Source organism: Hoplias malabaricus, chromosome 6 (genome assembly GCF_029633855.1).
Source record: "Hoplias malabaricus isolate fHopMal1 chromosome 6, fHopMal1.hap1, whole genome shotgun sequence".
Taxonomy (NCBI): domain Eukaryota; kingdom Metazoa; phylum Chordata; class Actinopteri; order Characiformes; family Erythrinidae; genus Hoplias; species Hoplias malabaricus.
Genome location: NC_089805.1, coordinates 39,009,936 through 39,080,065, shown reverse-complemented (window position 1 = coordinate 39,080,065; position 70,130 = coordinate 39,009,936). Strand labels below are relative to the sequence as shown.

General features: G+C 39.5%; 5 protein-coding genes across 7 annotated transcripts; 2 read left to right on the top strand and 3 right to left on the bottom strand.

Moving 5' to 3' along the window:
- The first annotated feature begins 20,038 nt into the window (after positions 1-20,038).
- tspan13b (tetraspanin 13b) lies at positions 20,039-29,482 on the top strand. Its single transcript, XM_066674578.1, has 6 exons — positions 20,039-20,273; positions 23,974-24,141; positions 24,389-24,469; positions 25,167-25,280; positions 26,600-26,710; positions 27,964-29,482. The coding sequence occupies exons 1-6, from the start codon at positions 20,211-20,213 to the stop codon at positions 28,036-28,038; spliced, it is 612 nt and encodes a 203-aa protein (XP_066530675.1). The 5' UTR covers positions 20,039-20,210; the 3' UTR covers positions 28,039-29,482.
- Positions 29,483-30,551: 1,069 nt separating this feature from the next.
- On the bottom strand, positions 30,552-33,445 carry agr2 (anterior gradient 2). Its single transcript, XM_066675076.1, has 8 exons — positions 33,320-33,445; positions 32,530-32,671; positions 32,304-32,367; positions 32,142-32,194; positions 31,686-31,762; positions 31,512-31,575; positions 31,000-31,083; positions 30,552-30,821 (listed from the first exon to the last, which is right to left on the bottom strand). Exons 2-8 carry the CDS (start codon positions 32,660-32,662, stop codon positions 30,772-30,774), a joined length of 525 nt encoding a protein of 174 aa, XP_066531173.1. The 5' UTR covers positions 32,663-32,671; positions 33,320-33,445; the 3' UTR covers positions 30,552-30,771.
- Positions 33,446-40,625: 7,180 nt separating this feature from the next.
- ppp1r10 (protein phosphatase 1, regulatory subunit 10) lies at positions 40,626-51,650 on the bottom strand. Of its 2 annotated transcripts, none has more exons than XM_066674236.1 (18): positions 49,714-51,650; positions 46,595-46,707; positions 46,384-46,470; positions 46,145-46,280; positions 46,005-46,056; positions 45,742-45,828; positions 45,508-45,639; positions 45,260-45,365; positions 45,056-45,159; positions 44,829-44,932; positions 44,331-44,490; positions 43,946-44,089; positions 43,603-43,849; positions 43,415-43,490; positions 43,087-43,308; positions 42,850-42,991; positions 42,358-42,720; positions 40,626-42,267 (listed from the first exon to the last, which is right to left on the bottom strand). In XM_066674236.1, exons 2-18 carry the CDS (start codon positions 46,699-46,701, stop codon positions 42,143-42,145), a joined length of 2,394 nt encoding a protein of 797 aa, XP_066530333.1. In that variant the 5' UTR covers positions 46,702-46,707; positions 49,714-51,650; the 3' UTR covers positions 40,626-42,142. The 2 variants fall into 2 exon arrangements, with proteins under 2 accessions (XP_066530333.1, XP_066530334.1); XM_066674237.1 differs by having other exon boundaries at positions 51,226-51,650.
- A 1,046-nt stretch (positions 51,651-52,696) lies between these two features.
- On the top strand, positions 52,697-56,074 carry mrps18b (mitochondrial ribosomal protein S18B). Its single transcript, XM_066674565.1, has 7 exons — positions 52,697-52,812; positions 52,995-53,157; positions 53,985-54,082; positions 55,034-55,102; positions 55,213-55,279; positions 55,395-55,454; positions 55,542-56,074. Exons 1-7 carry the CDS (start codon positions 52,744-52,746, stop codon positions 55,736-55,738), a joined length of 723 nt encoding a protein of 240 aa, XP_066530662.1. The 5' UTR covers positions 52,697-52,743; the 3' UTR covers positions 55,739-56,074.
- Positions 56,075-56,358: 284 nt separating this feature from the next.
- Positions 56,359-69,924, bottom strand: abcf1 (ATP-binding cassette, sub-family F (GCN20), member 1). 2 transcript variants are annotated; one of them, XM_066674563.1, is made up of 27 exons: positions 69,752-69,924; positions 69,154-69,200; positions 67,625-67,702; positions 67,366-67,492; positions 67,207-67,241; positions 66,646-66,774; positions 65,840-65,905; positions 65,512-65,607; positions 64,813-64,872; positions 64,271-64,354; positions 64,033-64,131; positions 63,735-63,857; positions 62,506-62,606; positions 62,252-62,337; positions 61,988-62,127; positions 61,180-61,328; positions 60,928-61,011; positions 60,352-60,476; positions 60,092-60,204; positions 59,827-59,998; positions 59,648-59,722; positions 59,135-59,205; positions 58,937-58,969; positions 58,684-58,852; positions 58,506-58,570; positions 58,330-58,402; positions 56,359-57,117 (listed from the first exon to the last, which is right to left on the bottom strand). In XM_066674563.1, the coding sequence occupies exons 1-27, from the start codon at positions 69,807-69,809 to the stop codon at positions 56,951-56,953; spliced, it is 2,625 nt and encodes an 874-aa protein (XP_066530660.1). In that variant the 5' UTR covers positions 69,810-69,924; the 3' UTR covers positions 56,359-56,950. The 2 variants fall into 2 exon arrangements, with proteins under 2 accessions (XP_066530660.1, XP_066530661.1); XM_066674564.1 differs by lacking the exon at positions 65,840-65,905.
- Between the last annotated feature and the right edge of the window lie 206 nt (positions 69,925-70,130).

Sequence of the window (70,130 nt, the reverse complement as noted above, 5' to 3'; positions counted from 1 at the left end):
CCTGCTTGTTGGTGGTCCTGTGTGGGTCCTGACAACTAAATAACAGGGGGCAATAGGTTTCTTAAAGCATGCGGTGCAGCAGATGGACTACAGTCTGTAATTGTAGATCAAGTACACATCTAGAGTATGATTGCTTTCAACAAATGATTGCATTTTGTTTTTCAAACCAGATCAACCGATCAATAAAGGACAGACATCCATTGTTGGAAACAATACATTATAATTATAATATACATTAAGATTAATATGATTTCTAAGCCGTAAGTGAGAGTACCAGGTGTAATATTTTTGTTTGGAAGAATCACTGAATTTCTATGTTATATTAATTTTGGTCATTTTTTCTGGCCAAAAAATCAAGATGGTTGAGGTTACATTTGTCCAGTTCTTTTTTTATTCAGTTTCTTTGTTTACATTTTGGCTGAACAGATCTTGCAGAAGTTTAAAAGTAAGAATAGGATTACAGGAGAGTTTTTATTACTCCAGTTGGGGGAAAAAGGCTGACATTTCTACTGGACAGTCCTCCTCTTTGGGCTTGTGTGCTTTGTGAGCTATTCCCAGGCCTCTGGTCATGTGTTTTAAGGGTAATCCTAAAATTTGGATGTAGGCCAAGAATGTCTCTCTTGTTATTTATTTAATTTATGAAATGAAAAAATTCAGTGTAGAGCACGGTGTTCTGAGCTGATGAATGAACACTGAGTTAATGTTCACCCACTTCTGCTGTGGGTCTCAGGGCAGATTTGGAGTGTCAACAGCAGTGTGGGAGCGGACGAGTTGGGGAAATAAGGCAATGTTTGCTGCCCCCTTGTGGTTGAAATTACAACAGATTTCATCATTCCAGCTCTAGACCTGTGTTTTCACGGAAAGTCAGTATTGATTGACTGGCTTATTAATTCCCTTTGTTCAGAGGTAGGTAGTAGCTAGTTGCATTTACTAAAACTGCTTGTAAAATTTACAAGAGTAATTACTGATGGATTTGTACTTTATTGAGTAAATTTATATTGAAAAACGTTTGACTGTCAACACTACTTGGGTAAGTCATTGAGTAAAGCAATCTACAGTTTTTCGTTACTATTAGGGTGACCAGATCTGAGATGCAGAAAAAGAGGACACGTCTGGTTAGCTGAGAGAAGTTGTGAATAGGTTAGCTGAACCTATGTTTGCTTTTAGGTCCTGTACACCTTTATTTGCTACACAAAACATAGGAATTTCTATTTTAATTCATCCAAGAACTTACATTTACGTTTCGGCATAGCTGCTTGAGATGAGGGTAGGTACATGAGCTTTGTCTGACGTAAACAAGGACTACTGACGTGACCAATTAAATGTGTACAGAGAAAGTTATCGACCAATAACAGTAGCCCTACAGTCAGACCGTCCAATCCGAAGACTTTAGGCTAATTCATCACGCCCCCTTCTCACTCAAGCGAACCAATCAGAGTAGGGGAGGGCGGGACTAGTTTGTGAACGAAACGCTTCTCGAAGTTCTATGTAAGCTCTAGAAAAACAGAATCCCGGACGTTTGTGAAATTCCACCCGGACATTTTTTTAAGTCTAAAAAAGAGGACATGTCCGGGTAAAAGAGGACGTCTGGTCACCCTAGTTACTATATTGCTACTGACTACTTTTAGTTACTAGTTCTAGTCACTGTTGTAGCTACTATTTACTTACTATTTAGAAAGTAATTATATTTCACTTTATTCTGGTTTGGCTTATTTTGTGATTGGCCACTACATTTTTTGAGTTTTAGCATTTGATTTTACACACGTAAAAATAGTGAAAACAATTGTACAAATGTAATTTCCTATGCTGATATATACTAGTATATATTTTCAGTTCTATAACTTAGTACTCAAGCAGAGTGTTTGAGGTGCTACGTTTCTCTTTCCATTCCACTTGTTTTTCAGGAAGGTGCATTCACTTGAGTCATTATCATTATTTTACCCAGGTAGCACCATTCATAATACAGTAATGTTTTAGGCGACTTGAATACATCTCTTGTGTACATCTATGAAGAATAATAATGTTTTTAACAAATGATCCATATTGCATGTTTTTTTCTGAAGTTTTATATTTGAAGTCAGCGTCTTTAGATTTATAGAGGAGCTACGAGGCTAATGTAATAAAAGTCTATGTCACTCAGAAAGATTTTGGGTGACAGACTTCACGACTTGTTGGTTTCATTACCCTTGTAGCTCTGGAAGAAATCTAAGCAGGCAGACAGACAGTTAATATGTCTCGGCTGATTCTACACGAAGAGCATTACTTATGCTGTGTAAATAAGATTGTTTGCTGAGCCATTCGTCAAGAACTCTGCATTGTTTGTCAGACATTAGCACATTTATCTCTACAAAATGAGGTTCCTGCACATTGAAATATACCTGGTAAAGTTCACTTGACGTGGTAAAGTTTGAAGAGATTTTCTAAAGATTGAATTCAGTTATTTTAAGTTGCACAGGAGACACTAAACCTAAGGTCAACGTGCCCGATGTCAAATGTCAGCAAGATGGATATAAAACCACTCGGAATTGGGCTGTGGAACTGTGGAGTCGTGTTCTCTGGAGTGGTGGGGATCTCATGGCTGAATATAAAGCTATTTTCCCAGAAATCTTTTATCTGATGAGTTGCAGGGATATTTCTAGTCAACTAAAATCCACAAACTGCTGCACACAGCATGAACACAGATGGACTAAACAAAAAAAAAGAAAAAACATACCAGTGCATTCATATAAATTACAGAAACACGTTTCTCATTGTTTCTCTAATTCCCTATAAAAGATGATGTGCTATCTGTGAACACAGTATCTGTCTCTGCTGGTGGAAGCAAATAGGGAGGTCAGCATTAGGGGCAGCCACAGTTTAGCATCGCTCCGAGGCCAGAGAAACCTTTTTGTCCTGTGAAAGCTTTCAGAGCTGTCACACCTGCTTAGCTCTTCACTTCTCTCTCTCTCTCTCTCTCTCTCTCTCTCTCTCTCTCTCTCTCTCTCTCTCTCTCTTTCTCTCTCTGTCTCTCTCTTTCTCTCCTTTTTTTTCTCTCTCGTCCTACTGCATTCTCAAGGTCAGCACCAGAATCATGGTCATATATTTAACACATTTCTTTAAGTGTTTCAAACAGATTAGAGTTTTATTATTTCTTTTCCTTTGTCTGATGTATGAATGATAATTAATTTAAAAAATATATTAAATATAGAGCAAGTTCATTTCAATGGAGACAGTGATATTTTTATTCAGCTGCCATTTGTAGAATATGGGAGCGGAGAGGGGGGATTATACGTGTTAATATGAGCTCCAAACTAGTCCAACAAGAACATCCAGATTAGACTAAACATAAAATAAAAACAAACAGAATGACAGTGCATTCCTAGGATTTAAACACAGCGTATTGATTTACAGAACTGAATTTACATACCGCACAGAAAAGAGAGATGACATTTGCTGTCTGTGTTAAATGCTGCGGGCACAAAAAGCCAAACCCCAGGTCTAAAAGAACAGTGTGTGATATCACATGCATGTTTAAAATAAAATTAGCTGAAATATAGCACACAATTCCATTATATTTAGTAGAATTTATGTTTAAATTGAAATGGAAAAAAACTTTTTTTGACATATATATATATATATATATATATATATATATACACACACACACACACACAGGGTTTGGACAATGAAAGTGAAACACCTGGTTTTAGACCACAATAATTTATTGTACGGTGTAAGGCCTCCTTTTGCAGCCGATACAGCGTCAGTTCGTCTTGGGAATGACATACACAAGTCCTGCACAGTGGTCAGAGGGATTTGAAGCCATTCTTCTTGCAGGATAGTGGCCAGGTCTCTACGTGATGCTGGTGGAGGAAAACGTTTCCTGACTCGCTCCTCCAAAACACACCAAAGTGGCTCAATAATATTTAGATCTGGTGACTGTGCAGGACATGGGAGATGTTCAACTTCACTTTCATGTTCATCAAACCAATCTTTCACCAGTCTTGCTGTGTGTATTGGTGCATTGTCGTCCTGATACACGGCACCGCCTTCAGGACACAATGTTTGAACCATTGGATGCACATGATCTTACTGGTGCAAGATTGTCCACCAGGCTGCTCCAATTTAGCCATGAAACCTCCCACACTACAATGACAGGTGTTTCAGCTTCATTGTCTAACCCCTGTATATATTTTATGATGCCACACCACTTTGGATTCTTGGGGTCCTGGGTTCAATCTTTTCCTTGGGTCACTAATCTGTGAGGAGTTTGGTGCTCCATGGGTCTGAATGAGTTTCCTCCAGGGACCCAGTTTCCTCCCAGAATACAACAACACATGTTGGTAAATGAATTGTCTGTGTGAAAATGTCCACAGTGAGTGACTGGGTGAGTGTGTGAAACTGACAACCAGTGTGTGTGTGTGAGTGAGTGAATTTTTGTGTGTGTGATGCCCTTTAATGGACTGGATTGTGGGACTGTGTTTCTGACTTGCAGCCAGTGATTTCACATAGACTCTGGACCCTTCAAAATGAAGTATTTACAGAAAATGAATGAATGATTGAGGTTGATGTAGTACATAAACAGTGTAAATATTTCCAAATTTCCCCGTTCATAAAGTCCGTATATGGAAGCTACAAATACAGTCTGTTCCTAAAGAAGTTGAACTGAATTAATGAAGCCAATACACAGCAGCCAATCAGCACAATAATCGTTAACATTTATCCGTCTTAAAGGTAGAGTTCTGCGGCTACTTTACAAGACAATATTCAATGCTTCAATGTCACATATTTTTAGTTTGTAAGTCAAACAGCCCCTTTGGTGTATTTTTAACAGGCGTACAGCAGAAATGTTATTTTCACTGTGACATTGAAGAAAACCTGGCACGAGAACACTGCCTCATCCTAAAGCACCATGAAGACAAGACAACAAATAAAAGGTCAGGTCCAGTTGCATGTTTATGTAGTAGCCTATGGGGAAACAGACATGCTTTCATGCTTCTGTAAGGCTGTGATGTCAAGGTTTAGGAGAGAAATGGGGTATGTTGAAAGCTTCTCTTTGTTCAGGTCTCAGGCTTTGTTCCGTCTGAGCTCCCACTGTTCGAACTGTGCCTCAGCAGAGATGTGTCGACAGTGAACAGTGCCCTGTATTTTCCAAATTAGTGAAAGAAATCTGAAAGCCATTGTTTTACCCTGATCTACCAGTGCCCTATCACAGTAGCCATTTATCATGCTCTCTCTCTCTCTCTCTCTCTCTCTCTCTCTCTCTTTCTCTCTCTCTCTCTCTCTCTCCAACACACTGTATGGCACATTCCCCCATCATTAAAATTATCTGTGACTTGTGCCAGTGTTGCTTTTCTCTGGGTTTGGAATAATGAGGCTTGGGTGCCCAACATCCTGCCACCACACCATGGTCAGGAGGACCCCATAACCCATGCCAAACTGCCTGGATATAATTCTTTGTCAAGTACTCTCAGGTCTTCAAACCAATTTCTCCCTCATCCAGCAAATCCATTCTGAGTAACAGCTGTTCACTTATTGTCTGATGTTCCACACTGTGATTAGGGTCACGGTGGCTCTGGAGCCTATGCTGAATCACAGGGCACAAGTCAGGGTGCCAGTCCATCACAGTGTATGGCACACTCACAACCGCAGGCAATTTCTCACAGCCAATCCACCTACCAACATTTGTTTTTGGATTTTGTTTGAAGAAATCTGAGCACCCAGAGGACACCTACACAGACACAAGGACAACACAACAGACTGAAGACTAGGAGAGGACTGAACACAAGACCACACAGTGTCAGAGTAAAATGTATGGTAGAGGTAAATTAACAGTACACAGCTTGTAAATGTTCCTTTAAAAGGTAAAACAGTGGTTTAAACTCCAGTCGTGTTTCCTAAAGGTACGTTACATTCTCTTTTCCAGAAGGAGAGATCAATATTTGTAATCTTTTATTATAGAACTGTGTAAAATATAACAATATAATTAAAAAAAAAGTCCTGGAGATAAAATGGGGCGTATGAAATTACATAATTTACAATGTAACAGAATAAGATCCAGTTATGTGCCCTTGATGGTACCACCACTGTGACAGTAAAAGTTACCACCAGAGTGACCGTACAGGAGCTGTTTGATAGCTACATAACCGTCACACAGGCTAAATCATTCATTCATTCATTCATTATCTGTAAGTGCTTATCCAGTTCAGGGTCGCGGTGGGTCCAGAGCCTACCTGGAATCATTGGGCGCAAGGCGGGAATACACCCTGGAGGGGGCGCCAGTCCTTCACAGGGCAACACAGACACACACACACATTCACTCACACACTCACACCTACGGACAATTTTGAGTCACCAATCCACCTACCAACGTGTGTTTTTGGACTGTGGGAGGAAACCGGAGCACCCGGAGGAAACCCACGTGGACACAGGGAGAACACACCAACTCCTCATAGTCAGTCACCTGGAGCGGGACTCGAACCCACAACCTCCAGGTCCCTGGAGCTGTGTGACTGTGACACCACCTGCTGCGCCACCGTGCCGCCCAGGGTAAATCATAAAAAATTAAAAGCTGATTTAAATGCAATTATTACTTTATGGTTTAAACATTAGAAATACATTATATCAGTGAAATTATATGGGAAGATTAGAATATACGGATTGCTGTCTCTAGAGATTGACACATTTGCTCCCCTCCCTCTCTGTCAGTCGGCCTGTCTGCCTCGCTCTCTCAGTCTGAACTATATTGGTTTCAGCCTTGGTCTGAAGTTACGCTGATAAAAAGCCTCCTACAGCTTGGTGTGTTTTGGGGTATTTTTTACTCTCTATTTCAGTATTGATGCTGTTTAGAGTGAAAAGTAAAACACACATGCCAAAGAGAGAGTTAAATAATTGATTACACATGTGAAACGTCCATAAAGGCCAGCTTCAAAGAAAGGCTATTCGTTTAACTGAAAGAAACAACATGCATATCACAGCTGCACAAGAGTTGAGAAATCTTCCAATTTATCGCTGCTGGTTTTGATGCCTTTTCACCTGCACAAGCCCTCTGGCTCCCGGAGGTTTATGAGAGAGAAAATAGAATTACACATTCCCTCAGATACCCTAATGATGTCGGAGTGATCACTTCAAAGTGCATCATTCGCAGAAGACTTTTACATGGCGTTCACACTGAGATCCACACAAACACACAAACACACTCTGAGGAAACGAGTGAAACACCAAGCACAGCCTGCTTTTTTTTTTCTGCTTGTTCTTTGATCAGGGAACATGCCTGGAATCCACACAGTGAGCACTGAGCTCTGATATTCAGAAGCAAACCTGTAATGACAGCGGGGGGTGGGAAAGGTGCCCCCCTGAGCCTCAGGCCCAAAGGAGCTGAAACAAAGTCACAGTAATGATCCACAGTGCAAGTATATCCACAGCCAATGGCATGCCAGTCTGACTTAGAGAAGTTTCAAGATCATGATAACAAGGACAATATAAGTTGTCTCTGTGTGTGATTCTGACACACACACACACACACACACACACTATGTCTCTATATTTGTGTCTTCATATCTACTGGCATTTGAAGGACAGAGAATTGTGATCTAAAGTATATGAATTGACATCCATACACATTATGAACTCCACCTAATTAGTCATCAGAATTACACTGCTGATTCCAGGTAGGCTCCGGACCCACCACGGCCCTGAATTGTATAAGCGCTTTCAGACAATGAATGAATGAATGAATTAATGAATTACGCTGCTAACACTAGAGGGGCGTCAAAGTGAATGTGACTTGGCAGTGCATCTTAAACAACAATTGTTCTGTAACAATTAATATAATATGCCTGCTCAGTCCCATCTCTTTGCAGGACTCCACGAGTTCGACATTCCGGCCCATGATGGTGACTGGACTGATTGTGATCCTCCTCTTCCTCTTGAAGTCCACCACCATCTCCTTGGTCTTCGTTACATTTAGGAGCAGATGCTTCCTCGCACACCACTCAGCAAAGCTGTTACCTTTGCAGCACTAAAATGTCATTTAAACTATTTTAAGTAAAACTGAGTACAGTAGTGTTATAGAGATATAGTAGTCTTGTGTTATTTTCACTACTCTATTGTTCTAAAACAATAATGTAATATATAATTCTAATTTATCACTATTCGGTTGAACTATATCATCTTATATTGTGCTAATGATTTGTTGTTATTTTTTGTCTGTTCATGTGTATTAGTGATTTTTAATTCTATATTTTATTGTTTATTAACAGCTTAGCACATGTTCAATGTATTAAAAGAGTGGCAAAAAAAACATATGGCTACAATATTCTATGTACTTTAAGTGTAACGTAAGATATTTTAAATTATATTAATAAATGTACATTATATTAGTAGTGATGTATTACAAAGTAATGGTTCCAAAATAACACACATAACTATTTCATTCATTCCGGAGCAGCCGGAGTAAACCCACACAGACACAGGGAGAATACACCAAACTCCTTACAGACAGTCACTCAGAGCAGGGCTCAAACCCACAACCCCATGACCCTGGAGCTGTGTGACTGTGACACTGTCTGTTGTGCCACTATGCTGCCCATAAATATTTTAAGTATATTTTCATCTTCCCTGATTTTCTGCATCAAATTCAAATTTGATAAATCACGTTTTACACGTGAATTTTAATTATGGTCCTTTTAAAACAAAATCCATGTGTATAAACTTTTTTTTATAAATGAGGCCCAGATGTGTTTGTACATACTTAACCTACTCAGCATTCACAACAGTGATGAATCCTCTTCCTGAAGACGATTATTTTACATCATTCCTGCATCTGGTTTAAAGTGTAATTAGTATCAGTTTCATTCATTGCTGCAATAGCCGGCAGCTGCTCACTCCAGGATGCCTGGAGGATGTCCTTCTGACGTTATCCTGTGGCGGCTTGTCTCTCAGGAAACTCTGATTGCTGCTGCATTCATGGAGCCTAACCTCTGGTCCAAGGGTTGACTGGGATTGTCTCAGAGCATCAGTCAAGGGTGGCCTTTAGCTGGCTCGACTGCTTCAGACTGAATGACTGTCCCACTGCTGCGGACAAGCAGACGAGCAGTTGGAACAAGCCTGAGGCCTAGACTGCACTGAAAAAAAACAGTGTGGTGCCAAGGTCTCCGTTGTGCTTTCCATCTAAGCTCAGCTTGAACATGCGGCTACAGTACAGTCATTGTGTCACGGTAATGTACCATCACGACCCCAAAAGAACTATTGGGTTATTGGCTAACTCTGTGTTTTCTTTTCCCCTCACTTCAAATTTGTTGTGTCCTTGAGGTTGCCTCCACATTTGGCGATTGGCATTCATGTCACTCACACCTGACCTTCTTTGGGCAGCATGCCAGTGCATTAAGAGCCCTTTTAATTACCTATGAATCAAGATTAGCTCCCTGGTTGCCTGTCTGAACAATTTTCCTTTTTTCTCCTTCCCCCTGACTCCAGGCAATCTATCTATTGGAACAGAGTAGACAGTTAAGCAAGTCCAAGGTCAGTGACATTATAGTTCCACGGAGCCCCCCAGGGAGCTGCTCAGTGGCTAGCATGCTAAAGGTGCTAATTAGCGTTCACATGCAGTGCATATTCAAAAGGCTGACGCAGGGGAGTTGTGTGGAGATCTGGGCCTGAGCCTGCACTCAAAACCCTGCCACACAAAGCGGTCCTAGTCTGAAAATGAGCCTGATGTATCTGGACAAACTATAAGGCAGGGATTAGCTAAAAGAAAAGGACCAGGGCAAGAGAGGGGAGCCACGACTAGAGCGTCCATCCCCAACGCCTGGCCACACAGTGTCTGATCCTAATCAGGTCTGATCCCAATTCAACAAGCGCTTTCAGAGCTTGACAGCTTGACCTTGAGTGCATTTAGCACCCCCAAGCTCATACACACACACATACACGCACTTGCAGTCAAACAGACCAGCGCTCAGAGGACAGAGGCTGTAAATGACCTTTCGTAGAGAATGTGCAGAGAGGCGAAAGACTGCAAGATGATATCAAATCACACTCCAACACTAACAGCCAACACAGCTTCACACGCTCACATGGTCCACAGGCATTTAGCCCACACCCAGGTTTCAAACGAGAAAACTGGAGTTCTGCACGAACCTCCCGAACTCTTGGCTGCTAATCTCCCTAAAGTTGCTAATTCTATGGCTCTGATTTTGTTGAGCTAAGTGAAATCAAACTGCGGACAGAATGATTGTATGAAATGAACTCCATGTGTTTAAAACCTAGGGGGATTTTAAAGGGAAACCTGGCTGCCTCTGCCAAAATGGGGTTGGAAACCAGGTTGTGGTTGGATCTTTCGGGAAAACAATGAACTAAAACATATGTTCACAACAAAAATGGCTGAAGGTGCACAAAATCAACCTTTTTCACATGGCTATCAGTGACCTAAAGCACACTGAAAACATGAGAATCAAATCCAAAAAAGAAGAGCTAGGATCTTGAAGATTGTGTAGAGAGTCTGTATTTACGAGTGGTCTTTGAATTCTGCTCTCTTCTCTCTTGTTTATCATCGTAGAAGAAAACCTATTGCTAATATGTTGATAATAATAGCAACAAAGTGTTTTATCTTGTTTACTCATTTTTAGTAAGTGTGCCATATTAATTATACACTGTCCATAACATATTATAGTGAGCAGCATGACATATTACAAAACAATGCCACTTTTATCACTGCTATCCTAGCTCTTCCACTAAAGCATTCTTGAGCCAAGGATGAGTTGTCTGCTAGCATAAAGAATGTAAGTGACAGAGAAACCTTTTAAGGGCACAGACTTTTAAGGCTGCTCTGCATTGTAAATGGATGGTGTCCTGTCCTAGAAGCTTTTCAAACTCATGGCAGGAGTAACAGGTCTGTAAAAATATGCGCAGCAGTGACACGAGAGAGAGAGAGAGAGAGAGAATGTGACATCAGGGGAGGGCTGAGAGTGATAATGCACCATGACCACATGGAAAAAGGAACACAATGCCCTGGAGAGTGCAGAGCTTACATCCCAAGCTGACATCACACCCAGAGAGTTACTCTCAGTTCCAGCCATGGTAATAGGACAACAGGCTTTATTGTAGATGATGCCATGCACAGTGGATCATCAATAAGGCATGGGCTAAGTGCACAGGGAAGTCACAATGCAACTGAATCATTAAGCTGGCCCTTTTCTCATTTTAAAACATTAAGGCTTTCTTATCTAGCGATGGAGTCTATTTTAGGAAGCCGTTCTCTTATAATTCATGTAATTTGTATCTTTCAAAATACTCTTAGAATAGTCCAACAGGAAATTGTTCTTTTCTTAGCGAGGCATTTAATCTTTATTTATTGAAACTAAAAAGGAAAGTCACGCACTCTGACTTAGAGTGCCTTATCTCCTAAGACGGTATAATCCACTAGGCTCTTTCAAACAGACCTGATTCAAACTCACTTTTACGTTTGTGACCTAAACCTTTTCTGTTAATAATGAAGAAAGAGCCTGAAATAAAGTAAAAAATATGGGGGTGAGAGAAAGAGAAAGAGAGAGAGAGAGAGAGAGACTTGATCGTTGCTTCCCTTTAAATTATGGGTTTTATTCTGTAAATTATTATTTAAATGATCTATATACGTGCAAATATCACACAAAGTAAGGTAAACACTGATACGATTAAGCAGCACTGTAAAAAAACAAAACAAAGATAATGCTGCTTTCATGACATTTGGTCCCCTACCCCACATTAATAGAACATAACAGTGCCCCCTTGTGGAGGATGTGTCAGCCTGCTAAACATGAGTGTGTGAGTGAGTGAATCAATCCAGTGGTCAGTGAGAGTGAAAAAATCAGGTGAACTTAAAAAGGCCATAGGAATAGGCTATGGTATATTGTGATATGCATTGTATTATGCAAGCAGAAAGCTGTTTTATTTGTCAACTCACACATACACCACATAGCAGGGGTTCTTAATGTGGGCGCCGAGCACCCTTGGGGTTTTCTGTTTGTACCCCAGGGGTATTTCTACAACAGTAGAAAGTGTGGTTTGTGTATCCGGGGCTGTTTCTTTAACCGGAAATTGAGAACAGGCCGCAGTGGTGAAAATGCCAAATCCTAGCCACTAGACCATCAGGGATTATTCATTATACAGCCCAAAGACTTGTAAGCCAGCTCACAAAACCCAACCACCGCATTGCATTGCATGAAATAATCAGCAATTAGTTGTACAACATAACAGTAGCTTATGTGAGCTGGAAAACCAGTGTTGTGTCTTTGTAATCTCATAAAGGGACAGGGTTAAGGTTAGCACTAGCCATGAACCATGACAAGCATCTTTTGCTCCTATGAAAAAAAGGATTTTAAATTCTTCTTCATTGTGGTACAGCTCACTCATTTGGAAAGTACTCAGCATCTCTGTATTGTAGGCCATTGAACAAAAAGGCTGTCTAGCTGCTTCTCCAATTACATTGATGGTCACTTAGAGGCAGGGACAGATCCAGGATGGTATTATGGGCTTTTTTTTTCCAGCACTTGCCACTATCACTAAACTAGGGCATGCTGGAGAAGTGGGGGAGCCGACTAAACATCTTGTCATCCTTTGAACTGGCTGTCATTGCTGATTCTTTAAGAGTGCAATACACTGTACTGTGAGGAAAAAGCATTGTGCCCACATCAGCAGTTTAAAACAATTAGAAGAGGAAGTCATTCGACAGAGTCACAGCTGAGGCCTGTGGGACATCTAAAGATAGAGCACGAAGAGGAGAGCACAGAGCAGTATAGACAAGACACGAGAGGACACAGTAAAGAGGGAAAAAACTAGAAGAAAGGACATCCAAAGTGCCACTGTAAGCTTTTTAGTGCCTTGTAAGATTGTTAGTGCCTCTCGCCACTGCAAAGCAACTTTATGACTATGACCTTAGTAAAACGAACTGTAGAAATAAAATGGAAATAAAGTTAGTGCTATATTAGCACTGGCCTCCTCTTGCTGATAGGTTACTCTAAACAGCAACGCTACCTCTGAAGATTTGACCATAAAGTCCAAGGGAGGTCGAGGAGGACGAGGAGAAACTTAATTAATATGGGACTTTGCTGCCATCTGCTGATGCAGCACAATATTCATATCTACTCTGACTATTCATTCATTCATTCACTCATTATCTGTAACCCTTATCCAGTTCAGGGTCGCGGTGGGTCCAGAGCCTACCTGGAATCATTGGGCGCAAGGCGGGAACACACCCTGGAGGGGGCGCCAGTCCTTCCTGACTATTCATGACTGAGCATAAGGAATGTTCAGTTAGAACTGGAGAGCAGCCAGTCAGAGTGGACAGGCATCTGAGGAACATCTCTTTCTGTTGCTCCTGTAGACATCCTTGTGACTAAATATCATGGTGCCCAGTGATTAAGTTATAATCGTGTGATATTGCAACATCATATTCCTTCATACAGTGCAAAAACTATGAATTAGCAAGGGAAGCCAGCTTAAATTTAGTCATTGTACTCCATTTTGATGTCTTTGTGTGAATATTATAAGGTTTTTAAAGATTCTGTGGATGTTATTTTCTTGTTTCATATACAACCATTTTGAGTTTAATGCCAGTAGCACCTTTCAAAAATCTGGGACAGGGGAAGTGTTTACCATTGTGTTCATTGGTTTTTCCTTTAACTCTGTTAACAGTTGGGAATTGAGGAGACCACTCACTGTAGTTTTAATAGTAAATTTCTTTTCGATTCTTGCTTGTTATAGAATTTCAGCTGCTCGACAGCTCGGATATCTGTTATAGTGTGTTTTGTTTCATAGTGCACCAGTTTTTTTCAGTGGGTTAGGGTTAGGTCTGATCTGGATTATTTTTTCTTTTACTAAGGAACCATGATGTTGTAATCTATAAAGAATGTGGATTGTCCTTGTCTTACTAAAATATTAAGGCCTACCCTGAAAAAGATGTTGTCTGAATGGCAGTATGTTGCTCCAAAGCCCATATATATCATTCAGCATTAACGGTGACTCCACAGATCCACAAACACCCATCAGCTATGTGCACTATCACACTATCATGGATGCTCACTTTTGAACTGTGGAGGGTGCAACATCCATGATTTTCAAAAATAATAAAAATGTATAAGGCAGCATTTTTGAAATGTAGTTTCTTTCAGAAAATTAATTGTCCTTGTTTTTTCTAACAACATCAGCTTGTTTAATTATTCATTCATTGTCTGTAAGCGCTTATCCAGTTCAAGGCTGCGGTTAGTCCGGAGCCTACCCGGAATCACTGGGCGCATGGCGGGAACACGCCCAGGAGGGGGTGCCAGTCCTTCACAGGGCAACACACACATTCACTCACACACTCGCACCTACGGACACTTTTGAGTAGTCATTCTACGTATCTATGTGTGGTTTTGGACTGTGGGAGGAGACTGGAGCACAAGTGAGGTTTCTCAACCCTTGAGATGTCTAACACAAGTGGCCTGTGGAGGACCCCCGGGTGGTCCTCAATTCTGAGCTGAACGAGAGCAAGTGGTTTGTAGTGGGCTATCGATGGCACTTTGTCATTAAATTTAATTTAAAAAAATAATGATCTTACTCAGTATTAAATGGAACGTTGTTGTAGAATCTTAACTTTGTGTCTCTGGTTTTGTTTTTTTTCGCATGTTATAAAACTCCAGTTTCCTTTTATATTGTTTGTTTTTTTAAAAACTAAACATGGCTTTGTTGTTTTATGTTTGTTTGTTTTTTATGTTAAAACCCTTTATTTTAATCATTTCTATTATTTCATTTTGATGACGAGAGGTGAGTTTTGTGGGGTTTAAATAATGACCAATGAGAGATTTATTAATAGTATTACTCTTAGATATTTGACAGAAGACAAGAACTTTGTTTTACTGCCATTTTGCAGTTATTTAGTCAAAGAAACATTTTCTTTTTGTTTGCTTCCGTTTATTTCTGACATGCCACAATCCTGCTGTTTCAAAGTCTGAAAAGTCTCCAAATTAAAATGATTAAAACATTTAAATCCTGTTAAATTCATTGATAATTTTTGCTTCATCCGTAGGGCTGTGAAGATGATATATAAAAAATGGTCATGTAGAACAAATAAAAAATGTTTGTTTCACTTCAATACTGTGTCAAAAACTTTGTTTCACAAAAACAATATTATTAATATTATTATTATTATTATTATTATTATTATTATTATTATTATTAGGGGTGAACTATGTTTCTGGTTAAGGATTATATTAGACGCTGGTAATACTCTACAACATGCCTTCACCATCATTACAGCATAGATTTGTGATATTTATATCTACATTAAATAGAGAATATGCGAATGTAAGTGAAGGCTCCTGAGCTAAGATCAAGTTTCCTTGATTAAAGACAGATCATTTTATTACAGTACTGTTACAGGACGGTAGGGTTAAAGGGACTTATACAGTCGTGGATCCTGACAAATCTCCTAGGGGGCAGTTGTTGTGATGACAGCTAAGGTGAATTGTTCAATGGGTTAATTCATTCAAAAATCAGGAAACTAACTTAACACAGTCGCATAACACTGAATATATTTTCAGGTCACCCCTCATGTAGCACTACCACTACTAGAAGGCATTCAACACCCTCCTGAATTCAGTTACCTATAATAGAGCACAGTAAGTAGGTAATACACTGAAGAGTTAGTAGGCCTTAGGACATGGTGTGGCAACAGTATGTTATGGCGAGACCTTCCGGAACCCATGCAGACAGCACTGCAGTGTCTACAAAACAAAATGCCTGAATATGAGAGTTTCAGAGCAATCTGAATGATTTTTAACTGAACTGGCCTAAAACAGGTGGTACTATTCAGAGCAAAGCTTCACATTCAGAGGCAGTGCAAACTTTCTAGCACAGGCACAGGCTAGTGACAGAAAATTTAATCCCTTTACATTTTTGATGGTGCAGCACACAATGGTCCTAATGAACAAAGATCTCATGGAGTTATGGTTTTTTAACTCTTCACACCCTTGTGGAAAAAGAGAGTGTACTTAATGTGTACTGTTTTGGAACCACACATTTGTACTAAATCATTACTAATATGTCTCTTAAATTACATTAATTTACACTTAATATTAAGTTTCAAGTCAAAAGTTATTTCTGCAAACCTGTCAAATACTTATCATTTACAAGTATTGTAATTTGTGAGAGTATATATTGGTATATTTTGTGCTACTGCATGATTTATATTAATAATTATGTTTGTGGGCGGCACAGTGGTGCAGCATGTTGTGTTACAGTCAAACAGCTCCAGGGACCTGGAGGTTGTGGGTTCAATCCTGCTTCGGGTGACTGTCTGTGAGGAGTTTGGTGTGTTCTCTCTGTGTCTGCATGGGTTTCCTCCGGGTGACTGTCTGTGAGGAATGTGGTGTGTTCTCTCTGTGTCTGCGTGGGTTTCCTCCGGGTGACTGTCTGTGAGGAGTGTGGTGTGTTCTCCCTGTGTCTGCGTGGGTTTCCTCCGGGTGACTGTCTGTGAGGAGTGTGGTGTGTTCTCCCTGTGTCTGCGTGGGTTTCCTCCGGGTGACTGTCTGTGAGGAGTGTGGTGTGTTCTCCCTGTGTCTGCGTGGGTTTCCTCCGGGTGACTGTCTGTGAGGAGTGTGGTGTGTTCTCCCTGTGTCTGCGTGGGTTTCCTCCGGGTGACTGTCTGTGAGGAGTGTGGTGTGTTCTCCCTGTGTCTGTGTGGGTTTCCTCCGGGTGACTGTCTGTGAGGAGTGTGGTGTGTTCTCCCTGTGTCTGCGTGGGTTTCCTCCGGGTGACTGTCTGTGAGGAATGTGGTGTGTTCTCCCTGTGTCTGCGTGGGTTTCCTCCGGGTGACTGTCTGTGAGGAGTGTGGTGTGTTCTCCCTGTGTCTGCGTGGGTTTCCTCCGGGTGACTGTCTGTGAGGAGTGTGGTGTGTTCTCCCTGTGTCTGCGTGGGTTTCCTCCGGGTGACTGTCTGTGAGGAGTGTGGTGTGTTCTCCCTGTGTCTGTGTGGGTTTCCTCCGGGTGACTGTCTGTGAGGAGTGTGGTGTGTTCTCCCTGTGTCTGTGTGGGTTTCCTCCGGGTGACTGTCTGTGAGGAGTGTGGTGTGTTCTCCCTGTGTCTGCGTGGGTTTCCTCCGGGTGACTGTCTGTGAGGAATGTGGTGTGTTCTCCCTGTGTCTGTGTGGGTTTCCTCCGGGTGACTGTCTGTGAGGAATGTGGTGAGTTCTCCCTGTGTCTGCATGGGTTTCCTCCGGGTGACTGTCTGTGAGGAGTGTGGTGTGTTCTCCCTGTGTCTGCGTGGGTTTCCTCCGGGTGACTGTCTGTGAGGAGTGTGGTGTGTTCTCCCTGTGTCTGCGTGGGTTTCCTCCGGGTGACTGTCTGTGAGGAATGTGGTGTGTTCTCCCTGTGTCTGCATGGGTTTCCTCCGGGTGACTGTCTGTGAGGAGTGTGGTGTGTTCTCCCTGTGTCTGTGTGGGTTTCCTCCGGGTGACTGTCTGTGAGGAGTGTGGTGTGTTCTCCCTGTGTCTGTGCGGGTTTCCTCCGGGTGACTGTCTGTGAGGAGTGTGGTGTGTTCTCCCTGTGTCTGCGTGGGTTTCCTCCGGGTGACTGTCTGTGAGGAGTGTGGTGTGTTCTCCCTGTGTCCGCGTGGGTTTCCTCCGGGTGACTGTCTGTGAGGAATGTGGTGTGTTCTCCCTGTGTCTGCGTGGGTTTCCTCCGGGTGACTGTCTGTGAGGAATGTGGTGTGTTCTCCCTGTGTCTGCGTGGGTTTCCTCCGGGTGACTGTCTGTGAGGAGTGTGGTGTGTTCTCCCTGTGTCTGTGTGGGTTTCCTCCGGGTGACTGTCTGTGAGGAGTGTGGTGTGTTCTCCCTGTGTCTGCGTGGGTTTCCTCCAGGTGACTGTCTGTGAGGAATGTGGTGTGTTCTCCCTGTGTCTGCGTGGGTTTCCTCCGGGTGACTGTCTGTGAGGAGTGTGGTGTGTTCTCCCTGTGTCTGTGTGGGTTTCCTCCGGGTGACTGTCTGTGAGGAGTGTGGTGTGTTCTCCCTGTGTCTGTGTGGGTTTCCTCCGGGTGCTCTGGTTTCCTTCCACGGTCCACCCCCTCCAGGGTGTGTTCCCACTTTGTGCCCAATGATTTCATGTAGGTTCCGGACCTACCGCGACCCTGAACTGAATAAGAGGTTGCAGTCAATGAATAAATGATTGTTTGTTTATATTTGTGATTTTTTTTATATATTTTATTACAAATTTAAGCTCATTTTAATGTGCTTTAGAGTTCAGGCAGGCAGTCAGCTCAGAGAAATATATTTCAGTTGTATTAAAAGAGTGACAAAAATAACATATGTCTCAGTATATGTTAAATATATCTTACTATAATTTAAATTAGATATTAGTAGTGATTTAGTACAGATTAGTGGTTCCAAAATAATAACATAACTTAAATATATTTTCTTTTTTGACATTGGCAGGTATGTGCACATATAACCTGACATCAAAATTTGCTTCTTGAAATCTACCTAGCTCTTGAAGGCAGTTCACAAGACCCACATCAAAACTTAACCTTTACTAAAAACGAAAGTCCGATGACTAGGTTTAATCCACGCCCAATAGTCTAATCCTACAGTCCTGCACTGATTAAAACTCTTAGATTCTTGCTGTTCGTGTTACAAGCGGTTACAGAGCAACCACGATGAGCTACTGTCCTCTTGTGGTGACTCTGGAGAATACACTGTTACAAAAAACAAGAATTAACATCAATTGTAGCCTAACGCAATGACTTACAAAGAAACAGTGCATTTTAGTGATGATAATATCTTATAATTGCCTCTCTGCGCTCTGTGCGTCGTTTTGTAATAAATTAACGGTTTAAATACCATTCTTCTCACCTGATATTTAGTTTATTTTTCTTCTATTCATTTTTTATATTTTTATATTTCTTTCATTAATACAGTTTGTAATGAATACTGTATATGGTCTTATACTGGTTGTTCAGTCTTTTACACTTCACACGTGTCCCTCACCAAGACAAATACCTCATAGGACTATGTGAAACACACTTGGTCAAATAAAATGACCCCGAGTCTAATCCTAATCCGCCACTCTGGAATCACAGGCACAGATGTATGACCTGTTCTGATTTTTATTGTATTTCCTCTTGTGATTATTTTCCATCCTCCCAACCAACACCCTCCTGTCGACGTCACAGGTCCTCCAGTGCCAGTGCTGTATCAGAGATGTGATGTGAGCTGGCTCTGTGGATGCTCACCTGTGAGTCAGAGCAACTGGCAACACTGAGCAAGAAAAGCTGACCAATCACATCTCACGGGCGTTCCCTCCTCCAGCGGGGTTGCCAGGTTGGGAAAAGAAAAAATCTGTAGTTGATTTAATTGAGGTCTCTGTTTGCTACAGCATCGTAAATTGAATGAAATCAGTGATAACATAGAAATTACAAAACAAAGTCAAATTATATTCATGTTTTAGTCACATCTTAACTGAACATCCAGACTGTCCCGAACCTGTTCTAATATTTAGGATATTACAATTAGTGGACATCAAGGATATATGATATATGATATGTATGCAGGCATAAAAGGTCACACGTTCTGATATTTCAGAAAGAATTTACTCCAAAATTTAATATAAAAAAATCGTCCACAAACCGTAAAAGACTATTTTTAAATATTTTTCATGTCCAATAAATGAATATTAATAATAATAATTAAAAGGACAAAACAACTACAATGTTATTAATATTAACAACAAAAACAACACCAATAATAATAATAGTAATGATTTTTATTAATGTTATTATAACAATAATACAAACAAAAAATAAGTAAGTGTGGCATGTGCGACCTAAAAATTGCTGTTTACTCTAGAAAAAAAAGTGTCAAACGAAATTAATCCCGATCAATGATAAATTCTGCGCTAAAATCCGCGCAGTTCTTTCATATTTAAGTTGGTTCCCTTCCGTTAAATTGTTTCGATGTAAAACAAGGAAAGAAAGAAAGAAAGAAAGAAAGAAAGAAAGAAAGAAAGAAAGAAAATGTTATGCATAAGCTAATGCTTGAATTGGGCTAATGAGTAATTACAGTGGATCTGGCAACCCGCGCCCTCCTAGCGTGGTGCAGTCTGACATTTTTCATTTCGGCGAAGGATTCATGGGCTCAGAGCGGCTGGGTTTACTCTGACAGCGGCAGGTTGCTGTGGGACGCGTTAGTGATTGTGTCTGACTGGGTTTTTCGAGAGAAAACCATCCACCATGAGTTGCTCGGGGTTCACCTGCTCCAAGAACTGCCTGTGCGCCATCAACCTGCTCTATGTGGTGAGTGCGAGCCCAAAGCAAACCGCTGCAGCCATATGGAACCAGGGGGAGCTGATATTTCAGCTTTAATCTGAGGCATTTAGGGCCAGGTGCCTGCTCGGGGACAGCGGGGGTAAACAATAGGCCTGAGTTCAGTGAGCTGGGCTCCTGTGAATTATTTAGGAGGAGTATTGTGTATGTGATGCTCTGCAGCTTTGGGTTGCAGCCTGGAGCTGGATGTGGATATGGATTTGGTTCTGTGTCTTTAGTCCACTGAGGCTCATGGCGTTTCCTTTCTCTCCTTCATTCCTGCCACAGTCACGTCCTGTCTTTGTTCCAGTTTCAGTAACGAGCTGATAAGGCCCCACTCACTCATTCCTTCCTTCATGTGTCTTTTCTTTCTCTCCACAGGAGAACATTCTGTAATTCTGCCTTCGCTGTGTTCACACTACAGACTGGTCACATTACATCCGTGTTTAGGTGATGATTTTAAGGGAAGATGTCGTCGCTGTCCAATGGAAAAACATGTATCTCCATTTATTTATTTATTTATTTGGACCAATAAAAATGCTTAAATTATTTGGAATACAAATTTTTTACATTGACTTCCATTAAAAGTTAAAAAGGCTTTTTTTCATTCACCTGTAAAGTTACTATTTTAGAGATATGTTTTTCCTGGGACAGTGAGGATATATAATAACCTTCTGTACAGTTTTACAGTTGCTCCCTGCAGAACTGAATATACTTAGGGTGACCAGATGTCCTCTTTTACCCGGACATGTCCTCTTTTTTAGACTTAAAAAAACGTCCGGGATTTAGTTTTTCTAGAACTTACATAGAACTTCGAGAAGTTTCGTTCACAAACTAGTCCCACCCTCCCCTACTCCGATTGGTTCGATTGAGTGAGAAGGGGGCGCGGTGAAGAACCCTAAAATCTTCTGATTGGACGGTCTGACTGTAGAGCTACCGTTATTGGTCGATAACCTTCTCTGTAAACATTTAATTGGTCAGTCTGCACGTCAGTAGTCGTCCACCCAACCCCCCCCCCCGGAGACGTGTCCTCTTTCTCACCATCTCAGATCTGGCCATATACCAGATTAAAAAAAAAAAAAAAAACTTAAAATGTAGCCTGTACAAAACAGTGAGATTAAAAATGTTGGGCACGTAAATTTACTTACGATGTTTCCCTGTGGAGGACGTGTAACTCGCATCCACTTTGAAAATCTCAAAGCCTGTAATTTGATCAGAGTGTGTGTGCTGATAGGAGACCCACTGTTGACCTGGTCGGAAGGAGCTTAGTTCTGTGACCAGAATATTTAATGATAGTGGTGCAATGTAGACATCGTACTTCATGTTTCATCATCTCTTTTCAAACATATACCATGCACATTTAGAACCTGTGGAGAAAACATCAGGAACTTTTGGAATATATTTTTGGAGGTTTCACGTGTTCCAAAATCTGTATAATTTCATTGATGACGTCTAGACAAAGTGAAATGCTCTGTTCTAAAGAAAGTTCCAGAGTCAGATTAGTTCTCAGCGGTGATGATAAGAGCCAGAGAGTTTAATGCCTCAAAAAGCTTTATCACAAAGTTTTTGAATGAAGTGGTAATGAACACGCTGCCTGATATTACATTGTTTAGGATTTAGGTTTCAGCCTCCTCTTTTTTTAACCCAATTGAAGCAGTAGGACAAACTGGTTCCTCTGAACCTCCCTCAATCATTACAATATTCACACTCAGTTTATGGGAAACTCTTTTTTTCTCAGGTTACAGTTCAATTTATACTTTTTCCATGCAGTGTTTTATAGCAACGTTCTAATAAATTATTTATAAATGATGTATTCTGTGTGTGTGTGTGTGTGTGTGTGTGTGTGTGTGTGTGTGTGTGTGTGTGTGTGTGTGTGTGTGTAGGGACGGGGAACAAAATCTATGAAAGCAGTGTCGCTGTTGATTTTTGTAACATCATTTGAAAACATCCAGATATGTGTCCATCTGGTACAAAATAAAACATTAATTGGTCAGTTGTAGTTTAAATTAATGCTGTTCATTTATTTATTAAAAAAAACTGTGTTGATATTAATTAACTTATAATTGCAAAGCACCTGTATTTTAATTATACTACGGTGTTTTGTTAATGTTTATATTTGAAGATTAAGAGATGGCTGAGGCAACACCTGGAGTCCAACAGCAATCTATTTATGAACGAACTAATGCTTAGACCACACACATTTTATTTTTAATGATTTATTTTTATTTAGAAAAAAAGTCTGTCGCAACATTTAACCACCACTTTTCAGTTACAACTCTTTCTTGCTGTTAATTATGATGTGGTCAGTAGTTATTAAAACATCTTCAGATCTGTTCATAATTCACTTTATTTTTACAGCTTCCTACAAAGGACTTGAAACCTATGAAGACACAGAGCAGTAGCATCTAAATTGACCCATGAATTTTCTGTATATATCTGCAATATTTTTATTTTATTCATAATGTTTCACTGCAGAGAGGGTTTTACATTAAATGGAAGATTCTAACTGAGAAAATATAGCTGGTAGTTTTCTCTCAGATTCAGGCTGGAGGTGACAGTAATAAAGTTGAGTTTCCTTCTTTTAAAGTTAAACATTAGACTCTGATTATTGAGGGCAAAAGATTATTAAATCAGTAAAATGTGAGCGAGTGTGAAGAACTAAGTTTGTTCCCACATGTTCTCCTTTTTCACACTAATATTTATATAGTTTTAAAAATAAAATAAAAACAGGGGGATATATATATATATGTATGTCCTAAATGAGTAAGAGGACAGATGTAGATTTCTAAACTTTTTCAGTACAACAGTACAAACATATATTCCAGTGTAACAGGGAGTGAAGAGATTGGGGTGTGGGGGTGTTGCCAATTTGCTTTGCAATTCTAGTTTTAGCAGCTCCCTCAGGTTTTGGTTTGTCGCATTTTTGTTAAATAAGACATGGGAAAGAGAAATAGAAACAAGAGGTGAGAGATAAGGACAGCAGGAGGAAATACCCACACCATATATATATATATATATATATATACACACACACACACACACCCTCCAGGGTGTGTTCCTGCCTTGCGCCCAATGATTCCAAATATATATATAATAATAATAATAATAATATGTATATTATATTAAACCTGGAATCATTGGGCGCAAGGCGGAAACACACCCTGGAGGGGGCGCCAGTCCTTCACGGGGCAACACCGACACACACAACACACACACATTCCCTCACACACTCACACCTACAGACACTTTTGACTCGCCAATCCACCTACCAACGTGTGTTTTTGAATTGTGGGAGGAAACCGGAGGAAACCCACGCGGACACAGGGAGAACACACCACACTCCTCACAGACAGTCACCCAAAGGAAACCGACACGAACACAGGGAGAACACACCACACTCCTCTCAGACAGTCACCCGGAGCGGGAATCGAACCCACAACCTCCAGGCCCCTGGAGCTGTGTGACTGCAACACTACCTGCTGCGCCTATATAAAAAAAAAAAATATATATATATATATATATATATATATATATATATATAATATATGTGTGTGTGTATGTGATTCCTGATATCATTATCTCTTGTTCCTATTTCTCTTTTTCTCTCCTCTATTGCACCTTCCCCTATTGTGCTCCCTCTCCCGATGTTCCTCTCATTTTTGTTTCATCCCTTCTCTCTTTCTTCCTGCAGATGGTGAGCATGTTAATGATTGGTATTGCTGCCTGGGGGAAATGGTTCGGACTGGTTTCGAGTTTCCAGGTGGTCGGGGGCATCATCGGGGTGGGAGTCTTCCTCTTCTTCGTGGCTTTGGCTGGACTAATTGGTGCCATTAAGCATCATCAAGTTCTTCTGTTCTTTGTATCCTTCACAATAGTGATGTGTATCTACACATAGATACGTCTCCACACAGGGTGAGCAGGTATTAGCAAAAGCTGCATGGGTTAGATGTTTCCTCTTATGTATTATGTGAGATATTAAGAGTGCAGTTTTTCCACCAAAATAGCTGTGATTCTCTTTATAACACACAAATTTACACAGCTGCATTATTTGTCAGAAATATCTCAGCTGTGTTGTGTATTATCTTTCCTTAACGGTCGTTTATTAGTACATGATTATCCTCTTCCTAGTGTTTGTGGTCCAGATCTCAGTGTCCAGTGCCTGCTTGGCCATCAACAAAGAGCAGCAGGTATGATCAGAGCTCACACTATACACTGAACACCGGGTTAGGAAAAACCCACGTTGTATTTACTCTTCGTAGTTCTACAATTACAGACTGTAGTCCACCTGTTTCTCTGCATACTTGCTTTTTCCTATTTCTCCCTGCTCTGCAATGGTCAGAACCCCCACAGAGCATGGTTTGATCATTTGAGCAATTGATCATTCTCAGTGCTGCAGTGACATTGAAACTATGAGAAAGAATGCAGAGAAACAGGTCATTGTAGGAGTACAAAGTGCTCGTGTGTGGTCAGTGGAGCTGATAAATTGGACCAGGTAGGTGTTCCTCATCCAGTGATTGTTCAGAAATACACACCTTCACCAACCTATAAAAGGCCTTTACAGTGCATCGGTTTCTTCTGTTCTTATAGAATAATGTTCTTGAATTTTGGACGATGGCAGAGTTTACTTGTGTGTGTGTGTGTGTGTGTGTGTGTGTATCTATGTGAATAATGCAGGTAAATGTAGTGTGTTTTCTCAGTAATGTTTTTTTTCTGATAGCAATATGGATGCAGTCACCTGGGCATCGTGACCAATTTTACATTGCTCTTAGTCATAGTTATTATTTTTATCGGCCAGTCTTACACCTCTGCTGATGGATACATCAACATGATGCGGTGTGATCATTTGGTATTTTAATGTTTTCATCTGTGTGTGTGTCTGTGTAGAATCACCTGTTGGAGGTGGGCTGGAACAACTCTCAGAGCACTCAGAGAGACATAGAGAAGAGCCTGAATTGCTGCGGGTTCTCACATGTGGATGTCAACGGAACCTGTGCCGCTGTAATTCCAACACACATCTTCCCAATCACATAGCTCAGTTTAATTCTGCTTATATTAAACATAAATGGCACATAGTGTTTGGGATAATGAAGTCGATAGCACAGCTTTTTTCCACGTGGCAGGCTAGAGTGAGCTTCCCAGTGTAGGCAGTCATTGGACAAAATTAACTCTGCTTTAACGTGATTAAAATTCTAATACGATATTACCATGAGTCACCGCCCACAAGAATGATCACCACATTATGATTCTGCGATACTTGATATCTCTATGATGCATCACAGCGTCTGTGTAAGTGAAGAGGATAAAAAGACTCCTGAAATAAGCAAATACCAAAAATTATGTATTTATCGGTGTCATAGAATTTGAATTTCAACTAAGTGCATAAAGCTGAGCCTTCTCAGTTCAGGAAGATGACAAACAAGATGGCAATGTATTTTTGTTGTGTTGCCGTTTTACTTCTTTTAACAAGAACGTTTTTGCAAATCACTGTCTTTGTCTTTTCTGTGTCGTAAAAACCAAAGTGGCCCAAATTTTCAACTTGAAAAAGAACGGCGCCTGATTTGTTTACCCCCATTGACTGCCATTTCTCCACTGAGAGTTTTTTTTTCTTCACCGCAAGTTTATCGCATTCATTTGATTAGCACCACCACGGGGAGTAATGAAGTCAAACTGTGGGGTGAGTCTTGGGGAGTTTAGAGGGCTTGCATTCCAATAAAAATAATGATACTTAACACTGTATCTATAATGTATCACAAATGACACAGTTTATCGCTGTATCAATGTTTTGTCGCACCACTAACAAACACACACACACATTCAACTAGACGTAACTCCAAACTGATTTTTTAAACCAGTCTTGAGTTTTCAGTGTCAGTTTCACAATTACTGTTAAGATCTAGTCTTGGACTATATTTACCTTTTTGCTTAAGAATCTGTATTCTGTATTTTGTGTTGTCTCTGGCTAGGTTTAAATCCCTGTCTGGGAAACCAACCCTAGGAGTTATTTCTTAAGGGAATAGTTAATTACCTTTCTGTGACGATGGTTAAAATCTCAGGAGTAAGCTTTTCTGTCTGTCTGTCTGTCTGTCTCTGTGTGTGTGTCTCTTTAAGAAGTCTGATTCTGCAGTAATTTAAGCTGAAGGTCACCTTTTTGCAATCTGTGAAGTGCATAAATGTGAGGTGGTTTAAATGTTAATGACATTAAATACAACATCTGTGTTCCTGCATCTGGTTTGTGTCTCAGGATATGTTTATTCTATCATCCTCTCAGCGTATGCTTTTATTTATAGTCCTTGTTTTTGACTTGCTGTCCCCTGCAGGCCTGTTTCTCTCACGGCAAATGTGGCACCTGTGCAGCGAAGATCCAAGAGCATGCTGGGGAGGTGCTGCGCTTCGTGGGAGGAATTGGCCTGTTTTTCAGCTTTACTGAGGTAACCCTCCTATAATCACCCACTGTCCACAAATCCCTCATCTATCTATCCATCTTTATTTTTATCTCTATCTATCTATCTATATTTATTTTTATCTCTATCTATCTATCTATATTTATTTTTATCTTTCTTTATCTATCTCTCTATCTCTATCTATCTTTATTTTATCAATCTATCTTTATTTTTATCTCTATCTATCTATTTTATCTTTATCTCTATCTATCTATTTTATCTTTATCTCTATCTATCTATCTTTATTTTTATCTCTATCTTTATTGTTATCTTTATCTATCTATCTTTATTTTTATCTCTATCTTTATCTATCTATCTTTATTTTTATCTTTCTCTCTAGCCATTAACACACCTCACCATATCCCATATATAAGGAAATAATTGCATTTATTTGTTTACATCTTTATTTTATTGTTTACATTTTATTTCAACAGAATTCTCGTGAGAGACTATGTTTATCAAGTAGCTCTCTCTAAGCTCTTTCCTTTCTTTCTCGTGCTCAGTCTAGCTACACCTTTCTGCCATGTTGTTTGTGTTTATGGTTAGAGGCATGTGCAGGGAAATCTGACACAGGATGTTAAATTAAATATGAGTTTATATTTTCAGTCATCTCAAGTGTAACTAAATAAACGTGATGTTACAGTGAAACATTCAGAAAATGAAAACATTTCTACTGTCTGTACTCTCCAGCCCTGGTTCCTGAAGTGCCCTCTACAGACCTTTCACACAGAATAACTTACTGTTATGATATGTGATGGCATTAGGGGTTTCAGTGCACCATCTGCAGCTTCTAAAGCTGAGATTCTCGTCCACTCATGTGCAACTGGCCTATTTCTCCTTTGTGTGTGAAAGCCATCTGCCGTCATTATGGCAGAATCTCTCAGCGTGAGACACTGAGGTGGGCGATGTGAGGATATGGTGCCATCACAGAAAACCATGTCACGTTACAAAACAGCCCCAACCACACAACATGATGATTGAAAAGCTGTTATTCAGCCTTGGGCAAAACTTGTGGACAATTGCTCATCCATTATTTTCCACCGGTCATTCCCACTGTCCTGCAATAACAACCTGTTTTGTTCTGGGTAGGCTTCTCTGTGAGGATTTGATGTAATAAGAACATAACTGAAGTGCAGTACTGATGTTGTGGGAGCTCTATCACTGCAGAGAATGCAGTTTTGCCATGTTATCCCTTATTGGGCACCTGTCAACATTTCCCTCTCCTGTGCTTCTGTTTCCAGATCCTGGGGGTGTGGTTGACATACAGGTACCGAAACCAGAAAGATCCACGGGCCAACCCCAGTGCCTTCCTGTAGTCAACGTTTCTGCTGTCACAGTGACGCCCTGTACTCCGTTCTGTCCACTGGACTTCAAGCTGGGGCTCTGTAAGAGACAAGAAGTGTGCGCTTGCTTTCTCTGAAGTGGAGATCACTGCTTGTTTCCGCTGCTGTGTGTACTGATCATTTTCAAGGGTGCAGTGTTGTGAAGCAAAAAAAACCCCTGTAAATTATTTTATTTTGAAGAACAGAGGCTACTACCCCTACCATTACCACTACACCAAACGTCACAATGGAACTGACACTTTTTATGCAGTAAACACTTTTTTCAAATCCTTATGGCTATGTGAGTTTTCAAAGGTGGAGATAAACAATCACTGTATGCGAGAAACAGGGCTATGCTCAGATTAACGTGTTCCTGCATGTTAAACTTTACATTCAGATTCGTTGATTATGGTCTGTGTATTGGATAAACACAATATTTACATTTCCTAATATCTTACAGAATTAGTTTTCTTTGATAAAGTACGTAGATCCCACCACATGGACACAGTCCTCTTTGTGTTCAAGCGTGACATCAGTCACTCAGAGGCGACCCAACGTTAGTGCAATAAATTCATGTTGGTGTTTAGTTTTTTTTTTATCAGTTATTTGGGCATTTTCTTTAAACATCTGCATGACAAAAAAGTCGCGGAAGTAGACCTGATTATGCAAAAAGAGGAAAAAAATAAACTCACCCACGCATCGCCCTGAGTGACAGTTGAAGTATATGAGCAGCACTAAAGCCCTGTATATTGAAGGGCCTTTTAATACATTTCATATCCTAGTTATGAGTTTGATTTGTTTTATTTAATCCATTTATTAAAGGAAAATTCCACAGATTTGTCAAAAGGTTCAGCTTAATTCAAACTCTGAGATGTAAACAAAGTCACTCAGGGAGGTCTGATATAATATGGTTCATTGTAGAGAAAGTTAATAACCAATTTACAAGGAACAAAGAGTCAGTGTCTACCACATGAATGCCTGTATACCATAACTTATCTTTACAGTCCAGTGCATCCAGTTACTTTCAAGTTTTTGTTTATTTTAAATTAAAATAATAATTAAAAATATTTCTGGGTACTATTCTGCTGGATAAACTCTCTGCCATGAATGGATTTTTTTTACAGACTAATCTAACTCATAATCTACTTTCATGTGAAACACTGAATGCAGAACAGCTCCTAAATGTTTTGCATCTAATAAAATCAGTCCAACATCCACACAGTGTCTAAAAGAGATGTCAGAATGTAGAAGAATCTGTGGAATTTCCTTTTAAGTGCTTGACTAGGTGTTTTTGTGTACTTTTTTGGTGGATTTGCCTTCTTGCATGGTCTCTTCACTACAGTGTGCATCTATAATCTATGGTTCTGTGAACTATGCACTTGTGTGTTTGAAAAACAAAGCAGAATAAAGAATGCATTATCCCCAGTCTTTTGTGTAATGTTAATTATGGGGTTCTGTAAAGTTTGCCGTTTCCGTTTTCAATTCTTTTCTCATGCAAAATGAGGAATTTTGTTGAAGTTTCTTTAAAAAAAAAAAAAGGTTCCTATTGATGACCAATCAGGGATCAACACGCATGGCTGTGTAAACTGGGAACCAGCTGAAGAACAAAAGCTGCTATTGACCGAGTGCTGTAACCAGGCAACAATGGGGTTCAGGAAATGCCCTGACCACCCCCTTCTGGCTCCTCCTTACAGGATACAGCCCGGACCTGCTTACTCTATACCTTCGGGCTAATCACCCAAGCGTATTCCACTTCCAGGAGGTGTATGATTATAAACAGAAGGGGTCAAACTGGTTATTTGGAAACAAGCCATAGGATAATATTTGGTCTGTTATAAACAACACTAAATAAAATTACAATGGTCATTTTATCCATAATGCTCTTTGTCATGGAACCACTGAATGAATAATTTAGAAATGTATATATACAATGTTGAATAATGATGGAATTATCCTTTAAATGAATAAACTGCTGCACCTGGGGATCTTCAAAGAACAAAAACTATTAGAACACACTGCCCATTGGCTCCTGTTACTAATGGTTTCATTAATGGTTTTCTGCTAACGTTGAAAAAAAGAGTGCCTCTTTTAAAGGGCTGTTCATTGAAAGGTTTTATATTGAACCAAACATGATGCATTTAAATCAGTATATAAAATATGTCAAACTATGTAATAATTTCAAAGATTTAGTCAAAGTGTTTCATTCCAATGGCAGATCATTTTTCTTAGTTAAAACACTGCTAACTTTTTTGTTAGTTTTGGAGAGAAACTGGTAAAACTCTTTTCATTTAATGATTTCAGGAAACAGCTACTTTAAACATGTAAAAGAACTTGAAACAGGAAGAAAAAGACCTTATGATGTTCTAACAGTACTATTATAATTTTATATATATTTATAATATATAGTTTATGCAAACATTCTACTCTCCATACTTGAAATGATTTAAATAATATGCTCAATTCCTTGCAAATAAAGATACCAAAAGAAGTGAGTTCAGAGAAGTCTCTTTAGTTTATTCAAAAAGCAAAGCATCACTGATGCTGTACATTGGGTGAAAATCAAAGCTATTATTTTAAAGTTGACAGTAACAGAAATTCATTGTGGACGTGTCCAACGTGAGTTTAGAGATTTACAGTGCGTTTCTTTACATCAGTAAACAGAATAACAGACTTTAACTCTCAGCGAGGAGAACTTCTAGTCTCGGCTCACAGTCCTGAGGGACTTCTTCACAACTCGGTTTTCAGGAACTTCATAGCTCTTTGCATGTTGCTCAACACTGTTGGAATGTAAATAAAAAATGAAATGAATACCAGGAAGCAGTGCAGTATAGTCCCATAGTAAAATTACTGCCACTGTCGCTACAATCACCGTCACCTAAATATACCTCATACTCAGTACTCAAGGAAACTCTCTTTGAACCACAGTCGTAAAGAAGTTTAAACATTTTCACTCACAGAGTTTGATGTCACTTGGCTCATAGGCGTACATGCGGTTGGAGTAACGGCCGGTGATGTCAGCACGAACAGTCATGGAAGGATCTGTAGAAAAGCAGAATGGTTAAGTTTTCTTTCTTTTTTTGTTGCAGTAACAGCAAACATGATGTAAAGATTTCATGGAATTCAGTCGTAAGAGTGTTAATGATGTCAGGGGATTGCTGATCTTTTTATGATTATTTCGAGAGCGCTAAACACCATCCATGCTCTTTGGAGCACCAAAGTACACCGTTCCACTGCTCTACAGCCAAGTCCCTCCAGCTGACAGTTCAGTTGAGGCATTGAGTATAGTGACTTTAACGTTCACCAGAGCTGCACCAGAGCATCCCATTTTATAATGCAATGATACAAGCTGTGTGTGCACAACTGAACGTTGTACAAACATCCACATGTAAAGCATCTGTATTCATTATAAGAGATATCTACATAGTGCTTAGCAAAACCAACTGCTGTCTGTGGTGTGTTACACTCACCAACGAAGATGATCCTAGGAACATACTGGCCATCAGGGGACAGGTGTTTGTCTGTGGTCTCATACTGGAGAGAGAAGGCATTAACATAGATTCATTCAAATGTGGATTATTAGCTCACATTTCTATCAAACCGTCTATGTCCGTTTATCAGAATAGAATCATCTAAAAACTCACCACTAAGTTCAGGAGAATGAAGTCCTCATCAGCGAGTTTCTGGATATCTTTATCCTCAGCAAAAGCCTTCTTCAAGGCTGACAAAAGAACAGGATATGAATGTGTTTACTTAACGTTGGACAAAGTCATCTCTTCTTTCTAAAGGTCTACAGCTCATTATTGTGTTTGAATAATAATTTCTAAGTGTATTGTCAACTGAAGCTGCCACAGGTGATACTCCTAAGTCCTCTTTAAAGAAAATAAAAGCAAAGTTCATGGCTTTTTAACGATTCAGACATGAATAAATGCGTTTCGAATACAATTGGATAAACTAAGCATGTTGTAATTTGTGCAAATGGATGGCTGATGGTACATAGGGGTAAAATCAAAGGGAAGAGAGGGAAAGGCACGATTATTCAGAAGTGAATATGTGGCCTGTGGAAAAAGCTGAAGAATATTCTGGAGTTAAACTCTTACACTGGCTGTGTGGGCAGTCTTCCAGGTGGAAAATGACCATGAGAGGCTTGTTCCTGTGAAGTAGTTTGATGAGAAAAGATGAGAAAAGTTTAGGAAAAATGCGTTCTATACATTCAACCACAGTCCAGACACCAGCTTTAAGAAGATGCAAACGCTTCTTACTTTGAGCGTGCCCAGAAGAGGGCCTCCTCATACGTCTGAGCCCAGATCAGCTGATCACCCCATCCTGAGAGGAATTAAAAGTAGTTGAATTATGACCAAAGAAAACAAAGTAGAATATCCTGTACTGTACGCAATTTGGGCTTGAGTGTGAAGGCTGTTCATAATTCGGTCAACGCCTGAGCAATCAATGTTATCATTAAAGCAAACATCAAACAGAGAACCTCACCTCTGGAGAGAGTCTGAGGAACTCTTTTCTCCTTCTTCTCAGGGGCTTTGGTGCTGGGGTTCTTCTCTGGCTTTCCCAGGGCAGAGGTCACAGCCACCAGGACCAAGAGCACTGACAGTATTCCTCTAATCATCTTCTCAAGCTGATAAAAGCAGATCAATCGTCATGCTATGGTTACAAAAGGTTGAGGTAAAAGACATTCTTTTTGTGCAAGACATAAGAAGTTAGCTTAGGATAGTGGGTGAAAAACTGCTGTACTACACAAGGTCAGGTTCAGTTCCCTGTTCAGGCAGAAACCCCAACAAACACCAGTGGAATCCTAGAGAATCCTAGTTCTGCATTTACATGCCTCTGTAACATGATTAAAAACGTACATTCCCTGAGTAAGATCGACTGCCAAATACTATGAATTTGGAGAAGGTAAGAAGGAGATAGAAAAAAAGGTTTTGAGATGTGGAGTATTCCCTCCTGCTGCTTGAAACATCCTTAGATACATGAGTGAAAAGTATTTCAACATGCAAGAGGAAGCGCACGCATAGCACAAGGGTATATGAATGACATAAACAAAGAGAGGTTTCAGGAATGTAAGACGGAGTAGCCATATACTACAAAGGCAAAAAGGATAAAAAGGGCTTTGTAGATGTGTTGTATTCTCACCTGGCGCTGGAAACCCATGTGAGTTAAATAAATAAAGAGAGTAGTTCACCGTGAAAGACAAAGCAGACATGCAGTACAAAGCTGAAAAGGTAAGAAAGTCTTTGTAGATGGAGTTGTAGTGGTGTATTCTCACCTGTTCTCAGATTTCTCCGCAGCCTGTGTTCAGACTCAGTCTCCTGGTCCTGCTGTGGTTTCTGCCTCTGACCTGAGCAGCATTTATACACCTGTGCACCTGCATGTCCCTCCTCCTACCTGCTTTTCTGGAATGTGTGAATCTAAACCTTTGTGCACTCTAACGCTATGTCAGGACAGTTCCTGTTTCTATTTACATTCACTTTCAGTTAATTTTGCATTCTCTTCTGAACTATCAGCACAAAATAGCGGTGTAGGTTAATGAACCTGTGGTGGTCTGGTGTTCAGCAAGGATTCTGAAAAGCATTAAATTGATCATTTTTAGCCCATTTTGGCTCTGATCCAAGGACAGGTCAGCATAAAGTCCTGAAATAGGTTCTGAGAGTTTAATGATTAGGCCTTTTGTGATTGGCTCAGGTTGTACGAGTGATGTCAGCCCTACGTTAATGGGCTTTAAACCGTTCAAAATCATGACGTGTTATTACAAGTGAGAAAACCTTGCAAGGCAAGGTAACACTTAACTGAACGTCATCGTTAATAAGTCCACAGGACACCTTCTTAAGCCATTTTACGGTAAATAGCATAAAGGCTGTTCTAGTCAGTTTCACCATAGTAAATGTCAGGAACAGAGATGCTTATTGGGAAAAAGATTTTATAGTTCTGTGGTTTACGTCATTTATCATGAAAGGCATGGGTCACATTTTGTTTTGAAAGATTACCCAAAGGACTATCAACATTCATCTGTCAGTTAATAAAGAATGTCATTAGCTATGTATATGCTAATATACAGATATAATACAAAAAGGTATTAGAAAAGAGGTTTCATATAATAGAAATTGAACATAATATAATATCATTAAGGGCGGCATGGTGGCGCAGCAGGTTGTGGGTTCGATTCCCGCTCCGGGTGACTGTCTGTGAGGAGTGTGGTATGTTCTCCCTGTGTCTGCGTGGGTTTCCTCCAGGTGACTGTCTGTGAGGAGTGTGGTGTGTTCTCCCTGTGTCTGCGTGGGTTTCCTCCGGGTGACTGTCTGTGAGGAGTGTGGTGTGTTCTCCCTGTGTCTGCGTGGGTTTCCTCCGGGTGACTGTCTGTGAGGAGTGTGGTGTGTTCTCCCTGTGTCTGTGTGGGTTTCCTCCAGGTGCTCTGGTTTCCTCCCACAGTCCAAAAACACACGTTGGTAGGTGGATTGGTGACTCAAAAATGTCCGTAGGTGTGAATGTGTGAATGTGTGAGTGTGTGTTGCCCTGTGAAGGACTGGCGCCCCCTCCAGGGTGTATTCCCACCTTGCGCCCAATGATTCCAGGTAGGCTCTGGACCCCCCGCGACCCTAAATTGGATAAGCGGTTACAGATAATGGATGGATGGATGAATAATATCATTAAATATAATTAGTTAACACACTAAAATAATGATCTTCACTGTCATTGAAGAGATACACTCTTTATCTCTATATTTCATGGGCTGGGTGGTCCTAAACGTTGTTTTAATTCCAAATTCCTCTGATCGTAGCCATAGCAAAGTGCCAAGAGAAAAGGACACAGGAAGGAAGTGGGTTGGTTGAAGTTTAAAGCCACATCTGATGAGGTTTCCTGAGGATTTTCTCTGCTGTGGATTGGCAGAAATGAATCTTTTTTTCTGATTCACATGTTTTTATCATCTTCTTTTTTAAAAAAAAGCACAACATTAAATAGATACACTCTAGAGCAGCTGCATATGGGTCTAGGACACAATAATCAATGCCAAGAATCAGCTGGAGAGAAGGTTCCAGAACAAGGGAGGGATCAAATCTTCACAAAATAGTCTGAGGTCTTCTCAGAGACAATGTAGCTTCAGCAAAAGGAAAATAAACTATAAATTTATTTGAATTCTTGAATTACATGGATGAGCCGTAGCTGTATTATGTGCAAACGTTCAATTATTTGTCATTGTACAATGTACAACAAAATGTGTATTTCATATTTAACCCATCCATGTCAGTGGACACACACAAACACACACTAGTGGCAATGAACACACACAGAGCGTCTGGAAGTAACCTTCAAACCCAAAGCCCATTTCTATAACAATGAAGTCACAGCTGCCTCATAAGACATTAAAAATTATTTGACTCGCAAACATGTCATTTGTGCAGTAACCAAGGGGTAAAAATGTAATATCTCTCTCTCTCTCTCTCTCTCTCTCTCTCTCTGTCTCTCTCTCTGTCTCTCTCTCTCTCTCTCTCTGGTAAAACCCTCTTTGTGCTTTATGTACAGACTGTTTAACTGTTTAATGTCAGAGTCCATGGCTGCCTGCTGGAATGTACTAGTAAAGGCCCATCCCATCACTCATATGTTTGCATACAATAGGGCACTGAAGAGGAAGTATAAAAAGAAAGAAAGAAAGAAACCCAGTTGTGAGCACACATTAGAAGCACTGACGTGTCCTTTATAACTGCTGATTCATTAGTGATACAGAGTTTATAACTGTTTCACTTTTCATGTGTGTTTCCTATAACTTCAATTCAGGAACTCAAACCAATAAACTCCAGTCCCTTCCCTAAGACTGCGGTGTGGTTTTATCAGTCTTTATATAAACATCCCAGTAAAGGTTCTGTGGGTTCTGAAATCAATTCTGAAACACTTAGTCTCTCCTCTAATATTCGGGGAAGGCTTAAGCCAAAATCCTGAAAGATAGCAGTGAAAATTTGATGGCATTCAGTCATGAAAGCATTAGTGGGGTTAGATACTTGTATATGATTAGTTTTGAGCAAACTCCAACCCATCCATCACTCCAGAGAGCACAACTCCTCTGATCCTCAACTCCCAGCTTCCCAGTGTATTGCAATGTATTTCTGTGTGTATCGCTCAGCAGAAGAGGTGTCTGAAAACTGACTGATATCAAAAGTATAAGAAAACAGGAAATGACAGTGCATGATGTTCATGCTGCAAATAACCGCACGGTGATCAGTCTTTCAGAGAAGTGCAACAGGCCCCTGTTTAATGTAATATAAGTTAAATTCCTATCACTGATAAGAGCGAATGTGGCATGTTTTAGTTAAACGATGGGTTGTGTGTGACAAACACAGACAGCTTATTTCAGCTGGTAGTAAATGGGGGTCTCACAGAGCACATCCTCAGCAATACACCTCTCTCTGAGGGAATAAAGCCGTGATTCAGGCTTCACAAAGACCTGGTTTCACTGAAGCTCTGGGATAATATGACTGCAGTATATCAATGCTGTCTTTGTCCAGAGCTCAGAAAAACGGCAGACCTCCTTTTCAAGTGAGACCAGTGTAGAACATGCTTTACAATGCAGCATCCCCCAGTCCTCGCTGTCTTTTGTGGTGTAAGACGACAGTGGTGTAAGAGTCTAATTGAAGCTAGTGTAGCAACTCATTTTATTAAACCCAGTTATATATATTAAATTATGTTATTATATATTTTACCTATATAACATTAAGTATTTTAGTGAATTAAACTTATTGTAAAATATTGTCACTCTACCAAATGATTGCTTTAGTTGGTAGCTGATATATGAAGAGACAAGACAATGACATGTCAGTTTGGGGGTGGGGGTGGGGGGTTGTAGTTAATAAAAGAGTGTGGAGGGAAAACAAAAGGTGTTTGAGCATTTAAACTGCTAAAACACATCCCTTTTCTGCTTTCATGTTTACACAAGAGTGATCCAAAGACTTTATCCATCCAGTAGAAAAGAAACAGACATCTGCAGAGGCTTCTGTTCATATATAAGGCACTTCTCACTTCATACTAAAAAAATGGCCCTTGACAGCCATTTGATGAACCTTTTTAACAAATAAAAAACTGAAAAGTGCGGCGAGCAATATTATTCGGCCCCTTTATTTTCAGTGCAGCAAACTCACTCCAGAAGTTCAGTGAGGATCTCTGAATGATCCAGTGTTGTCCCAAATGACTGATGATGATAAATAGAATCCACCTGTGTGTATAAATTCACCTGCTCTGTGATAGTCTCAGGGTTCTGTTCAAAGTGCAGAGAGCATCATGAAGACCAAGGCAGGTCCCAGATACTGTTGTGGAGAAGTTTAAAGCCGGATTTGGATACAAAAAGATTTCCCAAGCTTTAAAGATCCCAAGGAGCACTGTGCAACAATCATGTTGAAATGGAAGGAGTATCAGACCACTGCAAATCTACCAAGACCTGGCCGTCCCTCTAAACTTTCAGCTTGAACAAGGTGAAGACTGATCAGAGATGCAGCCAAGAGGCTCATGAACTGCAGAGATCTACAGCTGAGGTGGGAGAGTCTGTCCATAGGACAACAATCAGTCGTACACTGCACAAATCTGGCCTTTATGGAAGAGTGGCAAGAAGAAAGCCATTTCTCAAAGATATCCATAAAAAGTCTCGTTTAAAGTTTGCCACAAGCCACTGGGAGACACCAAACATGTGGAAGAAGGTGCTGTGGTCAGAAACCAAAATCGAACTGTTTGGCCATAATGCAAAACGATATGTTTGACGTAAAAGCAACACAGCTCATCACCCTGAACACACCATCCCCTCTGTCAAACATGGTGGTGGCAGCATCATGGTTTGGACCTGCTTTTCGTCAGCAGGGACAGGGAAGATGGTCAAAATTGATGGGAAGATGGATGGGGCCAAATACAGGACCTTTCTGGAAGAAAACCTGTTGGAGTCTGCAAGAGACCTGAGACTGGGACGGAGATTTATCTTCCAACAAGACAATGATCCAAAACATAAAGCCAAATCTACAATGGAATGTTTCACAAACAAACGTATCCAGGTGTTGGAATGGATAAGTCAAAGTCTTGAATCCAATCGAGAATCCGTGGAAAGAGCTGAAGACTGCTGTTCACAAACGCTCTCCATCCAACGTCAATGAGCTCGAGCTGTTTTGCAAGGAAGAATGGGCAAGAATTTCAGTCTCTTGATGTGCAAAACTGATAGAGACATACCCCAAGCGACTTGCAGCTGTAATTGCAGCAAAAGGTGGCGCTACAAAGTATTAAGGCAAGGGGGCCGAATAATATCGCACGCCCCACTTTTCAGTTTTTTATTTGTTAAAAAGTTTGACACATCCAATAAATTTAATTCCACTTCACGATTGTGTCCCACTTGTTGATTTTATATCTTTATGTTTGAAGCCTGAAATGGTTGAAAGTTCAAGGGGGCCAAATACTTCGCAAGGCACTGTATAGCAATAGACATATATGTCTGGTTTACTGGAAACAGATCAAACATAATTCTGTCCTAAACTGTAATATCAGATGTGATTGTATAGAAAAGACATTTCAGATTTTTGTTAGTGACAAAACTAAACAAATCTAACTTAATCATTCATTGTCTCTGTGACAGAGACACTACCTGCTGCGCCACCCCTAACTGAATCATAATAAGTAATTTTGGCTAATTTAAGATGTATTTGTCTCATTGTGAAGCAGCAGAATGTGAAGCTAAGAACACCATGGTCAGTTTCTAGTGCCATTCACCCAGACCCTCCAGCAGAGCTTTACAGCTATACAAATGTGTTCACTTGCATGATGGAGCATCAGCCAGTTCTTTGGGATGAGTTAGAGTGGTGTTTGTGATATAGAACTTAACGCCCAAAATCAGTACCTCACCACACATTCACTCATTATCTGTAAACCCTTATCCAGTTCAGGGTCGCCCTGGACCAAGAGCCTACCTGGAATCATTGGGCGCAAGGCGGGAATACACCCTGGAGGGGGCGCCAGTCCTTTCCCGGAGGAAACCCACACAGACACAGGGAGAACACACCACACTCCTCACAGACAGTCACCCGGAGGAAACCCACGCAGACACAGGGAGAACACACCACACTCCTCACAGACAGTCACCCAGAACGGGACTCAAACCCACAACCTCCACGCCCCTGGAGCTGTGTGACTGCGACACTACCTGCTGCACCACTGTGCCACCCCCTCACCACACAGATATGGTTAAATACAATCAAATCCTCACAAAAATGTTTACGCATCTAGTGAAATTTTCGGACAGGAGAGTAGTAAACAGTAAACAGGAACAAACTACTTATGACGGGCGGCACGGTGGCGGAGCAGGTAGTGTCGCAGTCACACAGCTCCAGGAACCTGGAGGTTGTGGGTTCGATTCCCGCTCCGGGTGACTGTCTGTGAGGAGTTGGTGTGTTCTCCCCGTGTCCGTGTGGGTTTACTCCGGGTGCTCCGGTTTCCTCCCACAGTCCAAAAACACACGTTGCAGGTGGATCGGCGACTCAAAAGTGTCCGTAGGTGTGAATGTGTGTGTGTCTGTGTTGCCCTGTGAAGGACTGGCGTCCCCTCCAGGGTGTATTCCCGCCTTGCGCCCGATGATTCCAGGTAGGCTCTGGACCCCCTGCGACCCTAAGTTGGATAAGCGGTTACAGATAATGGATGGATGGATGGAAACTACTTATGACCACCCTGTATTTTAGAAGAAATGGTGAATAGGTTGTATACAAACATTCAGCCATATTGCTTATCTTTATTTCATCAATTGGAAGTGGCTCTCATTTACATCCAGCACTTATTTAATGGTGGATGAACTATTAGAAAACATCTTATTTCTATGCAACTATTACATTTACCTACACTAATAGATATGAACATTTGCTCCTTCTCTTGTAAAGCCATCTAACTGAATATGTAATTTTTTTGTTTGACAACTAGAAAAGGTTCAGATGTATACACGATACTCTTCATTCTCATACAGTTTACTCTAAGAACTCTAAGCAAATGAGCCCAAATCACCAAATGCTTTAAAATGGTCTTAATAGCAGTATAAAAATACCAATAGGAAATAACACAAATACAGGTCCAGGTCACAGAAGGTAGGGCAGGGACTGAAAGGGTGTGTGGATTTTGCTATCTGTAAATTGCTGAGGTGTCCTAAACTCCTTCCCTCCTCAGGCAAAAGCTCTCCTAACGTCGGGTCAATATTTGCGTTCGAGGGCGGGGTGCTGAGACTGCCCCTGTTCACACACTGCTCCAGTCATCTTTGCTCAGTCCCGCCCTGAGAACACGGATGTGCCGGAGAGGAGGGGAAACGGTAGGGCCTGACTGGGGAAGCAGGACAATTCAGAACAATCTAATGGCTAACACAGCTGGCAGGTGCAGAGCTCTAACGTAGCTTGGCTAGATACAATGTGGTTGTTGGAGGTTAGAAAGTAAATATCCATTTAGGGAGAGTGAACATTAATGAATAGATAGGGTTTATCAATGACTGCAAAAAGGGATGAGGTGTCTGACATCATAACCTCAGTACCAGGGTGATTAAAGCACTCAGTCTGCCACACAATAAATAACTTATATAACATTTATTAATACATGTAGAAAAAAACCTTTTACAGATATTTGTATGTTTATAAATGTGTGTTTATGCACTATACTCTGACCCAGACACACATGTCTCTAACACATATTAAACCTCATTTGGATAGAAGTAAGAAGAATAATCATCATTAGATGTCTATGAAAATAAAAACATAAAAAATAAGCAAAAACAAAAAAGTTGTCCCACAAGAGACACAATAGGCCACTGTTTTCACAGAAAACACTTTGAATAACGTTGGCCCAGAACGTGGTTCCAAGCCCAGGTGAGGCTCAGTCAAACACTGATGGACATGCACGACTAAATGCAACCCAAATGAGTCACAGCCAGACTCCATAGTCGTGCTTCACAGTTGAGAAAGTGACTGCATGGACTCTCATGTGCACACATACATACATGCACTCTCTCTCTCACACACACACACTCTCTCTCTCTCATACACACACACACACACACTGAATGAAGAAATCGCTTGAAAAATAACAGAACTATCATCTTGATTGTCACAACACCCATCAGCAGTTTTTTTTCTTCTTTAAATAAGTTTGGTTTATGAGGCTCAAGCAGATTATTCAAAAGTGTTTCAAAATCTAGTGGATAAAAATGTATGTGGTTCCTACAACTCTGCATTCAGTTCATTAAAGATAAACTTGCAGATACTTTATGCCTTACACAGTCCGATGCATATTCTTCGCACACACGTGTTTCAAACAGGTTGGGGGATTTTAAGCCGGACACAGTTTAGGAGCCTGAGTCTAGCTTCTTCTCAGTCAGGACAGTGAGGACCTGACGGGGAAACTGGCTTTAAGATTAAAGGCGGGGGAGTTGGGGAAGCAAACTGTGGCGCTGTGGCAACAGACTTAAGGTGCTTCTCAAGTGAAGGGAAAAAAAAAGATATAAAGCAAACACTAAAACAATGAATCTTTCCTCTTTTGTAATTGAGAACTTGCGGGAAAATATTTAAGTCTTCTGAGGTTTTGTAGTGTGCCAAAACACAATCAAAATAAGTGTACCGTGGGAACAAAGAAAATAATCAAGGCAGTCATAGTGGTCATATCGAGTGAGTGGGGTGAGCACAATCTTCAGCAGTCTTAAGTCACTGTAGTACATGTGATCACAAAAAAATATATATCTACACAAGTGATCACGCTTACAAGTCTTTATTTACACAGGAGGATCCTGTGTCTGCCAGTGTCAATGTTCTCCACTGACTCCACAGAGTCACCACAGGGCTGAGTGTTTCTCTGAACCAGTTTTAGCTTTAAGCTCCATAAAGATGAGCAAATCAGTTTAAGTTCAGTGCCAGACTGGTCGTGCTTCATCAACGCAGATTAGGCAGCTGTAAACACTAAAGAGGAATAAGTTGTACTGCCCTGCCAATCTTGAAATAATCCTTCCTCCGAGTCAAGTGAGGCTCATTTTTGTCTTGCAGCCCCCTTATTAGAGGAGAACGACGGAGTTCACGAGTGTGGATGCTTCTTTAAGAGTCTTGAGACATTCAAACTAATGCCCATGTTGAGGTGGCAGCGGGGGGCCATTCACACCAGGGTGGTAGAACGCACACTTGTTTTCATATCTGCAACTTCCCTTCATCATGAAATGGCGACAAACAGGTCGTTGTGACATGTCTATGGAAAGAGTAGAGAACATAAATATATATTGGATGCCGTTTGTAAAATTTAAAGTAAAAACATGACTTTTGTGTTAGATCAACTTACCACCCATGTTGTTGTGTCCCCCTCTGGGGCCCCCTCGGCCTCCGCGTCCCCTGAAGCCTTGATCTCCACCTCTTCCTCGTCCTCGATGGAAGTGGCCGCCACGGTGTGGGCCTCCCCTCAAGGATTCCTCTCCCCAGTAATTGCCGTTGTCTCCTCCACGGCCCTGAGGTCCAGGTGGAGGACCCATCATGCGAGGACCACCTCCAGAGTTAAAAGGCGGTCCGTGGCCATGAGGAGGAGGTGGGTGGTTGTAGTGAGGGCCACTGGGGGGCTTGTTTGGTGGGTAGGCCCCATTTATGGGCACCTGCATGTTCATGTTGTTCATGTTCATGCCTGGGCCGTGGCCGAGTATACTTGCATTCACTGTAAAAAAGTGGGGTGCGGGAGTGAGAGAGAATTGCAAACAATTTTTAATAGTGTCCAGGAAAGTGACAGTTTTAACTATTAAATGAGTAAATTAATAGTTACATTCTATCAAATTAGAAGACTCACTCTGGGGAGCATTGACTGGTTGGTTTTGATTCTGATTCTGGTTCTGACTTTGCTGAAGAGAGCCCAAGAGCTGCTTGATCTTGTCAGAGAAATCTGGCTGCTTTATCAAATCCTCTGCAGACTGGTTAGAACCTTGTGCACCCTAATAAACCCAACACATCACAGACAAACAGCTCAGTCAGAAAAAAACCTAAGAAAAGGAAAAATGTCAACACTGGTTAACACTACTTCACGTACCATGATAGAGCTGAGCAGTTCCTGTACGTTCACCGCTGGATTGTTAGGAGCTGGTGCATTGCCCTGGGTCTGAGGGCTGCGACTACTATTGCCAAGGCTTCCCATTAGATTAGCCAGAACAGGGGGCAGCTTGGATCCTTCATGGGGTGGTATTGGGTAATTGCATGCCGGAGCATCAGGGTCAGGAGGCTCCATGTAACTGTCATCCACCATTGTGCAGTCCTGAGGCACCACAGAAAATAAAGTTACACTTTCTCTGTGTAAAAGACCTTTTTCTGAATTAATATTAGCAACGTTGGTGAATAAATATTAAATTAAGGAGGCATACCTCATCAAGGGGAATGAGACGTGGTGGCATAGGTTCATAAGGCTCTGGATCAGGCTCATGGGGGCTGTCTGGGACACTACAAGTACAAGGAGAAGCTTTACATTATGTATCCACAGAGCAAAAATTCTAAACTAATACAAGTAACTGATTTAAAAAAAGAAAACATGACAATAAGCACAGTCACTTACCTCTCTTTGCTGAGAAAGATCTCCTGAAGGATGCCCATCTCTCTGTCTCTCTGCGTCATTTTTTCACTGCTGTTGGCCCCTGGAATAACCAGGCTCCCCGAAAGGTTAAGAGGTCGTGGGGGTGTCCAGGGCACCCTCTCCTCCATGGTGTCATGAGAGAGACGGCGTGCCATCTCAAACGTGTGCCTATCCATCATCAGCTCCCGTTTAGCCGCCTCACCAAAGTCTTTAATCTTATTTACATTCACTAAGAATGAAAGGAAGAGGATGTTACTCATTATTCATTAAACAAATGCTCCACTCAAAAGGATGTTTTGCTGCTGCAAAACAGTTTAATACTTACCTCTTTCAGTCTCATCCAGGTCAAAGTAGAAATACTCTTTGAGATGCTCTTCTTCCGCCCAGCGAACACTCTTCTTTTTCTTCCCTTTCTTTGTCAGACCTTCTTCCTCTCCACGAGGCTCTGAAAGAGCGTTGGGCTTATCACCTAAGAGAAAGACCCGAAATATATTTTAATTCCTTTACTTTGTGGCTTAGAGAACTGTGATGAAGTGAAAGATGGGAACAAAATTTGTTTTTTTTTTAAATACATAAACAAATACATATATATTGCAAAATAATAAATACTTGTTTCTGAGTGGAAAATACTACTACTAAGTAAATGGCCATTACAATTAATATAAATAAATAAATACCCCAAAGTGTTTGCTTGAGGTACAGAAACTCACCAGTGTCCATAGCCTCAGGCTCTTCTGTTGGGACAGGTGTCCCTGGCTGTTCCATGTCTTGGGGCTCGTGGGGAGGGGTCTGAGACGCAGAAGCCTCTGGGGAAGAAGGCTTTGCCTGTGCACTGGTGTATGTCTGAGGTTTGCTGTCAAATGGGCAAGGCTATGGCAGGACAAACAAAAGTAGGACATGGTGAGGATTAGGAAAGACATGTTTTATCTTAATATTTACCAGAACTATCCAAAATATAGACTCATTAAAACAAGACCTGCAAATTATCCCCCCAAAAAGTGCTTTTAAGAACGTTAAAATGTCAGAAAATATTTCAACACTAGATGGCGCCAAAATCAACTTATAAAAATTGTAACAATGACACGTTTCTAAAATAGCATTAATATGACTACACTACTGAAGTAACATGAAGTAGTATGAAGCCAAGATTTTCAAATTATTTCTTCCACAGTTCACACCAGGAATCAATAAAAGACACTACATCTTACCTTGTTAGATGTAGGAGATGCTGCTTTAAGCTTTTTCTTCTTGATCTTTATTCCAGGCACTGGTGCAGAATTAAGGGCATCCAGAAAGCCAGGGCTTTCCATAGCTAAAAATACAGACAGACAGTCATACTGTTTAATTTACAGCAGATAAAGTGAAGGAAATTACAGTTTTAAAAACCAATAGATAACAAAGCAAAAAACTATAGAATTTAAAACAGTTCACTTACGCTGTGGAGGTATAAGCTTGACTTTAATCTCTTTAGTAGAGTTAGGGGTGGTGTTAAGAGGCTTGTACTTCTTTTCCACTGGAGGTGCATCTGACATGGAGGAACTAGTGGGAATACCAAAGTTTAAAGCTTAATTTTTTAGGAAGAAACAGAAGCCTTTAAATACCAAATGCTAGTCAAGCAATTGAGGAAATATATATTTACCTAGGCCTCTTGAGAACTGCTGGTTTGATGTTGTATTTATCACCAAGTTGTGGGACAGGAGGTGGCTTTTTAGCAGGGATGGTTGTTGGGGTCTCCACTTCCAAGCCTGTTGAATTAATGCATTTTCTTAAATAAAATTCAGAAATGTCTAACAATTTCCTTACATGTTCATAACATTATTAATCAGAATAGTAACCAGTGAAAAAAACATTACAAGGATCCTAACACAATAAAAGAGGGAACCGCACCTGTGGAGCGAATTTTGGCATGGCTGGGAGCATGGGCTTTCGGCTTTTCTCTCTTTTTTTCTTCATCTGCTCCTTTCTCCCCAGCTTTCACCTCAAGACGCAATTTATTGTCTTCTTTCTTACGCTTCTTGTCTAAAAAGCAAACAAATGGATTGTAATTTTTTTTGTGGCAAACTCCACTACAGGACAGAACCACATACTGTGTATGAAGACAAACAGAGAACAAATAAATACCATTTGGTGAGGTGCCACTAGAAATGCTCTGAGAGCGTATAATGGCCATCCAACAATCTACAAGCACTGACGCAAGCTTCCTTAACTCTGTAGGAACAAGCAAAATTAAATATTAGTGAACAAAGATAAAACGCATGATAATATACAAGAGAAAGCCATTACACCATAAACAAACCAAGGTCCTTACTAAGGCTCAATTACATGGAAACCGCACATCACTTCTATAAACACTCATGGGATTATATCTTAGATTTTGCTTTTACCTTCTGTCTCTCCACTCTTGCTGAGATGTTTAACCAGCTTGGCTGTGTTATTCTAAACAGAAAAGTACAAAAAGTAAACACATTAAAAAATAAAACGGTACAATGGAGAACAGATTTAATGCATTGGAGTTAAGTGATACCTGTTTCAGATGGTCCACGGTAAGGGGTAGTTTCTGTAGTGTAAGCAGAATAAGCTGAAGCAGAGGCGTATTGGTGGTGGTCTTTGAATATGTCAGCCAAGAGTTAAGCAGCTTGTATCCTCCCACACGGATAAATCTGTAACACAGTATAGGGGTTTGGCATTAACTAAAAAAAGTAATACTAACTTGTTTTAAGTAATAAACAAACACTGAAAGCTACAGTGAAAAGGTTCACATACCGGTTAAGAATGTCATGAGACTTCGTCTGCAATAAGATGTTCAAATACATGCACCTGCTGACCATTTTATGGGAAGCCTTCATGAGACTGTTCAAATGATTAAGATATAAAATACACGATTAGGATTATTGCAACCACATAAATTTCCTTCAAATGTCAAGTATTTTCATGGAAATAGTTTAATCTCTATGTATACGTTTTCATATATTACCTGAAGACTTTGGCAACACCCTCCAAGCTCCGGAGCTCTCCATCCTTCCCAAGCAGAGCCCCAACTTCTTTCAGCACCTCCCTGGGGTCCACCGGGCCTACCGCCATTATAGACTAGACAAAAAGAAGAGAACAGGAGTTGTTTATGTCTATAAACATACATACTGCTGTATTCTGTCAGTAAGGAATGAGTGGTACATGTATTACTTGGGCCATCACTACCACTGCCAATAGGCTATTTCATGTTATCTGTCAAGGGCAAGTTCTTATTGGGAGCTCATTGGAACAAAACATACACAAGAACTAAAACCAACCAATTTCAGTAGAACCATTCCAACGTCCTGAGTACAAGTCTCTAGGATATTCAGCAACATAAAAACAGACACTTCCTGAGCCAAGAAATACCAAAATCTCCTATTAGATCACAACGTAGGTACGAATATCCCTCCTGCACAACTAGCGTAGATGAAAGGCTTTTTGTTAACCAAGTCCCTAACAGTGCATTAGCAGTACACCTCATGCAAATCTAAGACATGGTTCTAGATAAAGCAGCAAATCAAACAAATCGCACAAGGAAGACTCGCAGTTGGGTGATGTTGCATGAACTGATGTCATGTTTTTTGGCAGTAGAATTCACAAAAGTGTATTATCTTGCTCTGAAACAGGAGCCCTTGATCATTTATTTATATATGACAAGACCATTTTGACAATTGATTAATGGCCAAACATAATGATGCAATAGACCAAGCCTTAGATGATATGAAGAGACTTAAAAATGTCACAGTAAAATTACACTACACTATTGAAAATGATGCAGAAGATGTATGCAATTTTTCGCAAGTCTGACTTCCGCTGGTAGAAAGAATTTGGATATACAAACTATGAACATGATAACGTTAGTGGCATTCACCTAAAGCTGTGAAAAATAATGCAAGAAAAGGATAGAATAAATTGCATTGAGGCTGTTTTTGAGGTTCATACCACTTAATAGTCTGACATATGTACGGGAAAAAAAGCTGTCTGAATATGTATTATGACAATGCTTCAACAACCACCTGCTGTCCAAACTAAAGGTGTGTGTTTATTTGTGTTGAGAGTGTATATACACACACTACAGACTAATGTATATACTCTTTTTACATGCTCAGTTTCAACAGTCAATTACAATGTGGCATTAACAATGAAAAAGCTTTACAAATTAATGTGTCCACATACTTCATTACATTTCATGTAAGAGATAAGAAGAGTACTTTTACAAATAAAAAAGCACTGGAGAGAGTAATTGTAAGCTATGCAATACTGCATTTATTATTACTAAATAAATTAAGTTTGACCATGATGCTTGAGGCCACTGATGTTTGTATGTGATACAGAAATGGCTTTCATTTTAAAATAAGTTTCAAATGGCTTTGGGAAACTTGTAACAGATGAAAAGTACTGACTCTGATCTGACAAATTAGAAACACATACACTGGAATAATGAACCTTAAAACATAAGGTGTACATTAATTAGTCCATCTCCGATCAGACATTTCACATATAGACAGTAGTAAAACTATTTTAGAAAGGCAACCACAGTTCTCACCTTATAGATCTGTTATTTTTAAGATTTCACCATTGAGGAATATTAAACATTCATATTTTACAGTCATGACAACTGAATTATGAATTCACTGGCAATAAGAACGTATTATGGATATATATGCAATAAGTAAACATTTAGTTATATTTTAAGGGACATGATATTGTTTTATTTATCAAAATCATTATTAAATAATTGTCCTGTGTCGCCATCATGTGGTTGAAACTGAGTAAATCAAATCAGGTGTTGTTTAAAACAGTGCTTCTCACACTTGTCCTTGGGGCCACCGAGGCGGTCCACATTTTCATCAGGACTGCCTGGGGGTCCCAGAGGAGCTTTTTAAGAACCGGGCCAAAGGGCCTTTACGTTAAGTATTACTAAAAGGCAAACCCAAAAGGGGCAGAACTAAATAAAATAATAAGTAAACAAAAAATAAATAATAAATAATTAATTTTATCTTAAAGAAATTATCTTAAAGGAACAATGGGGAAAGTATATCACGTGTACACCTCTTACCTCAAATATAGTCAATCAGCTACGAGATGTTTGCTTCTTTAGATTCCCATTCAAGCTTATAAGATTAATGCAACTAACATTATCAATAATAATAATAATAATAGTAATACACTTTATTACATATAAGTAGCAGCTCAGTGTGTTACAGACAAGTTTAATAATTTATCAGTACTTTAGGTGAAAAAAAAGAAAAAAAACATGTGTTTAAAAAAACAAAACCCAAAAGATTAAATTCAAATGAATGCTATGTTAAAGCTCAAATAAATATTAATGTTGTGTACTGAGCTTAACTGTCTTTTTCAAGGTGGAACTGTGTTCTTATCTAGAAATGGGTACACTTAAGTGTGCTAGTCTTAGTGTGCTACTTACTAAAGAAGCAACCTTGATACCAATTATCTGGAATGATCAACTACATTTGGGATAGAAGGAAATTATGTAAATTTCTTTGCCAAAAACCTTTCAAAAGACACAAAACTTAATTGAGTTAGTAATTCCTATGGGACTCCAGTGACCACTGAAGATTCCTGATCCCTCAAACACCCCCCTTTGCTGCCCTCTGGGGAAGCAATTGAATGGAAAAACGAGCTGGGTGGAATTTGAGGAGGAGCGCTGTGGTGTTGCTCCGCCCACAGTGGGGCAGTGGTGCACTTTAAAAATCTGCCTTCGGCTCAGTCCCAGCATAACGAAGATCCGTCAAATCCACACTGGGTCAAGACTTAGGTTCTATCATTTGCAGTGCCAGGGAAAAAGAAAAAAGGAAAAAAAAAAAAAACAGGCACGGGCAACAACATAGTGACGGGGCTATGACTTAAACGCAAAAAAAAGTTGTAACTATAATTGTTACAGGTTTTCAATTACGCACTCAAGCACAGCATGCATCATTACTCAGTGCTTGTAAACCCTGACGTTCGCTCAGGTTCCGATACCGGTGAGAAGACGACGTTTAGAGGAAGTAAATATATTTTAATGAAGTAATTCGTAATCGAAGAGGTGTCGTGTGAGGAAATCAGGTTAGGTCTTACCCGTGAAAGTGTTGTAGTTGAAGTTTTTATAGTCTCAGTACTCAGAATCGCACTCCTTTACATGGAACATTACACACAACTCCTGAAAATGCGTCACAACTTTACAGAGTTAAGAAATGCAAAACAAATGTAAGTTAATCTGGTAGTGTACACATTGAATGCAGATGTCTTGTTGATCAAACAGTCCAACTGTTTATAAAGAAAAGTTTTCATTATTTAAAAAAATAAACAAGTAAAAAAAGAAACAAGGAATTAGTGAGCTAATGACCTGGTAGTGCCCCCCATTCCTTTAACATAAATCCGTTTCACTTGGGAGGGGGGTATTATACATTTATAAAATAAAGCCTGGTTGTTATAGACGATTTCTACTTCCTATATTGCTGTACTGTCCTATAAACACGAAGGATTAACTCAATTACAAGACAGTATTTTTCCACTCTAACCACAGTACTCCGGTGTTTAGCCCCGTTATTCGCTGTACGCGGAGCAGCTGCTGCTTTAGGGACGGCTGGTGCTTTCGCCATCTGTCAGTCACCAGTGTTCCAAGGCGTGAACTCTAAAGCTCCCGATTGGCTGAGCTGGATCCAAGCTCCGCCCCTCCCCCTTTTAAAACAGTTCCTGTTCTAGCGAGAATGGCGATGATGAAGAAGCAGCCCGGGCGCCATTTTACAACACAAAAAGCAGAAGAGTAAAGAGCAAATACTGGCCACACTGTACACCCGACTTCCTTTAACCGTCGCGTAAAACACTAAAATAAGACCATTCTGTCTGGGTATGGTTAAGACACCGCGAAACAACCGAGCTGAACGAGTACACAAGGCTCAAACAGCCACCATTTGCTCGAAGTGATACCAGCAAACGACAACCTGTCCGCCATATTAGAGCAAACTCGACTACACAAACAATGCTGTCCTACTAGACACATAAGAGCTAAATTTCACCGCAAGCGTCCCGTTAATACACACAAACGCAATCTTTATATCCAGACTGCCATATATAAGTAATGTATGTGGTTTTATTGTACTCGCTAAGAATCGCCAGTAACAAAACGACACAAAGATACAATGTTGCATTTCAGCCCCCCGTAAACTCATCCCACTCGGAATAAATCCACTCGCCATCTCCGCAATCTTTATGTGTAGATTGCGTTGAAATGTTCCAATGAGCTCCTTTTAGTGCCCAAATCCATTCATCCTGGCTACGCTGAGGCAATCTTTATGTACAGATTGCTTATGAGGAGCAGTCGCTAGCTTATTGCTCGACTTTTTCCTTCATTACTTGGACTTTAGCTCCGTCTCACACACACAGAGAAACAGGGCTTTCCGCCGCTGCTAACTTTGCGGTGTGAGCTCATGCTCTAGCTGTCTTATCTTCCTAATATGAGCTGAAAATTCTCATTGTCCAATTTTTGCCGGCTGTAACGGCAAACTTGCCAAATTATCATTCAAGACACACAACTCGTTAAATTTAGTTAAAATTTCAATTCAAATTTGTTTGAAAATAAACACTTACTATTTTATAATTCTCCTCTGCGTCTCGGGTACCTATAAATTAATATATTGTGCTTAAACAGCAACAATTTTCAGACCAGTATAAGACAGCCTAAACTGTCATGTATTTTAACTTTTATCTTTTTTTGGCTGAAAAATGGCTTAATGGGCGGGATTGTGGTGGCTAGAATCTAGCATTTCCTTCTTGAACAATCTGGAGCAGAAAAAAGCAAATGTCCGTTACTCGAGCAGAAAAAACATGTTTTGGGGGGTTTGGTCTTCATACACAGTTGAAAAATCCTCGACGCCAGATCTTCACTGAGGCCGTTTCAGACCTGAAACAAAAGAAAAAGTACATACGCAGTTTAGAAAAATGTTCTGAAAAACAATGGGAAATCCACCAAGACACCAACAGTTCGTTGACATTCGTCGGGAATGAAATCCAAAGTAAACATATGGGCCAAAAATCATAAAATAACAATAAGCATTATTCGAAATTGTGAAATCCACCACCGTGACAACACTTACCTCAGACAAATCCAGGAATGATCTAGAAGGGTGGGACTCGGTATTTATAGTCCTGACGAGTTTTACGTCATAGGGCTGCTATGCGCTATGACGTGAACGCGCATTCGGGTGCGTTCGTGACACGAGAAGCATGCCTTATGGAGAAGATTTTGTTTGGTTCGGTTCAATGAATCGATTCCTACGGAATGAAGGAGACGACGGTCATCATCAATATGTTTGATACCATAATGTTGTAACTTCGTTTGAATTGTGTGACTAAGAAAGTATGTAAACGGAATAATACACATATAATGGTATTGGCCAACACCTTTTATTTCTATATCACTATACTGCAGATTCAGTTGACGTATGAATCATTTTGTTCCACTTATTATTGCAAAAATCAATTCACAAGAGTCGATTCGTTCAATATCCATTGTCTCTCTCTCTCTCCCTCCCTCCCTCTCTCTGTCTCTCTCTCTCTCTCTCTCTCTCTCTCTCGAAACGACCTTCCTCTTTTCAACAAGGACAATCCCTCGCCATGTGTCAAAAACTTTCTAGTTTCGGTTATAAACATGTGCATAATTCCTAATCAGTTATAATGCACAACAAGCAGGCTTGGCCAACTTTAAAACTTTAAGATGACATTTTTTGGTGGATGTTAAACAACACATTTAGAAACCAATATTAATCTTTGAAATCATGTATTCCCCAGAATTTCTCAATGTAGTCAGACTAGCCCCTATTAAAAAATACGGCCAAGGAGCAATACACTCGGACGTTCTTCAGTTGGGTTTCAGTCATATATGTAATAAATTATATTACTGTGTATTTTCACTGTTTTCAACTGTCATTTGTTAAGTTTTGGTAAAAACAAAAGGCAGTGTGAGTAGTCTCAATATTTTCCAAATTCACTGTATTTTACTGTGCTTTGTTATTCGTCTCCTCAATAAAAAGTACAATTCTACAGTACAAGAGCAAAACCGATAAACACGCACAAAAAAGTGAGCTCTCCCTCCCTCCCTCTGACAAAATGGCAGCCTCCTTGAGGAGCGTTGTGAGAGCCCCTTGTCGCTTTATTTTTCTGCTACAGAGAGCTCAGGTTTGGGTTTTAACCTCATTTAGCCGAGGATTTGCTTGTCGCCTTTGTTTTAACATCAGAGAAAGGAGGGTAGTGTTCATTTTGCATACGTTAAGCGATGTGAGGAACTAGGGTAACGGTAGCAAAGGTACGGACGCGTCTTTCTGTTTTTAAATATATACTGTATTATATTTTAATTCCAGAACACGCATGAAGTGCTGAGGGTCCCGGCCAGTGCTCCAGCGATAAGATGCTTCTTTAATTCCTCCCCACTGGCGTCTGATGGAGTTAAAGACCGAGGTCTTGAGTCTTTAGAGAATCTGTCCCGGTATAAAGACAAACCCTGGGAATATCTGGAAAGTGAAGGTAAATGACATTGATCCTCTGTACAATATTAAAATGTAATATCTCAAAACATTAGGCTGTTCCGGTATAATTTTACATTGATTTTCAGTCTAAAGGTTCCTTTCCGACCATCGTTTATTTCCCAAAATGTAATATATTAAGAAGTGACCTCAGGATGTTGGACGTCTCTATATATAATCGCCTTCATTGTGCAGAATTCCTTATATAAAATTAGTCAGCCACCTTACTATTGCTCTGCTGCTAGCCTGCAGCTTGAAAGCCCTGTCCACCAATTTGACCAGAGTGGATTCTGAAGTTTATAATGTTAACCACCAGGATGTGTTTTTGGAACACTGCATTTTCAAAGTGGAAATGCTCAGCCAAACTATTGACTGCTTGTTTCACTTATGTTACTGTTCTTGTGGAGTAAAAACACAAAAAACAAACACCATACAGACAACTTGGTATTTAGTGTTTCAGAGGTAACCCTGACTGTCAAGACACATTCGCTTCAAAACAGTGCACAACTTTTATTATTGAATTATGTGATCAAATCTGTCTTCTAGATGAGTTGACATATTTATTACATCATTTAATAGCCTCTCTCTCCCTCTCTCCCTCTCTCTCTCTCTCTCTCTCTCTTTCTCTCTTTCTCTCTCTCTCCATAGAGCAAGGAAACATTTTATACATACAATTTATCATTAAGTTTTTCCAACTTTATCTATAAGGTCAACATACCCAAGACAAATACAGTTGTCTTATTTTCTGTAAAACTAAGTTCAGTGTTAAGTCAAGGTTTTCTTTAATCTGAATCTGACTACTTCTAATACAAATTTCTTGCTTTCCAGAGTATATTGAACGCTACGGGTCCAAACCTGTGTGGGCAGAATACAGACGTAACCACAAAGGAGGAATCCCTCCACAAACGACAAGGAAGACTTGTATTGTATGCAACGGTTTCTGAATTATTTATATACAGATTCAGTTATCTGATTCGTACAGTAATCCAATCACTCCAGCCTTATTTTAGACCATTTTTATTGTTTTATTTAAATCCGTTTTTACAATAGTATTATTTTGTACAGCAAGTACTAAGTGGGTAAATGTTAGCTTATTAACACAGAGTTTGTGATTAAGACCAAACCCCCAGGTACAGCCGAATGTTAAATTGTTATCTCATGGTACTGGTATACCACACACACATTTAAGAAATGCTCTAAATAGGGCACTGCTCAGTAGAAGTGGGTGATAACAATATACTTGGTGATATGAACAAACACTGAAAAATACTTTTTTAATTTCAAGAACACACTATTATTATATTAAGTTTTATTTTAGTACAAATGTTAATTATTTTAACAGTCGTAACTTGGTAAGATTCTGACATTGTTTAAAATGAACAATGTAGCACACAAATCTATCCCACGACTAACAAAGTCAGGATATATTATCATGATATTGATTTTTTTTTATTTAATCACTTAAAAAGTTATAGCAATATTATTGTGAACAATACAATATGGCACCACCCTACGGTTAGTGCTTTGCCAGTCAACAGTGTCCTTTGTATCAAAATCTGTTGGTGCTTCACTAATTTAAAAAATTCAAATGCTAGGAGTAGTCGTTGGAGCTATTTGTTTATCTCATTAATCACATGACCATAAACTCTAAATTGCAAAGATATTTTTCCCCAAAGTGTTCAACCCTGTGACCAAGTGCTCTTTATTAGACACAATAACAACTAACTTCCAAGCAAGAAAAAAATGTGTTTTCTTAGACCTATCATATTTTAACTTGTAATATTTATCATGAAAAACGAAATTGACAGTTTCCTCATTGTTCAGGCCTTTTAAAAATGAAGGACTTTACATTTAATTAAAAATTTCCATTGCAACAGAGAGGAGGCAAGCCATGTGGGAACCCTTGTCCAATCTGCCGTGATCCAAATATCATCATACATTACCAGGTTTGTATTCACTTTCTTATTAAGTGTTCTTTAGATCTGACTTGAATTTTGTATGAGCTCTGGACTGGAAGTTAGGCATCTTGTTTAACATGAGATGTTTACCTCTGCAGAATGTGAACCTGCTGCAGCAGTTTATTAGCCCTTACACAGGGATTGTGTATGATCCTACGCGAACAGGTAACCTCTCACTCTTGGTGTACTAAAGGGCATTTGTTTGCTCATGCTCTCAACAACAGGCAAATCTTTACAATTTCAATACTACCATTTTAATATTTGCTATTTTTGTTTCCAGGTGTATGTATGAAGCAACAGAAACTGCTTAACAAGGCAATAGAAACAGCAAGAGATCATGGTAAAAAAGTCAACTGTTTTGTGAATTTATAAATTAAAAAAAATCTATCCAAAGCATGTACACGATTTGTGGTCATATTTCTTGCAGGTTTGATATCGTCCAAGTTACCTCATGTAGACTACTCTGCAGAGGACTACTCAAATTCCCATGGAGCAGTGGGAAATACACCTGCCCCACCTAACTACAACCCTGGAGAACCTTGGTATTCATGGTATGGCAACATTGAGCCAAATGAAAAAGAACTGGCTCGAGTGAAGAAGATCTACAAAGATTACCTGAAGTAGAGCTCCTCATTACACACTGGAGTTTTTCTGGCACAGTTTAAATCTAGTCCTGGACTGGATCATTCTGGGTTTTTTTTTCTTCACTGGAATTCACATGTTAAAGGTATTTACAGGCTTGTTTAAAGTAAAATAAGTGATTTGGTGTTGAGGCATTATTAAAGATAAACCATGACGTTTAATTCATTTTATTGATTCTTTAATAAATTGATACAAAAGTTATGACCCTAGTTATGGTATAGTATCTGAATTATCAGATTTTTGTTCAGGTCTAAAGGAAACGTATTGTATATGTAGAATCAATGTCAAAGCAGACCATTTTTCCAAAACAAGGGCTTTCAAAAGAACTGGAATTCATTCATTCATTGTCTCCTGCAGTTGTTATACTGTAAGTGAGTATCCTTGAGTGTCCTGAAAGGCGCTTGTACATAAAAATATATATATTACTGTCTGTAACTGCTTGTCAAGTTCAGGGTTGTGGTGGATTCGGAGCCTACCCGGAATCACTGGGCGCAAGGCAGAAACACACTCTGGGAAAAATTGTACAAAAAATCCTCTCCAAAGTAAAGAAGAAGAAAAAATACAAACTACTTAATGCAAAATGTATTTAATTTTTTATATCAATATTCAGATGCATATTTAATATCCGACTGAGGTTTGCTGCATTTTGTTGTAGGTTATTTCTACATATAAGCCTTACCAATACATGTGTACTGCAGGTCATTCCACAATTTTTGGAAAACATTATGGATTTAGCAGTAGATTGAGTGTCTAACATGGGTGCCTCACCAGGTGACAATCACCAGAATTAGGATTATAATGAGCATTTAATAGGTCACATAATGTAGTAGAAGAGCAGCTTTATACAGAAACTAATCAGAAAACTATGCAACCCTGTACAGCTAAATTCAGCTGGTACCAAACTTTAGCCCCTCCCTTTTCTCTTACACAATTAGTCTAGAAGAAAATCTTGTGCTGCACAATTTATGTGCTGTGTAATTGCATTACACAGCAACAGCACTGCTAATATAGCCTGCGTCATTGACTAAAAGGACACCAAAACTGAAAGACTGGTGATCCTGAAAGAAGGCTAAAAAGAACTGTTTTCTCATGTTGGCAAATTTGTGCATACATGTTGCAAAAAAAAAAAAAAAAAACCCATTCTGTCCAAATCCTGTAATGAAATTTGACATTCCTGAAGCCATGTCCTGAAGGTCAGTCTTTGGACTTGACAGCCAGAGTTTCTCCAAGGGCCTCCAGCACTTCTCTCTTGTACTCTTCAAAGTCTCCATCAATCTGGTTTACACTCTGGTCCTCCACCACCCATAGATGACACTGTGTTTCAGTAATCAATCTGGCATCGTGGCTCACAATGATCACAGCTATTAAAACAGAAGAAAAACAGCCATTATATATTCAGCCCCAAATGCATTATTCATATTAAATCATTACACGGTTTCTAAACAGTTATAAGCATATTAACACTTAATACATCAATATTTATAGCGCTTTTTACAACTGTTTTTGCAAAGCAGCTTTAAATCAGTCCAGTAGCAGAAGCAGTAGACTAAAGGTCAATAACGTAAAAACAAAAAAAAACAAAGGCAAACCTCATTTGAAGCTGAAGGAATAAACCTTTGGAGGAACCAAAACTCACAAGTGGGACAAATCTTATTCATTATAATCATGCACAGGATAAGATGAAAATATCCTGTGAACATCCATTAGAGCTTCACATAGGGCCCACAAGTTTTCACCCATTGTTTAAACCTCACACCTAACCTCCAAGGTTGCTGTGGCAGTTTGATTGGATCAGCAACCAGCTACCCTTAATAACTAAGATTCCTCATTGAACCCTGCCCATGAGTACTTAAACCACTCACTACATCACTATCTCATCAAAGGGGTCATCAGTTAGGCACCTCCCTTGTCTGAGTTTCGTTGAATTAAGCCCTAAAGTCTTGCCGATCTTCTACATTCTCCCAATAAAGCCACTGGCATTGTTTTGCCTGCAACTCCTCTTCCAGATTTGCCTTCTCTCTGGTTACATAGCCTTCCTAAAAGCTTTCCGCATATCAACTGACCCAAGGCCTGATCTTCCCCATTAAACATGGCCAGTCACATCCCTTAGCTCTAATGAGCTCCTGGCTACCTGCACTACCACTGTTGCAGATTCCACTTCCTGCTTTTGTGACTAGCACAGCCTCTTTTACCACTGCATACTTAGATCCTGAAAAAGATCATCTTGAATGTCTACTGGGAGTAATGTTTTGCTACTCAGAAAAATGTGTCTAATCAGGCCACACCAAGGAGTGTGAATTGTTCAACGATTAAAACCTCTGAGAGTGACTAGAACCTATGAACATATCTAAAAGATAAACCTCAGTGCATTTCAGGACATCAGTGTTAATTACTCATACAACCTTGAATTTCAAGAAAATCCAAGACTATCCTATTCTGTTGCCCACAGTTATCACTACTTGATATTTTGTCATTTTTAGTGTAAACAGCATGATAGCCCTGCTGTACCTAAGAGAAGTTAAAACAGCAACGTCTGTTAGCAATTTTAATACAAAAATAACATAAAAGCATACCTCCTTTGTATTCATTGATGGCTTCAGACAATGCATCAATGGACTCAATGTCCAGGTTATTGGTGGGCTCATCCTAAAAGTACAAAAAAAAAAGTTTAAAATCTATTGCAATATATTTTAATTAAACATGGACATTTTATTTAGGGAGATATGAATTTGATGATGCTGCTACTAACCAATATTAGGACATCAGGTTGCCGACAGGCAAGTTCAGCAAACACCACTCTAGCTTTCTGTCCACCTATAAACAATAATGGATTAAAATGAGCACATTTCCCCCAAAATATACAAATATCCAGACCATGTTTTTTTAGTCTGATTCCTAAACATTCATTCATTTGGACATGTCCTCACCAGAGAGTTTGGAGATCTGGATAGTGTGTGCATGGCTCTCCAGGCCAAAGCGCCCCAGACATTTCCTGCTGTCCTGGTAAGGCAGATTGAAGTTCCTCTGCAAATATTCAGTGGGAGCCTCTTCCATGTTCAACTGATCTGCATACTGCTGGTTAAAGAATCCTACTTTCTACAGAAAAGGACCAAAACAAGAAACAATAAAACGGCTCTAAAAGCTAAATTGTTACAATTTTGTAACAATTACACTTCTTACCAATCGATGATTCTTTCTCATCTCGCCTTTTGTCTGAAATGTAAAGGATATACAATCAATTTTTATTTGTGGACTATACAAATATACAAACCCATTCTCAGCACTTTAAACCAAAACTTATAAATACACATAAATTATAAAGTATATATGGGATAAAGGAATACCACACACAAAATGATTTACTGAACTAATACTTACAGGATTTAATTTTCCTGTCAGAAGAAGTAGGAGTGTACTCTTTCCAACGCCGTTTGGTCCAACTATACAAACTGAAACATGAAAAACTTAATGTTAGATTTATCCTATACCATATCAGTTTAGTTGAAGACATTTTAAGAAACATTGTAATATTTACAGTCAGATCTTCAGAAGTTTTAATAAAACCTATTCAGTTAAACATGCTCAGTAATCCTTTTTGTAAGCAGTGTTCTTTTATGTAATGAGATCATCCTGGATGTGCTGAGAAACAATAACCTACTTTGGATTTTTTTTAACCCTTTTTTAATGTTCTATATTTCTGCTCAAATCTGACATAAAATATCTTCTGATTTTCACAGCACATGCTAAACGTCCATGCAGGGAAGCCAATAAATATAATACAAAACCCTTTATACTTATATATATATCATTTATTGAGGCTTAGGGTTAGTCCCTATGTGTTTACAATTAAAAGTTCTCAGAGTCTCTCCAAAATATTTTAATTCAACTTACTTCGAGACTCCATGTCAATTCCAAAGTCCACGTTTTTGAACAAAGGTTTCTGACCCTCATAACCAAAGTCCACACCTGAGCAGAAAGAATTGAGAAACAATTAAATGCAAATAAATATAATCTCTATCAACAAAAATATCTGATTAATATAATCTGTATAGGTGATTATTGTTCCTCACTGTGCAGGCCAAGAATGGGTGGAGAAAGAGGTGGAGGATCAGGGAAGGTGAATTTCACTGTGTATTCTTTAGGTCTCTTTAAAAGCTCTGGAGCTTCATGACTCTCCTCCTCTTGACTCTTCTTCTTTCCCTTTTGCTGCTTCCTTGTCAGTGCCTCCTTTGTTTGTTTTTCCTAAAAGAACAGTAGATGAAAAGAGTGAGTATCCACCGCAGAATTACATTACGTGGTGAATATCACAATGAAAAACAGAAGCAAAGAACTTACAGCCTGTTTTGTGGATTTTCCTCCAGCCTTCAAGTCTTTGAGTTTTTTCTCCTGTTTCTCATACTGTTTCAGAAGCTCTTTCTGTTTCTGCACATGCATTTTTTTGAATGCCACTGGAAAACAAAGAAATAACATAAATGTTTTGTCAGTGCAAGTCTTTATTCTAATACGCCACTTAAACAAGGACATGTACAGTAATGGTTTTTAACAGATCATATCCTCATGACTGTACTGACAAAACGTTTATCAATCATACTCACAGTAGTTGCCCCTGTAATAGTAGAGTTTCTGGTTGTCCAAGTGAATAATATCTGTACAAACATCATCTAAGAAACTCTGGTCATGGGACACGATCAGAAGTGTCTTCTTCCAACTTTGCAGGTAGCTTGGTGAAAATAATGTTAAAACAGACATTAGCTACCAAAAACAACAGGTCTCTATATCTGGAGATTATATTTTAAAGATTGTACTACCAACTGAGAACTTTGTATTTTTGCATCCTTTAAACACAGCAGCTGTCCTTAACATTATGTAAAAATCTCATGACAAATGGAGCAATAGAAATGCTCCGGAATTACTTTTAATAAAACCTTTTTACATTGACTTACACTGAAAATTAAGACTGCTTTCTTCTCCTGTAAAGCTGCTATTTTGGTAGATACATGTCATTCATTGGACAGTAACAATACAATCAGCGTTCGAATGTCATCTAGAACCTTTCAATATTCCATCAAATTGATCTTTTTAGAAAAACTTGTGTAACTAATAGCTGTGGCAGGCTGTGCAGCTCTGCTGTGTCCTGTACACTAACACAGAGCATAAGGTATGGTCATTACTTGTTAAGCCAGATGACAGCATTAAGGTCCAGATGGTTCGTTGGCTCATCCAACATCAATAGGGTGGGTTCCATGAAGAGGGCTCTATAGAGGACAGAATGACATTCATGTAATTGTAGTCACACACAAAGGTACTGACTAATACACTGCCAGTAAATACATTATAAATACACTTAATTTTGTTCCTTGTATATTTAAACATGTATCAGTGCATTTCCAAGACTATTAGTGATCATGTACAACTGTACTCACCTGGCTAACGACACTCTCATTCGCCAACCTCCAGAAAACTTTTTAGTGGGTCTGTTCTGCATCTCAGGGGTGAAGGACAGACCAGCCAGGATCCTGCGAGCCTTAGCCTCAGCTGCTGCTGCTCCAATTGCCCTCAACTCTTCATACACCTGGCAGGAATAAACACGTTATGACCTTCTTGTTCAACAAATATATAAATCGCAAGAGAGCGAATATGCAACTAACCTATTTCACAAAGAAATCAACTATTTTAATTTCCCTTATTTAACTAAAACAGTAAGAGGTGACCCTTTTTCATGTATCCACTATACATCCAGGCCATGTTCACAGCCCTCCTCTGCAATCAACTGGACATATCCACTTTAAGGTAGTGTCCATAATACATCAACACAAAAAATTAACTTAAATTCAGGTTCGACAATCAATGTAGATCCTGATCCTGATCATATCCTGTTCATATCACTTTAAATCTTGTTCCTATTACAACCACTGTGAAGAAATCTGAAATGTGGTAAATATTTCAATCAATGATGTGCACAGATAATAACAGAACATTGTTTTAGAATGAAACTCTACATAACAGGCATTGTATGTTTTATTCATTAAGTGTTTAGTGTATTGTGTGTTATGTCTTTATTATTATTATTGGTATTATTTATGGAGACACGAAGAAATCCTTTGTACACCATGTAGCTCAGTAAAAGGATTCTAATTCTGTTTAAACTAGCAGCTGTTCACACTAAGCTTTGTCTGCCTGATCTTTCCAGTCATTACATTCTGAACCTTCTGTTGCTGAAGGCAGGCTGACCTTCTCTAGTCTCTCAGAAACACCATCCTCGCCCTTCTCCAGCAGATTCTGGAGCTGCTTCTCTTCCTCCAGCAGCTTCAGCCGTCTAGTGTCAGCCTTCAGAACAGCTTGGACAGCTGGAGTGTCATCAGCAATCACCTCTGAAGAGGGAAATGTTATCTTATTGCATAAGTCAAACAAAACACAAGGTCCAGGAAAGAACAAAGGAACAAGAAAATGAGCAGAAAAGGTGTAGAAACGGAGCTGTCGTTTGTCTGCATGTACCTTGTTCACAGAGCAGCACATCAATATTGGGAGGAATGCTTAGGGCTCTGTTGGAAATGTGCTTCAGTAAAGTAGTTTTTCCTTTCCTAGTGAGAGGGACGGTAATTATTAAACAGATATAAAAGCAGAGCGACAAATTTTTTTTTTTAACTGGAACTGCCCTTTAATTTAGTTTGTTTGTTTTTTGCATGAAATGTAATTCTTGATTCTACTACACTGCAGCTGGCTTGAAAAAGTCCACAAAATCCACTCACCCGTTTGGTCCAACCAGACCATAGCGACGCCCCGCCACAATCAGAAGATCTGCATTGACAAACAGCTCCTTGCCATGGGCAGAGATGCTGAACCTCTCCAGCTATGTCACAATAACAATAAGGCAAAGCTGAATTCAACCTTAAAGGTCTTCGAGTAGAATACAAAATTACCACCAAGAGTTCACCAAGAAACATTTAAAAATCACACCAGCCCATTTAAATTAGTTGTTTTGTGATGTCAAGAAAAGTCAGTCATGTTCAAGTACCCACATGCAGCAATCAATATTTTCTTTAAAGTGTAATGAAGAATTAAGAAATTAAATTGATTTGTGGTCCCTGCATGAACCAGTTTGCGTCACGGGATTAGCCTCAAAGTACTTTACAAATACGTAAATCATATTTCACCAATCAGACACAAATCACAAATGTTTCACTATTCAGAAATAAATAAATCCATGAATGCATTGCATATTTTCATAAAGTCACAGTCTCAAACTTAAAATTAATTTATAAACTGCTGAATCTGCATTACTAATCGCAGAAATTCCTCTCACAGGAGGTGTGGCACCACCTTAAACTATGTTCTAAATTATATTCTAGCGTCCGTGGATACTGCAACATTTAAGACAGAACTGGAAGGTGGAACAAAAAGCTACTGTAAAGCAACTGAATTCAGCTTCATGTCACAGAGAATTAGGAGAGGGTGATAACGTAGGGTTGTAGAATGCTTTTTTTATTAGGCTTATGATATCCTAAATTTAAATACACAGCAGCACTTCCATGATTTTGCTGCAGACCTGTAGCGGTCTCTTGGGTGATGACACTCAAAAACAAGGGTTAGGGGTAAAATTAAGTATCATGTATTCATGAATTTAATTGTATTTGTACATATTGCAGACCGTGAGACACAGAATGGCATCGAGTGACTCGTGAAACACATTTTTGATTTGTCCCTAATTGGTGGAATATGATTTACACATTTGTCAAATATTTTGAGACTAATCACATCCCATAGTCTCCCTAACAAGCCCAGCCTTGTTTAAAAGTGTCAGTGCACAGTCCAAGACACACCACTAGAGGGCAGTGTTATGACTGGATTTTGCTTTGTTTTTTTAAACAAAATTGGATTTTTGAAGACTATGGCTGATTGCTCCTTTAACACACAATCAAAATAAACTCTTGGAACACCTGAGACAATATGCCACTGGAGATTCAAATGAAAGAAATACCTTAATGTCTGAGGCATTCTCCAGCATGGCTTGTCTTGAAGACAACTCAGCCTGTGAGACAGAGAAGTCTCCCTCTGAGGCACTCTGAGCACGCACACTGGCCACCTGACGCTCATACTCCATCTGTAAAACGAATATATCTATTTAGTTTTAATGTCATGATTTAGGTCAAGAGTGGTATCCTCGTGCTCATGTGGCCTGCCTCACCTACTGCAAGTAACAGAATATGATAAAACATGAAGGTAAAATTACAATAAGAAAGATCCTACATTATTTCATCTATTCAGAAGATATATACCATCTTCTTTTTCTTCTTCTTTTCCTTTTTGCTCAGATTGGCAAAGGGGTCGTCTGCCTTTTCTTTGCCTTGTTCTGCAGCAATAGCATCCTCTGCACACTTCAGGGGAAGAAAACAGAAGAAGAAAGTTTTTACAAACTCTCATATAATCCGAATTATACACTGCATAGTTAATTACGACAGGTAAAACAATTAAAGAGTGAACAGAGTCAGTAATAAAAACAAATACTGAAGCTACCATCATTGTGTCATTATCATCATCACTCTTCTCCTCGTCCACTTCCTCTTCTTCATCACTAGGTGGATGAGTAGGCTTGCCTTTCTGAAAGTAAACGAAAGTGATAAAATACGCAACATTTTAATTGAACACAAACATTACATGTACAAATTATCCAGAAACCCTCCACTAATGAGTAAATTTAGCTACTGTAAACTGGACACACATGACCCCAAGGTTATGGCACTAAGGCTGAGGAGCAGCAGAACAATGGGGTCATTCCAATAACATTGACATGAACTGGAGTAGATCCAACCTCAACATGTGACGTGGCTAATGCTCTTGTGGCTGAACGCATGTAAATCCTTAAAAGTAATATTCTAATAAATAGTTTTAAGCGTTCCCAGAATTACTTAGACTGACGCAAAAGGAAACAACCCCACTATTAACACTTTTGGTTTCAGAAAAGACTTAAACAGTTGTCTACAAACATTTGGACACATTGTTTAACGTGTAACAAAGCAGTGAAATTGGGTTGTGCTACAGGATTTAGTTTCACTGACCTTGGGCTGCTCTTTCTTGCCCGTCAACTGAGGCTTTTCATCTTTCTCCTCATCCTCATCCTGTGAACATTCAATCATCATTCTTTACATATACGCCAATATATCAATTTGCTGCTTTGTATACTTTATTTCTCCCCTTTAACCCTGTTCTTAAATGGTCAGGACCCCCACAGGACCACCCTGCCCTATAGCAGGTATGATTTGGGTGGTGGATCATTCACAGTGCTGCAGTTACAATGAAGTGGAGGTGGTGTGTTAGTGTGTGTTGTACTGGTACGAGTGGATCAGATGTCCATTCTGTTAAACACACTAACCTCGTTGGTTCACCTTGTAGATGTAATAGTAGATGATAGTAGCTCATTTGTTGCTGAACAGTTTGTGTTGGACGTCCTCTAGTCCTTCATAAGTGGACACAGGATACTTTCAGCTAAATATCTGTGGTCGGTGGGCTATTCTCAGTCCAGCAGTGACACTGAGGGCTTTAAAAACTCCAGAAGCACTGCTGTGTCTGATCCATTTGTACAGCACATCTCTAACACACTACCATGTCAGTGTCACTGAGAATGATCCACCACCCAAAACATACCTGCTCTGTCATGATCTTGTGGGGGTCCTGATTATTGTCAGTGGAACTCAGATAATGAACAGTGAATTTAGAAAAAAGAGGTGGTCATCTCACATACACACACACACACACACCTTGGGTGTTTTGCCACCAGCTTTCTTATTCCTTTTTACCACTTTCTTCTCATCCTCATCTTTTTTCTCCTCTTCATGTTCATCATCAGAAGCCTCCTGTTAGAACAAAAAAAAATTAAGGAGGTGGGGGAGGGGAGGGTTTGCCGTTTCTTTGTAAGATCTTCCCAGAAGGACCTTTTGTTAGAACCCATAATATGATGGGAAAGGAAGATAAAAGTTAAGCAGGTAAAAGGGGGATCTTTCTATATGAACATAAAAGAAGGAATAGAAGTGGATAGTTAAAAATAAATAAATAAATCAAATATAGGGAGCATTCCCATGTACCCACCTTAGGTTTCTTAGATTTAGCCATATCCTTATCTTTTTTCTTTCCTTTGGAAACTTTCTCAACCTCCTGAATCACATACATACACGTACAAACACATGTTCATGTCTTTAGTGCTCTTGATTCTCAGTATCATCTGTCATGTATTTTGCCCACGGATCATATGTTTTCACAAATTTCATGTTTTATTTTTATTATTCTTTGATATTGAAAGTGTGCCAAATTAAATCAGAACCCAATTGAAATCTTCAGACATTCTTCCAATATGAACCAATAATATTGTCTTATATTACAAAATAAATTACTGAATGTAATAAAAATTAGCATGAATTTCACCTATGGTTTGATAGTCACATGGAATGCTATGAAAAGAAACTAATGATTTGAGAGACACAATGATGAGGAAATACAGAGGGAAGGAGTAGACTATGGGGTTCACTTAAAAAAAATAAAATAATAAAGATCTAAGTACATCAAAAACAAAGAGTTTAAAGGAGAGATAAGGTTTCTAAAAAGCGCACACTGGATAAGAGCAGGTTACAAATTCAGTAATGATTTATTATAACACCTTAAGCCATAAACAAGTATTATAACCTCCCATCTCTCTCTACTTTCAGAAATCAAAGGGAGCAAACATAACTATGGTACAGTCTTAATAAAGCCCATAAGATACATTAACGACACATGTTTTAGGCATTTAACATATTTTATTACTGTCTCTGTTGAAGGGAAACATCAAGAAACACACATTTAAAATGCCTTACAACCCTAAGAAATCTGCACAAAGATATTACAGGATACACACTGACCTTAGAATTTTTATTCTTCTTAGGTTTATCTTTAACATCTTCATCTTCATCATCCTCATCATCATCATCATCTGCATCCTTCTCCTCATCACTCTGACTCTGGCTAAGAGCGGCAAATATGTTGCCACCCTAAGAATGGATAAATAATCAGAACAAAAGCAAAGAGCACAGAAGGCATTAAAATTTAATTTAGTTTAAAAAAAAAAAGTCACTTGCATTTTGTCTCTGTCAGAACAAAACCCAGTTTTAAACTTCTATTAGTATTTTGGGCTGGTTATGGTTTGAAAACTGTCTATACAGATGCAATACTTACAATTCGATATCAATAGCAAAACAACCCTTGTTTTCCTTTTTTTGTAATTATGACAATTATGTAATTATTATTATTTTATCCAACATGAGTAATTGTTTTACTTTAAGTCAAACCATGAATCAGAACAACAATTTAGATTCAACGTGTTGTCCTGATGGGGACGGCATACAACCGATAAAGATACAATTAGATAAAACAACAATGATGTGGGAACGTTAAACAGACAGGGTTAGAAAAAACAAACTCACCTTGTTTTTCTTTCCAGTCTTGACAGGAGCTACTACTGTAAAGGAAAGTGTACAGCATGTTAGAGAAAATACATTTCTAAAATTACATAAACTGCTTTGCACATCTGTTATCATCCAAAGAGTGAAATGTAAATGTAGCTCTAAGCTTTCAAACATTACTCTCTTCTTCCTCTTCCTCATCACTGGGCTGAACAGACAGCTTCTTGAGACGTTGCATGACCTCTTCTTCATCCTCATCCCCTTCGCCACCTCGCCCTTTTCGTCTGTCTTTCTTTTTCTTTTGAGGCTAAAATCCAAATTTGCAGACACTCAGAAACTTAAGCATCGGCTTACGTGGAATACTAGCAGAAACAAAGTCACCATGTTTAAAAAGTATCCAATAATTCTTATTAGCAATATTATTAGTGCAGTACTGTACCTGCTTTCCTTGCGTCTCTTTAACGGCAGGCTCCTCTGTCTTTTCTACTTTGCTGTCCGCAGAGAGCTCATCAAAAAACTATAGATAGGAAATGAAGTGGTAAATAAACATTTACACCTAATAAAGTAAAATTCTGATGGATTTGTACTTTTTACTGCAGATTATTTGTGAGAAACATATATAACTCGCTCACATTCGGTCAGAAGACCAGAGAAACACTGTCAGAGTGTCAGAGGTTCTAACAGTTTTCCATGAGATACTATTAAGAAAATGCTAAAGTCTTTTTCTCCTCATTATACAACACTGTGCAAACGTTTAACACCCCAACAAAGAGGAGGTGGGTTTCTGTGCTTCTGAGGGTTGTAAAATTCACTCCAGAACAGGAAGAGGAGCCATGTATGAGATAATATTATCTGTCTTTCTCTTTTGTTTACATTAGTGCGGCACTTTGAAAACCAGACAATCAGTCTCTAATATGGCACCCAGAGTAAAAACGCCACTGCAACCCAGTTCAAACCCAGTTTGTACAGTTCATGGTACCTTTAATTTGTAAATTGCTGCTAAGGAACCAGACTTAAGACTAAAACATTTTTCTGAGGATTTGGTCGAGTTGTTTGAATCTCTTAATTTTATTAAAATTTAAAAAGTCACTGTCTATAAAAAGGTAGGCCGCTTAAATACAGACACAGGTGCAATTAATACCCACTAAACAGACAACATATATTATATTGTATGTGTGTATATATGTATATATATATATATATATATATATATATATATATATATATATATATACTGAATATCATTCATTCATTATCTGTAAGCACTTATCCAGTTCAGGGTCACGGTGGATCCAGAGCCTACCTGGAATCATTGGGTGAATCATTCTGGACCCCTGTCACTGTTAGGTCCCTCTGATACTTCATTTCAAAATGACTAATGTGAACTAATTAGATGTGTTTACTGATTTGCCTAAATAAATGTAAGGTGAAGGTAAATGTATAGAGTTTGAACATCTTTCATCTTGTTGTTCATAAATTTCAGGTCTTAACCGCTCATGCATGAAAAACACTGGATATCTGCATATGATCACAATTCCCACATTAGTCCTAAACAATGGAAAAATTGAAAATATGCAGAATTAGAATCCAATGTTTCTTTGATGTGACAAAAATATGTATTTCACCCAACTAGAACACACCTCTTTTACTTATTAAATGCACTATTTCAAGAGCAGCTGTTTTTCAGTCTAAAGCTGGCGTACACATCTAAAGTCCTGGAAGGCCACTGTCCAGCACTGTGTGGTGATTTTTGCTCACACACACCTGATTCAAACCATCTGTAAATCAACAGATTTAGTGGGTGACCTTTAGCAGAGAAATCACCAAACTTTGCTGGACACTGGCTGTAACTAAAGGCTGTAAAATGATCATATATAAACCTATACATTTTAGGTAATATTATATACAAATGTAAAAATTATGCTCTGTAACACCTCAAAAGCCAATTTGTTGTGGTCATTTACTTACACTCTTTTTGCCTTTCTTGTCCTTCTTTCCTTTCTTCACAGGTTTATCTGGAAGACATTCAGAGGAAAGCATTTAGTGTTAATTTACTGTTCGTTATCTCCCTCACCAAGAGTGAGGACAACTGTCAAGCTGACGGAGCAACACTGGGACAAAGCCCTGACACCAGAGAAAATTGTGCGGAGCTTTTAACTGACACAGTAACAACTAGGAACTCAGAGAGAAGAGGTCATTAAAAAAACACGATTTAACAGAGCTTAAATTAACGGTGGAACAAAATCTTATTCCAATTTTCCGTTCCACCTTAAATGAGGTTGCAGATGTTACAGTATGGATCCTGTTAAATGTGTGGAACATTTCGAATACACAGCTAAGGAAAGAAAGTGTATAGCGCCCATTTATCTGAGGTGTGTTGTAAAATATAAATAACAACCTGGTGAAAAGACGGCTGAACTGAAAAATAAGTGTAGGACAGCACCATGTTACATGGAACGACACATTTAAGGTGGAACGAAACATTTAAAGCGCAATTACATCATTTAAGGTGCCAACTTCAGCTCCGTCTGCTTTTCAGCTGTTAAAACTCCACTAGCAGTTTTACCTGTCTGCGGCTCCTCGTCTCCCTCCCACTCCGCTACGTCTTTAGATTTCTTCGGCATGTTGTTCCTCTCTTTACCCGCCGACAGTAAAACTGCGAGCTAATGTGGATGCGCAGTGGACATGCGGCCTCTCTCCGCTGCAGCAGAGCACCATAGAGGAGCAGACGCCGGTAGCCTGAGAATCCACAGCGCCACTCTCCACTCTACCGGCGGGTTTAGTAACTACAACTGAGGCTGTGTCCCAAGAGACTGTCCCTGAGACGGAAACTTCTGCTGTCCCTGTTGTGGTGCCCTCAAGGGTACATATTACTTTTGTTAGGGAACATAATTGTACCATATTCTATATTAATTAAGCTGTTGATTTTATACACTCAGTTAAAT

Bases quoted from the DNA above. Each gene is read 5' to 3' on its own strand.
- tspan13b (XM_066674578.1), top strand. From the start codon at position 20,211: ATGAGTTGCTCGGGGTTCACCTGCTCCAAGAACTGCCTGTGCGCCATC. The intron at 24,470-25,166 runs GTATGATCAGAG...GTGTCTGTGTAG, and splicing joins CCATCAACAAAGAGCAGCAG to AATCACCTGTTGGAGGTGGG. The intron at 25,281-26,599 runs GTAATTCCAACA...TGTCCCCTGCAG, and splicing joins TCAACGGAACCTGTGCCGCT to GCCTGTTTCTCTCACGGCAA.
- agr2 (XM_066675076.1), bottom strand. From the start codon at position 32,662: ATGATTAGAGGAATACTGTCAGTGCTCTTGGTCCTGGTGGCTGTGACC. The intron at 32,368-32,529 runs GTGAGGTTCTCT...AATTCCTCTCAG, and splicing joins TCCTCAGACTCTCTCCAGAG to GATGGGGTGATCAGCTGATC. The intron at 32,195-32,303 runs GTAAGAAGCGTT...ACTACTTCACAG, and splicing joins CTCTTCTGGGCACGCTCAAA to GAACAAGCCTCTCATGGTCA.
- ppp1r10 (XM_066674236.1), bottom strand. From the start codon at position 46,701: ATGGCGGTAGGCCCGGTGGACCCCAGGGAGGTGCTGAAAGAAGTTGGG. The intron at 43,309-43,414 runs GTATGCCTCCTT...GTGGTGCCTCAG, and splicing joins GTCTCATTCCCCTTGATGAG to GACTGCACAATGGTGGATGA. The intron at 42,992-43,086 runs GTACGTGAAGTA...TGGGTTTATTAG, and splicing joins AACTGCTCAGCTCTATCATG to GGTGCACAAGGTTCTAACCA.
- mrps18b (XM_066674565.1), top strand. From the start codon at position 52,744: ATGGCAGCCTCCTTGAGGAGCGTTGTGAGAGCCCCTTGTCGCTTTATT. The intron at 52,813-52,994 runs GTTTGGGTTTTA...TTTTAATTCCAG, and splicing joins TTCTGCTACAGAGAGCTCAG to AACACGCATGAAGTGCTGAG. The intron at 55,103-55,212 runs GTTTGTATTCAC...TTACCTCTGCAG, and splicing joins ATATCATCATACATTACCAG to AATGTGAACCTGCTGCAGCA.
- abcf1 (XM_066674563.1), bottom strand. From the start codon at position 69,809: ATGCCGAAGAAATCTAAAGACGTAGCGGAGTGGGAGGGAGACGAGGAG. The intron at 64,355-64,812 runs GTCAGTGAAACT...GTTTACTTTCAG, and splicing joins GCAAGAAAGAGCAGCCCAAG to AAAGGCAAGCCTACTCATCC. The intron at 64,132-64,270 runs GTAGCTTCAGTA...CTTCCCCTGAAG, and splicing joins ATGATAATGACACAATGATG to TGTGCAGAGGATGCTATTGC.